General features: G+C 36.3%; 2 protein-coding genes across 2 annotated transcripts; one reads left to right on the top strand and one right to left on the bottom strand.

Annotated features, from left to right (window-relative positions):
* Positions 1-1507: 1507 nt before the first annotated feature.
* On the top strand, positions 1508-10243 carry LOC131154389 (granule-bound starch synthase 2, chloroplastic/amyloplastic). Its single transcript, XM_058107121.1, has 8 exons — positions 1508-2368; positions 3196-3724; positions 5310-5374; positions 5825-5902; positions 6009-6119; positions 6534-6578; positions 7563-7736; positions 8822-10243. Exons 1-8 carry the CDS (start codon positions 1991-1993, stop codon positions 9776-9778), a joined length of 2337 nt encoding a protein of 778 aa, XP_057963104.1. The 5' UTR covers positions 1508-1990; the 3' UTR covers positions 9779-10243.
* A 3208-nt stretch (positions 10244-13451) lies between these two features.
* On the bottom strand, positions 13452-44013 carry LOC131154383 (defective in cullin neddylation protein AAR3). Its single transcript, XM_058107109.1, has 9 exons — positions 43614-44013; positions 40736-40868; positions 26126-26177; positions 25940-26015; positions 25727-25809; positions 22594-22690; positions 15426-15471; positions 14147-14235; positions 13452-14014 (listed from the first exon to the last, which is right to left on the bottom strand). The coding sequence occupies exons 1-9, from the start codon at positions 43669-43671 to the stop codon at positions 13677-13679; spliced, it is 972 nt and encodes a 323-aa protein (XP_057963092.1). The 5' UTR covers positions 43672-44013; the 3' UTR covers positions 13452-13676.
* Between the last annotated feature and the right edge of the window lie 28076 nt (positions 44014-72089).

The raw sequence follows: 72089 nt of genomic DNA, 5'->3' as shown, positions 1-72089 counted from the left end.
CTTTAATAATTTAATCTATAGTTAAAACATGATAAATAGTTGAACGAGTGTGACCTTGTCTTTGGGTGCCATAAACATTATGAAGATATATTCTAATCAATATATTTTATTAATAGACAATGTCCTTAATCAATAGTAAAAAGATGATAATTAGTTTAAAGGAGTGTAACTAGGGGGTGAACATTTAATCGGTTATATGGTTAATTAATTGAATCAACTGAAAATTTTCAGTTAGAACTTTATTAATCGAATTGAACCGAATTCCATATTAGCAACCCATAATCAATCAAACTAAATTTTGATTAAATTAGTTAACTGAAGTTAATCATTTTTTTGATATTTTAATATATAATATACATAATATATAATGTTTTAATATATGATATTTATAAAATTTTAATATGATATATATATATATATATATATATACATATATATATAATATACTATTCAGTTAATTCAGTAAATCGAGCATATTAAACCATAAAATTGAACCAAAGACTGAAAATCAAAATTCAATGAAAATAAAAATTGAATTAAATCAAACTGAATAAATTTTTAACTGAGCTAAATAAACTGAATTTATTTGATTAGTTCCGTTTTGATCAAATTACACTCAGTCCAAGTGTAGCTCTGTGTTTGAGAACATTTTCAAATTTTGAATTAAAATTTATCTAAATTTGAATAAAAGGTAACACAAAACTCCACGAGATTCAAATCTTAAATTCATGCATTTAAATACTATCTAACCTTACTTTTATAAGCAAAATAATATGACCTCAAATTTCAGCTTATATAAAATTAGACAAAACATCATTGAAAGATTACATTAACTTTCTTCCCCATTCATATAAATTAAATCCAAATTACCGCATTCATATATCTAAATACTACCTTATTTTCTCATTGCTATTTATTTGGACCCCCTCTAACCATAAAATTTTAACTCGGCCACGGAGTCCCTTCCTGCTGAGGTGCTGGTGTGAGCTAGGGGTGAGCATAATTTGGTTAAAACCGATTTAATAGAATTAAACGAGTAAAGTTGGTCGATTCGGTTCGATTAATTCGGTTAACCGAATTAACCGGTAGTATAATTTAATAATAAATAATTATACTAAAATTACATTTATTTATTTTATATATTATATATATTAAAATTTTATATAAATTATTTATATTTTATATTAAAATATTAAATCAGTTAACCAAAATTCGGTTTGGTCCTTTTTGAGTTCGGTTAAATGTGAAATTTCAATCGGTTCGGTTAATCAGATTTTTTTAACCAAAATTTTTCTATTAATTTGATTAATTAATCGAATTAACCGAACCGACCGAATGTTCACCCCTTATTACGAACCACGGGGAATTATAAAAAAAAATTTCCAAAAGTCCCTTTATATTTTAGAGGTTTAAAAAAAAAGAAAAAAAAAACTAAATAGGTGCCACGTGGCTCGCAGTATGGGCTCTGACCCCTGCCAAAACTCCACGCTGTCCAGGAATTATTTGTGGTCAGGTCAGCTACGATCGCTAGAGACTTCTCACTCTCAAAAACCCCCCACCGATAAAAACGACATCCCCCGCAACCTTCTGGTTTTAGGCTTAGGCGTGCCTGCGTTTTCAATTCTCATTTCTCAGCGAATCCACACCGCACACCTCCCTCTATGATTTCTCCTTCGGTGGGACCCTTCTCCTCAAACCCCAACAGAGAGAGATCAAAAAATCCCTGTTCATCATTTGTCCACCGTTTGTTGATCACTCTGCCTCCGACTTCTCTCAACAACTCTCTCCCCCTTCTCCTTCTCCTTCCGCCTTCTGCATCTCGCTCTTCGCATCATTCTTCATCTGGGTCTTCTCCGATCGCATTATCTTCAATTGGGTTTCGTTTTTCTCCCAGTTCCCCCGAGTGGCTCGGCTGCAATTTTTCGACTGAGCCATCCTAGTTTTGTAAAATCTCGTTGGTTCCTGGAGGCACAAGGGTCGAACTGAGTTAATGGCGTCCATAGGTTCTGTTCCATATGGTATAGAGGCGACCGTGGAGAATTATGCTCTTCTCCATACCGGAAATCTTCGGCCCACGTTCAGGTTCTTCGCGCACCGGCCTAGAAAATCTCTCAATTATGCCGGTTTTAATGCTATTACATTTGGGAATATAAAAGCTATGGAAGAAAGTTGTGATAGATTCGCTCTATGCGGCGTGCGACTGGGGAATGGATGCAGCAGACGGCAGCTACTGAGGGTTGACAGTCCGAGAGCAACTGGCAAGAGCTCGGTTCAGGGCGAGGAGGGCGAAGAATCGGAGGATGCGCTGCAGGCCACAATAGAAAAGAGCAAGAAGGTTCTAGCAAAGCAAAAGAACCTACTTCAACAGGTATTCGTTCTTTGTTACTAATTTTATTGGTTTCTTTTTGGGTTCTTTTGCTTCTTCTTTTTTTTCTTTTGAACGTATATGACTACAGTGGCTTCCAAGCCAGTTTTATTTGTAAAATGAGGAGAATAAGATTCTAAATGGAAGTTATGCATAAGCAAGATTTTTTTGTAGAAGTGGGTAGCTTTTTCTCCGATCCATGACCTACTGCAAGTTTTAACACCTAAAGTTATGAGACTTTAGTAGAGATAACTGATAATGAATGTTTGCTAAGACTTTGAATCTATGAAATGTACATCCTGTTGCGGCTGATTTGTTGTAGATTAACGGCTGGGGATTGAAAGGCAGCAAAATGTAAAATTTTAAAAGGGATGGGGGAGGACTAGATAAGATAAATTAACAAATGAACATATTCGTGGTAAGTTACATGTAACTCCTATAGAAGATAAGGTAAGGGAGTGACGACTCAGATGGTATGAACACTTGCAACGTAGGCCACATAGTGCATCTGTGAGGAAGATTGATTTAATTATTGTGGGGGGCAGTAGAAGGGAATAGACCTAAAATAACTTGAGAGGAGATAGTGAGTAAGGATTTAATATTCTTGAATCTATCAAAAGAAATGGTTCATGATCACATAAATTGGCGGAAAATGATTCATATAACCGACCCCACCTAGTGGGTATAAGGCTTGGTTTTGTTATTGTTGTTGCAATAGGCAATCAAATCTTCTCTTCTCACAGACTATAGTTTTTTCATCCACTCTATTATATGCAAGAATTAAAATCGACTAATTGAGTGTTCTCATTCTACTTCTGCATCTCTCACAGATTGCTGAAAGAAGGAAACTTGTTTCATCCATAAAAGATTGTATCGTTAACCCAGAAGACAATGAAATTTCTTTTGATGAAAGGGGAAAATCTTTTGGTAGTGACAAGACTGATGAAGACTGTAATGGTGGCATTCTCTCTAGCAGCTATAATCATTCAACTGTGGATGAGTTTCCAAAGACCTTAACGTCAGCTATTAGTAGGGGATTTGGTGAAGTTGAGAAGGAACCAGTGGAAAACTTAATTGTTACAGAGGCTTCTACGGATGTAAATTCCTCCAAACAATTGAAAGACCCCGATTCAGAGAGCGCTTGGTCAGAGGAATTGCCATCATTTATTTCGAAATCCTTTAAAACTTCCAGCATAGATGATGAAAAGGTTGAAGATCTGGAAGAATCAAGCTTACAGGAGGTAAATGGTGTGGCAAATGTTCTTATGGAGGAAGATGTAAAACCTCCTCCTTTGGCAGGGACTAATGTCATGAACGTGATATTGGTAGCTGCAGAATGTGCTCCTTGGTCTAAAACAGGTATTTTGAACCTGTGATTGTAGATAGTAGTGCCATTTGCAGGAAGTATGCCTTCCTTTATTATGTGTGCCAGTAATCCATTAAATAAATATAAATACTATTTTTTAATGATATTTATATGTTACTTCTCCCGAACATTTAATATGAAGTGGGAGCTTTATGCACTGGTGTTGCATTTTTTTCATATTCATGTCACATAAAATAAATGTATATATTTGTTAATGAATATTTTGTGCACAGTTCATTTAAATTAAGATATCGTTGAAGGTCATTTTTGTTTTTTTTTTTGCCAGGGGGGGGGGGGGGTTGTTCCTAGAGATGGATGAGTTGCTAGAAGTAAGAAGCTGCAAACTATGTACAACTGGTTTTGTGAACTCCATTTATCAAGTTGGATTAATAAATTTCATCATCCCCACCCTTTTTGGAAATAAAATAATTTGGAATGGACTAGAATCAACTGCTTTTTTGAGAACAATTGGTGCTGACTTGCTTAATCCCATCCCTCCCTTCCCTGCCTGAATACAATAACAAAAATAAAAAACAGAACAGATACTGGTTGGTGATATGCGACCTTGAAATGGCCAGTCCACCTACCCATGGAGAATCATGTAAGAATATGTGTTTAGAGATTCACAATCCTTCATGCAAGCATGCATGCTCGCATATAACTTGGTCTTATCCCAACTACTAGGGGTTGATTACATATTCAAACAAGGAACATGAGATTGTGAAAATGAGAATGCTAAGAGGGATAAGTGGTGTATCTCTAAAAGATAAGGGAATCAACACATCCGTGATAAGTGAGGTGGAGCACTTGTAGCTAATAAGATAAAGGAAGGTTGGTAAGATGGTTTGTGCCCTTGCAACATAGACCAAATATCTCTGCAATGGGTGTTGATTTAGTTTGTTCTGGCAATTATAAAAGGGGAAATGTAGACCTAGAATTACTTGGATTGAAATAGTGAGTGAGGATCTAATGGCAGTTCAACTTTTGACGATATTGCCCTGGCATCTTTGGAATGGCGGAAGTAAGCCGACCCGACCTAGTGGGACTTACGATTTTGTTGATTTTTATTGTTGTACTTGTGGCTGGTTCGAATCCATTTTTGCCATTTGGTTTTACTGTTCTATCTGGGTTTATATTTTTAGAATTTAGACTCATATTTTGCCTAGCCCATGTTTGGATTATGTTTTCTCCCAATTACCATTATGCATGTTGATGTCAACATGATGACAGTGATTACAGATCAAGAGGTGTCCAATTCATATCTCTCTCTCCAAATTAGAGTTTTTTAAAAAATAATAATAATAGTAATAAAATTAATAATAAAATATCACGCTGATATTTGGCACATATGATGTGTGCAGGAGATTATATAAATAGCAGTGCGAATGACCAAAATATGGCTCCTACTTCCTGCAAAAAATTATTGCAATGGCTTAAGACCTATATATTTTATATTAAGAGAAAGAAAAAAAATTTGGTTTTTTTTTTGTGGGGGGGAGGTTGGGGGTTGTGGCTGTTTCAATCCTTTTGTATGCAATCCAAGAACTAATTTATCAATGAGTTCTCAACTTCCTGCAGGTGGGCTTGGAGATGTTGCTGGTGCTCTGCCGAAGGCTTTGGCTCGGCGTGGACATAGGGTTATGGTAATTTTTTATTCTTCTTTTCATACAATTTACTAAACCTGGGAGTTCACAGTGAAGGAAGGTGAAAATTTTCTTTTCTCGAACTTTTTGTTTGTACAAAGACGTCAAATGTGCTAGTTGGACCCAAAATTTTGTAATTGCAGGCTTGAGCTTAACTAATCTGAGTTCAGGTTTTTATACTAATGTTAACAAATTTGGTGATGTCTATTTTTATCATATCATTCCATGAGTGTTTAAATTGTCAGTGCATTTTCTTTTTGTTTTTGTTTGTTAAAATACAGGGAATCTTGAGAATCAGGATCTTTTAAATGGTTTGCATTCAAATTATATTGTCTTATATGAGCTTGGCTAAATCACATATTTAACGCTTCCTTGAGTTTCTTGGGCCTCTTGGCTTTTGTTAAAAGGCTTAAAATTTTATTTTCTTTCCTTTGCTTTTAAACCTGTTAGGTTGTGGCGCCTCGCTATGGCAACTATGCTGAACCCCAAGACGCGGGAGTTCGGAAATATTATATAGTAGATGGACAGGTACCAATATGCTGCAGCATTTAGCTATAACTTGTATTTAATTTCATTATATAAAAGAGTAAATATTCTATACATCGTAACTGTGTAATAATTTCTAAATTTGTAGAGTGTAGAAGTATCTTATTTTCAAGCCTACATTGATGGGGTGGATTTTGTTTTTATTGAGAGTCATCTTTTTCGGCATATGGAGAATAATATATATGGAGGGAACCGATTGGTAAGATATCACTCCTTACACTTGTGCTTGGAATTGGCTAACTAATGGATTATTGTCTGTAATTAACAATTTCTTAAATTTATTAAATACTGCCATATTATAATATTTTTATTTATTTAAATGTTTCATTATACAATAGCATTGGCCAATGCTCATACATCTTTCATGTATTATTGTATTATTTATCTTAGCATCTCAAATGTTGTGATTAAATGGCTGTAATCATCTGGCTTTGTTAGTTATTGCAGACGTGCCTCATGCTTTGTTATTTGAAGGGCAATTACTACCTTCTTTCATGATTAATTGTCATTGTCATCTTTTTTGTTTTCTTCTTCTTTTGGGTGTGAATTATTGTCCTTCATTTTCCATGTGTAAGTATTCATAGTTTCATGTCTTTGGTTTTCATTGATGCAGGATATTTTAAAGCGCATGGTTTTATTTTGCAAGGCAGCTGTCGAGGTACACTTTTAGGAACACCTTAAAAAGTGTAGGCACACACACACAAGTAATTGAGTAAGAGCATGTTATTGTTATGTAAATCCTGGAGAACCTTAAATGTAAACCTTGCAGTAAATCTTAAGCATTAGTTTTTATAATGGTTCCATTGGCACCAAGTGGTAGACATGTAGAATGATTAGCTTTGCCACCCACATGCTTGAATACATACAACTAAACAGTAGCTTTTTTTGTAGTAACTTAATATGATACTGAATAGTCAGATGATTTTGTGTGATCTCTTCTAATAAATGTATTTATTGGCTCATTTATATTTCCCTTAGTGGACCGGCCTCATCAGGTGGTATTGGTTACCACCTCCTCCATCTTTTGGAGAGCAACATCTGGAGCACCTGCTTGTGCTTGAGGCCAGTTTGGGATTCTTTTTGGGAGCCTGTATTTGTGGTGGTCAAACAAACAAAATCCCGCAGTTGAAAATCTGGAGGCACAAACACCAAGGCAAGGTTTTGGCTTCTAACATAGCAATTGGGGTGTTGTTCCACTTGAATTGCGTTCCGGACAATACCATTGCTACAGCAAACACAGGCTTAATACCATAATAGGCGTTAGTGGGCATCAATTTTATGGCTATTGTTGGAGACCATCTTTATGGTCCTCAAGTCATAAAAGGTCCTCGCTCTACCTCGTAAGAATTTTACACAGAACTAATGGTAAATAACAAGAAATGTAGATAAAATGGGAGATTATCTGAGAAGGGGATTGAAGCAAGTAATTGTAATGCTAAACAAAAAAGGACAGCTTAGTTTATAATTTATTTATTTGTCTATTTATTGGGATGGGGGAAGGGGCCCGGGGGGGGGGGGGGTGTGTAATACTTGTTTGAATGATTGAGTCTTGGAAATAGTTGAATTAGTTTTATTGAGATTATTAATTGGTTTTCACATCTGCCCGAGTGTCATTTAAAGTAGGGAAGCTGACGATTTTCAGGTTCCCTGGCATGTCCCATGCGGTGGTGTCTGCTATGGAGATGGAAATCTGGTATTCATTGCAAATGATTGGCATACTGCATTGCTGCCAGTGTATTTGAAGGCATATTATCGTGACAATGGTTTGATGAAATATACAAGGTCTATCCTTGTTATTCATAACATAGCCCACCAGGTTTGTCCCATGGTCTCTGTAACTTGTTTTGTACAGTTCTAAATTTTAATTTGTGATTCTATGCCAAGAAGTTGGCATTACCTTTTTCAAGCGAACATTTTAACCTCTGGCTAAATGAGAAATCTCTTTCTTTACCTTTCTGAGCTGAAAAACCTGATTGAATAACAAACAGCTTGCATTAGTCTGTGCACAGACAACTTTGGCCATTAATAGCTTTTCTTTACTGTCAATCTCTAACAAACCCATATGATTCTATTTATGCCTTGAGTGAAAAGAAAATCTGGCATGTTTTGGTAAACATTAGCTTGCATTCACAACCTCATATTATAAAGGAAAATGCATCGTTTTACTCTGAATAATTTTATGGTGATTCTCTACCAATTTGCTTGTATGATGTATCTTAATGAGCAATAAGGAAGCCTGCATACCAAAAATTACATGAGAATTGAGATTTCTCATAATGGACATGCCAATCCAAAAGATGTAGTTTTGGACACCTCATCCTCCTTTTCTCATTATTTTATTGTTTGTGGATATTTCAAATATTTGACTAACCATCAGGTCTCAACTCTTGAGCAATACTTGCGTTTGATGCTGGACCAAAAGTAATTCTTGCAATCATGCTATATATATAAATAGTAGCCCCATAATTGTTCTTGTGATGGATGAACTGAGAATCATCATTATTGTTCTTTTGAACCAGAGGTACAGCATCTTCTTTCAGAAAGTCTCAGAACACAAGTAGTAAGTTACCATTTCAATAATTATGATTAACCAACAGCTGGGAATTCAGTATCCTGTTGAGTCTGTTTTATAATTACTGATCGAGACCAACTCTGCCCATGCCGTGGAATTTGAGTCATTCTATTGATTCTTTCACTGCATTTTAATGCATCCATCCCATCTAATCAGAGAAAGAAAGAAAATGGAGCCAGGACCAATTATATAGGACATCTTGATTGTTCTGGCTGGTTCTCAAGTTCTTACAATATCTAGCTATCTGTTAGTTTCCTGTACTAGTTTCCTAACATAATCATTGATGAAAAAATTTCCAGTTTTTTATTTACTTCATATGTTGCTTCCAGGGTCGTGGCCCACCAGATGATTTCTCTCATACTGATCTGCCAGAGCACTATATGAATCTTTTCAAACTGTACGATCCTGTTGGAGGTGAGCACTTCAATATCTTTGCTGCTGGTCTAAAGACAGCGGATCGTGTGGTTACTGTTAGTCATGGATATGCTTGGGAGCTAAAAACTTCAGAAGGTGGTTGGGGTCTCCATGGGATTATAAATGAGAATGATTGGAAACTGAAGGGAATTGTGAATGGTATTGACACAAAAGAGTGGAACCCGGAGCTGGATGTTCACCTGGCATCGGATGGTTACACCAACTACTCTCCAGAGACACTTCAAATCGGCAAGCTCCAGTGCAAAGCTGCTTTACAGAAGGAGCTTGGTTTACCCATCCGTGAGGATGTCCCTTTGATTGGTTTTATTGGGAGGCTGGATCACCAAAAAGGTGTTGATCTGATAGCAGAGGCAGTTCCATGGTTGATGGGTCAAGATGTGCAGCTGGTCATGCTAGGAACTGGGAGAAATGACCTGGAACAGATGCTCAGGCAGTTTGAGAAACAGCACCATGACAAAATCAGGGGATGGGTTGGTTTTTCTGTAAAAACAGCTCACCGGATAACTGCTGGTGTGGATATTCTGCTCATGCCATCAAGATTTGAGCCTTGTGGACTAAATCAGCTATATGCTATGAGCTATGGAACCATACCTGTTGTTCATGCTGTCGGTGGACTGAGAGATACTGTGCAGCCTTTCAACCCTTATAATGAGTCAGGATTTGGGTGGACATTTGATAGAGCAGAGGCTGGTAGGCTGATACATGCATTGGGAAACTGCTTATTGACTTACCGGGAGTACAAGAGAAGCTGGGAAGGACTTCAAAGACGTGGGATGATGCAAGACCTCAGTTGGGACAAAGCAGCTCAGAAATACGAGGAAGTCCTTGTTGCGGCCAAGTATCAATGGTGAGGCTTTGGTAATCAGCCTGTAAAATTTAGACTTTTTGCAACCTGTAGGTGGGTAGCCATACATAATACACGGGTTCAGGCGTGCTTCGACTCTGGTGCCCAAGTATCAAGAAACAAAACTGGAGTCCTTTGGAGTCGAAAGAACTTCTGCCTAATCAAGAAGGCCAGATTGTGTCAATTACAACCTGGAAGGATTATTTGGGCAGCTTGAGTCTCTCCTTCATAGTACATTTCAGGCTAAATTTAACCCAAATGGAACTGTAGCATTTATCCGTGTTGCTGACCAGAGAATGGATGTAGGTGCGCATTTCTGCAGCTGGGCTTGCAATCTCCCTCTTTAAGCAATTTTGTGTGGTTTTTAACTGCATACATGTTTCTAAGCAAGGTCTTAAATTTCAATTTTGACTCAAATTTCGAAGCTCCAAAAGTATAGAAATTTCGACGGAAATTTTGATTTTGATGTCAATTTGGATTTCAATTGAAAAAAATAACAAAAACTAGTAGTAAAGCACGAAATTATTTGTGAAACTTTAGAAATGATTAACAAACATAATAATGTAAGTTTTAAGACTAATATATTACAAATTAAATACATTTATGTTTTGTATGAAGTGAGCATAAAATAGTATGTGTATCAAACATAATGTACATTAAACATATTCAGCTAATGCAAATGAAATTTATAAATCATTTAAAAATTATTTATTATACAAATATTGATAATTTAGACATGAATGGCTAAATAAAATATTACTATAAGTTTATTTCTTCATATAATTTCAAAATCACTTGTGATAACCTTTTGTTTCAATAAAATAAATAAAATGAGTTAAAAGAGAAATTTCATTTTACTCTTGAATCTCTCGTTTGAATTTCGATAAAATTTCATTGCATAGTTAAAATTTCGACAAATTTTGCTAAAATTTCAAGGTTTCAATAAATTTTGGATGATACGTTGAGATTTCGACGGAAATTATGCAAGACGGAAATATTTCGAGGGTGACAGAAATCGAAAATTTTGACAATTTCGTGGAAATTTAAGACCATGTTTCTAAGACTTTAGAGCTGGAATGTTTCATTCTTTCAGTGCAATTTGGATTGCCTTTTCATGGAAATCTTTGCAGTTAAATGGATAATGATATTTTTTTTTAACCCTGGCAAGTGCACTGCTGTCACGTAGAGGTTTTGGTTCTTCCTATACTGCATATGCCATCATCTAATTGGTTGGTGGTTTAAGAACCATCCTCAGATAGCGTGCAGTTCCATTTTATAATCAGAATATTGATTTTTGCTAGCATGATTTGTTTGTGAATGAACCAAGTTCAGCTTTAGAAGTTCTGTGAGTTCAGATAGAAGTTTAAGCACGGGTTTTGAGAAACTAGTACTGAAAATAACAGGGCTCTAAAGTTTGTCAGCTGGTGACTCAGATTGGGAAATGGCTGAAGTAGATTGAGGGCATGGTAGTACCAATTGCATGTTTGGTATACATAGGAATAGAACTAAATTGTATTAGATTGAATTGAAATTATTACTTGATTTTTTTTGTTCTCTTCCTTCAAAGTTTCTTCGGTTCCATTTATACCATATTTCATTTTGCAATCGCATAGAATCAAAGAGATTTAAATCGAATTTATCACTTGATTTCATTATGCAACGCGTTTCACTTTTAATTTCATTCTTACTCCATTTCATTATGCAAACCAAACTTGACATCAATTCCTACTTACAAAACATGCAGTAAGAGTTGAAGAGAGACAAATGCAATTATTCCAATCATATTATGCATCTGGACCCCCACGCCTTAAAATTTTCATGAAATATTTGTTGACAGTTGCGTTAAAATTTTCACTTTTCCAAACTATCTAGTTTGAAATGTATGTTAATTTCCATATTTCTCAATTTCCTTGCCCAGTATTTGGAAAAATACATTTGAAGTCTTAGATTTAGATGAAATGAAGTATAAATTGTATTGAATTTTATCCCGATTCAATATCGAAAATTTGAAATACATGTTCCATACCACAATCATAGATATTTTTATGAATAGACACCATGAAATACTGAGATGTGAACAAAATTTTCAGAAACCCCATGAAAACAAAATTCCCTTGGAATTGTTACTTTAATTTCAAAATCCTTCAACATCAAAATTCATTATATGACCACTTTAGTTCAAGTCTGAGGAAAATTAAGTTATCAAACAATTTTCTTGGGTGATGGAGTTTTTCATGTTTGAACTTTAAACAAGCATGTTTTAAGAATTTGATAAATCCTCACATCCCCGATATATGAAAGCCCTATTTTTAAGTTTCGGGGTTCTCTAGAACTTATTTGCCCGTATAAATCCAACTTTTCAAGATTTTGGTTATTTGTACATAAAAATTTATTTCGCTACTAATTTCTTTCATTTATAAAAGTAAACAAAATATTTGAAATCAAATTGAAGTAAAGAAATTTGTCAAAAATCAATCAATATTTATGACTTTGGCTTTGGACCTTGGCTGCACCACTATGGCTGCAACTGCAGCGGCTTTGGGAAACATCATTAGCCTATATCATCCTCAACCGGATCATGCACATCCAAAACATAGGGCCAACAATATTTATGCTTGACCAAATCTTTAACCATGCGTGTAAAATTAAGAAGTACAAAGCAGACCGCATTTCTATGCTATGACTTTATCTTATAATCCATCTATATACAAAAACTTAGGAGAATAGTAGCCTGCCACCTTCCATACATGTCGTTGCAGCAATAACAATTGGTCACCTTACTCCATGATTAAGTTGAAGATTTCAGTGTAGCTAGGTTGCATAAGCCATCCTGGAATCCTTCTTTTAGAATTTGAAATACAAATAAATTATCAATTAGGCCAAGAAATTATCTGCAGTCTTGTGTTATTCTAGTTCTAAGCAAAATTGCGAAAAACAAAAAAATAAAAATAAAAATAAAAAAACAAAACAAAAATGAAGAAAGAAGAATAGAACAAAACAGCGGCAGCAACAACAAATTTTGTTGAATTGATTGAAAAACTAAACAAATTCTACGCAATCCAAATTCAAGTGCAAAACCTATCCTGCCTAACATTCTGGCGCCCTCCAGCAAAAATAGTACAGCCTCTTTTTTTTTATGGCACCTTCTAACTTTATTAAAAAATCCCTCACTTATGACGGGAGAATACCGTGGTTTCAATCTTGAAACTTTGAGACAACAAAAGCAAATTCCAAGACCCTAAAACTAACTTAACCAACATAAACCAAACCAAATACCAGCAACCAAACAAAAAAAAAAAACTAAGAAACTAAACCACTAAAAATAAAAAACAAACAAAATTTCAAAAAATAACACAAAACATCATGAGCGCAAAGAAGGAAAACCCAACAAATCCAATCAAATCACTCCCCTGATTTGCTGAGAAAGATATAGTATTGCTTTCTTGAGTCTTATGGAAGTTGTGTTGAAACAACGGTAGGCGCCTTTAAAAAAAATACAAATTTTTGGGATGAGATAGGACAACCGATAGCCTAGCGCAAAAGAGAGCAATAAGAGGAAGAGGGTGTAACCAATTGGTTTGGACATCAGAGTGGTTTGCAAACTAATTTGCTTCCAAGAAAATGTGGCCATCAATCCTTCCAACCCAAAAGACGAGTGATTAATTAAAGAAAGCATGATATCGAACAAAACCGATCATTACTTTATTAATTTTATCAGTTTCAACAGTAAAACATTATACAACACGCCCAAACAAATTGATAATTAATCACCCCCAACCCCGCACAACGAGTAACAATTACAAAATGGAGACTTGCACAATAATAACCTCGAGGCAAATGCATGAAATACCAAATCATATCAATGCCACCAGGTATGATTTCTGGTTGTCATTGCGGTGGAAGTCCTATGTATATGAGACACTCCTCTCCTGCAAACAAGGACGAGTTGAGAAGAGGCTTGCAAATCCCTTTGAAAGACAACCTTCAACCGCACATGGAGACTTGGATGAACCCAATGTGCCGTTGTGCTTCACAATTTCCATGCACTCATCAACTGCATTTCCAGGTGGATTATCTTCCCACTTAGCAGGTTTGCCAGCAGAAGAAATCTGCCTGCTCCTCTTCTGTCTCAAAACTGCATTTGAGCCAACAGGATCAAGGAATAGGACATCTGACGAGCCCAATTCAAGGCTTTGGAAGTCCTCAGAAAGCTTTCTTTTTAAGCCCGGAAAGATTTTCAACCCTGCAACAAAACCACACCGAAATCATGGGAAACATGAAAGATGAAATTGTCCAGGGTCGCAAACAATATACAGATCTAATAGTTCTCTAGGTTTTTTTTTTTTTTTTTTAATCCCCTAGTGATTTAGCATACCAGGGAGAGGATCCTCAAATATGCACCCTTGGGCTTCTGAATCGCCACATTTGCAATAAAAGTTTAAACTATCATCGGACCCCGTGACCCTGAAAAACAGGCACAATGTGTCTCTAAAAAGGTGAAGATCACATTAAACACAGATCAACCAGTATTTAAAAAATCGCCACCACCAACTATAGCTACAGAATTTTATGATCCCCCACTGGTTTGGCACCACGAGGATGGTAGAAGAACACCAACACTTCCCAGATGGGCCTAGCGAGTTCGATACCATGCACACCCACCTTAATAGGGGCTATAGGGAGTGTTCTGTTTATGTGCCACAGAAAGAGCTAAATAAAAGTCCGCATTCTAGAACCATGTAAATAGAATATGAAAAAATCTGTGCTTGCTTCATTTTCCGTCTATCATCCTGAGCTCAAAACATGTAAAGTTACACTTGCTTCACATAATATTTGATCTTAGGAATTGGGTGGAATAAAATGGGAAGTCCTACCTGTCTATTCCATATAATGGAATAGGATACAAATAGGGATGGGAGGTGAAATTTAGGAAGTCATACCTTGTTATTCCATGTTATGGATCCATAAAGAATTATTGCATCATTATTTATTTTATGATGGCAATACATCTCCTTCTAAGCTATCAAATCCTCATATATTACCATTCTACTCCTAGGAATAGGCATTCCATTAACCAAATGTAACCTTATAACAAAAGCTCTGTTGAGTTCAAGATATATATAACCTGTATTGTCTATACTTCCATGCAAACCAGACTGGCAACATATCTGCATTTACAAGACTGCAAACAAGACAGTAAAGAGGATGACAGACATGCATATTTTACACCCAACAGCCCAGAGAGGGGTTGTTAAGGATTCAAGTTCTATAGTTATTTAACTAAAGTAGAAGGGATAAAAACTATTTCAATGTTCAGGAAATTTTCACAGAAATGGCAACCATTCTCAAATTACTATTTCAAGAGTGAATATGCAAATAAATTCAAGTATCCATAATGAAAAATCTGGTTGGTATCTCAAATATTGTGGCAATGCATATATCAAAAAATCTCGTTCAGTTAATCATCAGTCCCACCAACACCTGTTGATGATCTCCACAAACTTTAGAATTTAAAGAATAGAAATGCATCACAAGAAAATAATGAATGAGCTTTGGATAGAATGAATTTCATAGAAACAATCAATAAATGAGTTACGATAAAATGAATGATTGGATGAACACCAGGGACTGCTGCTTTAGGAAAGAAATCATACCTGTACATATGCTCAACAAAATCATCTATTAAAACAGGCCAAGCACCTGCACAGATATGAAAGTAACTGAGTAACACTTTTACTGAGACGAAGAAAGGTCTCCTACAAAGCAATGTATATTCTAAAATGCAAGATCAAAATTAAAAGGTAATATGTTTATCAAAAAAATTAAAAGGTATATGGTGGTGGTTAAAAGTTGCCATATCAAGATGGAAGACATCCATGTGTTTAAATCCACAGAGCCTTATAACTTTTCCAACGATCAGGAGTTAAAAATGCTATGATGAATATTTTATAATGGTACTGGTGGATGGATGAATCCTACATATCCTATCAATGCTCCAAGTATCCAAGATTCTCTGCAGAATTACCATAAATGTGTTGTTTATGCACCTTATAGAAGTATACTGACAAGAAGAAAGAAAGGAGAGGGGGTGGTCCAGCCATCAAGAAATCATTGATGAAAACAACCTCCCCTTGTTTCCACAGTAGCATAAAAAATTTCTCTTTTCCTCCTTTTTTTCGCCTTTTTTTCCTGTGTGGGGAGGGGATTTGCAACAGACTATATGCAAAATACCATAACACTTACAAACTCTAATCATGCCAAACCAATCAGTGTATCTGAGTTTCTTAGTTAATAAAAACTGTTAAAGCTCGACATACATTGTTGGCCCACAGCCTAACAGCTTAGGTGTCATTTGATATTACTATAAAAAATTATGAAAATGGAAACTAAACGAAAATTAAAAACCAGAAATAGAAACTAAAAACTGAAAATCAGCAACAAGTTTGGTTAATATTTTTAAAACTAGAACAAATTAAAAACTGATAAAAAAATGCTCATTTTTGTCCTTGAATCAAATAACAATTACAAAAAATATGATTAAAATAATAAAAGTACAATGTAACATAAATTATAAATATTATAATAAAAATAAAAATTATTATAATTATTTTACTTAATTATTATATTTCAATTCACTTTACAAGAAACAATCTTATTGTATATGACCATTGAAATATAGTAATATATTTTGTAATGGCTTTTATTATTGTTTATTTTTTAAAAATTTTATGGGAATTTTTTATTTGAATTATATTCTAAATTTATATGATAATTTTATTTAAATTTCAATTAAAGAGTATGGACAAAATGAATCATTTAATTCAAAAAAATTAATTCTGGATACTAGAATATTCTGGAAATAGGTTGCCAAAACAATTGAAAGCCATAAAATTTGGTTTTAAATTTTTTTCAAACAGCTGAAAACCATCAACAAAAATAGAAAACCAGTAACATGAACAAAGGCATTTTTCATAACCTGTTTCTTCACTGTATAGAAATGAGAATAGAAAATCATAAACAACAACAATAACAAGCGGACCCTTAAGCTTTTAAGTAAAGTGGTAATCTAACATGGTATCAGAGCTAGTTACCAAGAGGTCCTGGGTTCTAGTATTGTTGCCTGCATCCACCATGCTGTGTTTAAAAAAAAATTATTGCATTCCCTATTATGGGTATTATTTATTGTGTGCATTTATCTCACCACGTGCTATTGGGCTATCAAGCTGCAAAGAATAAGAATAGTAATGAGAGTCTTGGAAAATCAATTTGATTTTATGACTGGGAGATCAACAACCGAAGCTATCAATCTTCTAAGAAAGTTAATGGAAAAGTTCAGAGAAAAGAATAGGAACTTACATATGGTTTTTATCGATCTAGAAAAAAACTCTGATAGAGTACCTAGGGAAATGCTTTGGTGAGTCCTAAAAAAGAAGAGAGCATGCAGTGGGTATACTGATGTTATTACAGATATGTATGATAGAGTAACGACTAATGTTACCATTGCAAGTGGAGATTCTAGGGAGTTTTCAATCACAATAGGTGTACACCAAGGTTCTATTTGCTTTTGTGATTGATGAACTCACTAGGAATATCCAAGACGAGATCTCTTGATGTATGTTATTCGCAGATGATATTGCTCTGATTGATGAAAATAGGAGCGGCTAGAATCCATGCTATAACTTGGAAAACGACCTTAGAGTTTAGGATTTAAGGATAAGTAGAAATAAAACTGAATATATGAAATGTAATTTCAGCCAAAGGAATATTGAAGATAAGACTAGACTTGATAATCAAGAAATCAACAACACTAGTAGTTTTCGATATATAGGATTTATTATGCAAGCAGAAGGAGAAATTGAAGAGGATGTAGAGCATAAAGTTAAAAAAGGTTGTGTAAAATGGACGAGTGCTTCGGAAGTGTTGTGTGATCGTAGGATACCATTAGAATTAAAAAGGAAAATTCGATAGGACGGCTGTAAGACCAACCATGCTCTATGGATCAAAATGTTGGGCAATCAAGAAACAACATGTTTAAAAAGTAAAATCACCGAAATGTGAATGTTAAGATGGATGAGTGGTAAAACACTAGAAGGATAAATTAAGGAATAAACATATCCGCAACAAGTTAGGTATAGCATTAGTAGAAGATACGGGAGGCATAGTTTAAATGGTTTGGGCATTTGAAGTGTAGGCCAAATAGTGCACCAATGATGAGTGAGTGAGCACTTATTGTTAATGGTACTAGAAGAGGTAGAGGTACACCTAAAATAACTTGGAATGAGGTTGTAGGGAGCGATTTAACAGTTCTTAAGCTAGGGGAGGATAATACCCTTAATTGCGTGAATTGGAAAAAAAACGATTCATATAGCCGACCCCACTAAGTGAGACTTAAGACGACTTCTTGTTGTTTGCGCTATTGAGCCACACGTGCAATGGAGTGTTAAAGCTAGATATATATTGTTGGCCCACAACCTAATATAGCTTAAGCTTTTAGGTGAAGTTGTAACCTAACAAAAACAAAAACCAAAAAACAAACAATATACATATATTAGAGGCCCCGATCATATCCAAATATGACTCCAAAATACCATGATTATCCTAAAAAATAATGTTGCTTCTTTCATCCCAGAATGTGAGATGCAAACCCAAGTATTGTGCTTCTAGAAACACCTTACCTAAGAAACACAGACACTCCAAAAAGGGCGGAGTGTCAGCATCTGACATGTTAGTAGTGGACATGCCCCTAACACAGCCGAATACGTGTCCAACGTGCTAGAAATTAATTTTGTAGTTTAAATTTCTGGACATAGATGGATGCGGCCAAACACAGAAGATATACCTGGGACATGCTTTAGTAAAAAACATTGCAATTACAACCATTTTATACAAAATCGAGGAAAAAAAAAAAAAAAAAGAGGCTCGTAGAACAAAAGAAGAGCAGGTAGAGAAGATTCATCAAACGACCGCAAGTCTAGAGCTCTCATAACCAATCCACCTAGTATTTGAACCTCTCTCCCAACCTCTAGTCGCCAGACATCTCAACCTTCCAACTCTTCTAGCCTCCAGTTGCAAGACATCTCATCTTTATCTACATTTGACGACGATATTGGCTTCTTCAAAGGCTCCAAGCCTCTTCTCTACCGAAGGATCTTTGGTTTGAAGGCTCAAAGCCTCTTCTCACTCTAAGGCTTGAAGGCTCTTCTTTCCTCAACTTGAGTCCCTCCCTCCTCCATTCCTCCCTCTTCCCCGTATCCTTACCTATTTTCTACTAGTTCACAAAATATGATTGAACCATTGAAGTGCCAAAGCACAAAAAAATTGATGTTTCGATTGTTGATGAATGATGAATGTTGCTTCAGTTCTCTAAAATGAGTGTTAATGATTATCCAAGTCTTAATTGAGCATAAATGATGGCTATTACCTCAATATTTATGTCTATATTAATTAACGTTTGTTGAATCCTTGTTTTTACAAAATCGCCATATCGTTGTGTTGGTATGATATCGTATCCATATCCTATATAGATATCAATGCTTCCTAGCACCTGAGGATGGAAATATGGACATTTTAGGTGGAATTATCTTGTAGGGATTTATACTGAAAGACATTCTTTATGTAATCGGTTTTAGTATTTATTAGTAACTTCAGTTATTCCATTTTAATGAGAATCTTTGTAAGAAATGTTAGCTTGACATTATTTATTTACTGATTATGCATGTGTGTCTTTTATTCTATATAGCAGGTGATCTAGTGTGTAAAGTACAACTTATACACAAAAGATTAGATCATCAGTTCTTATAGAATATAAGTTTATTGTTCACAATCTTGAATGAAATTGGACACACCATTGGTACGACTGTAACACAAGGTTTTAATAGGTCTGTCTTGACTATTGGGAATGGTTCAGTTCCAACTCCTTGTGCTAGTACACTTTGTGTGTATTGAACAGGATCGTCTTGGGGTAATTGTTTTTATATTGACTATATAGAACAATTAATACCTCATGGTTATTATGAGTGCTTATGCTCTTAATCTTGATATGATTATTGGACACGTGCATATAGTGTTTATTACTTTAATTCATAAAAGAGTGAGATTCTTTATAGGTCAAAAAACTTAGTGAGTTGGGTGATGACATTATGTGTGTAGTGAACATTAATTATTGATGAAATCTACGTCCCAGTATCGGGATTGATGATACCCCCTTGAGGAAGCTTATAATCTTTGATTGTGTCAAACCCTGCAGGTGGATTTTGAATCCGACACATCAAATAAGTTAAGTGCAAGGTCTCAGGGAATTAATATGTCAATTGATTAAATTGTCAATAATTTAATATAATAGACAGGTATCTGTAATCTTTACGTGGGGAGATAAATAAGCATTTAAAAATAGGAGCTCAAAATTCAATTTCGAGTATGACAGGGGGTGCAATTATAATTCTTTAGTGGTATAAATTATAATTAACGTAATTAAAGATGAATTCAGGTCGGATTAGGAATTCTTAATTACGTGGGAAGCCCTAGTCTTATTTGCCTAGAGGTCCCTGTTGTAGCCTATATACACGCGCTCCATTCAGCAGTTAGGGTAAGACGAGTGAACTCTCACAGAGGCATACGTTTTCGTGAGAGAAGAAAACCCTAGCAGCCGCTTACGAGCCCACTCTCTAAGGAGCAAGGCGTGTTCAAGGAATACAGTAGAAGATTCCTAGTCGTCTTCAAGAGCTCGTTTTCGTACTTGCAGATTCGGGATCAAACCAGACAGATCTTGCAAGTATAATCCTAATCACGGAATTAGAGTTTGTATGATCGGATTATTCTTTTTTTGGTTATCCATATGGACTACAGCCGGATCTTAGGGCTATTCCGCAAGTCTCTTCACTATCGGGTACCACTACCAGGCTGATCCTAACCAAAAAAAATGAAATAGAGAACTGCACAAAGGTGGAAAAGAAAAAAAATTAACAAATGGCCTTCCTAGCTTCTTTCCCAACTAGACAAATGGTGGATGCATAATAAGATAAGCCTATTGTAAATGTATAAAATTACCTTTTTTCCCTAGATTATGAAATTGACCAACATAAAAAACTACATGTGCACAATTATGATTTAAATGCTAATTGTCATATATTTGCACTCATGCGGGAGGTCAAAATTGGCAGCACTTGCTAGGCATTGACCACAATGGCACGTCATGGGGTCTATACCAATCCCAATTTTGGGATTTTGTAAAGAATTTTGGACTGTTGGTTTGGTGAACTCAATTCAAGGTTCTCTAGGGGAAACCCCCTTTAGGGTTGTTTGGTTCGCAGCATCAAACTATTTCCATGGACTGACTGCCTCATAGGAACATTTTTGTTTGGTTTGCATAGTAACGAATATATGAAGAACAATTGTATTTTTCAACACAAAAACCAACTAAGATTATACTTAATTAAATATATATCATAAAGTTTTCAAAAATTATAAATTTAAAACAATTAACACTTAATAATCGATTAGCCAAAATAATTGAGGATCATATAATGTTTAGATATTATATTAAATTTTTAATTAACATTTTCAATTGTCATTTTAATATTTTCTAATTAAAATTTTAATTATTTTCTAATTAATAACTAATCAAATTTTAATTAAAACTTTATAGGTAATATCTTTAATTAACATTATATATATATATATATATTTCTAATTAAAATAATTAATGTTATGCTAATTTAAATTTTTTTATTTTATTAGTAATTTATTTTTAAATCTAATAATAGAGTGATTATATTATTGTCTAAAAGTCAAAATAGCGAGGGAAATTTGGTCCAAAAAAGTAGGATTCCCATGGGAATAGGATGTCTTTTTTTCATGGCAATCCTTACACTTTCAGGTATGTGAATATGTCTGCAACATCAAATTCTCATGCTCAAACAAACGTGGGAATGAGATGTCATAGGCATCACATTCTCAGGAATCTTGAAAGATGTCGTGAAACAAACACCCCCTTAGCCTTTTCCTACCCTGATCAAGCATCTTCTACGTATCATTTGTGGCATCATCCTTTCTCACCTTGATAATGTGTCATTATTCATTGGCCCAACAATTTTTCACTTTATCATGAACTGAGACGTGATGTTGAGTTCTTTTATTGGAGGATGACATCTCACATCCTTTGCCTTTCCCTATAGATCTCTATTTCCCTCCTTTCCACCCCCTAACCTTTGGATTCCCACGAGTCCCCTTCATTTGCCACCATCTGCACTTGAGCTGTTGGGAATTGCCTAGTTCTCCTCTCTGGACCTTCTCTACAACATCCATTGTGTAGAACACAAACTCTTCTCCTCCCTCAATAACCCCGACTAAATCTATTAATAACTTGAGGTATGAATTTTCCTATAAAATATTTCTTTGAAGGACCTAGAAGGAACTCATGATGTTGAGAAAACATTGAAAAAGGTAGGAACTTTAAAAAATTAATGGCCAACTAAAATATCAAAAAAATCAATCAAGTAAACCTAATTGGTAAAATTATGTGGGATTGAGCTTTTGAAATTTGAATCATTTTGCTTCATCTGAATTTTTCCCAATAATAGGGGCGGGGGGGGGGGGGGTGCGTGGAACTAAAAAAAAAAAAATTAATCATTGTAACTAGTAATCCTATAAAGCAAATATAAACCACAAACAAGATGGTACGGAAGAAATTAAGCAAGAAGCCAACACCTATGAAGATGAAATAGGAATGCCAATTGCCATAATGATTATTAGAATAATGCACCATTGCTCTCTATAAATGAAGAGTCATCTAAGATAAAAGGGTAAATTTGATGTTAATAATACCTTCTGGATCATACCCTTCAAGATTTTCATGTACACATCTGCTGAAGGCTAAAACTTGCCGCCAAGTATCCTCAGAGATGTTATGTCGCTGGTTTTTCTGAGAAGGATGATATAACATAAGGAACATTTACCTCAGAAGAAAGTTAAAGAAACAATAATATATCATCAAAAAGAGTTTCAGCTGTAAACGCCATCTGGGAAGAACATCGCCACAAAGACAAACAAAAGGATAATACAGAAATTAAATGAATAAAAATGGCATTCCACATGTAAAAGCAATACAATAAACTGTAAAAGCAATACAATCACAACTTCATATCAAATACTTGTAGTCTTCAGCTACTACATTAAATTGTACTGCAGCACCAAGGTATGAATGCAAATGGGGTGCAACAGTATGGCAGTCAACTACACACTGTCAGACATATACTGGTAGTTGAAAATTCTACTGTTTCTTAGAAGTATTTTGAACTTTCTCATTGGGAATCAGTTCAAGTAAGAATTTTTACAGGGTGAGTGATGCCAAGAGAGGATGATGGCTCTCACTCTCGCACTCACTTTCGCTCAATTGCTTTTGTTCTTGTTCTCTCCTCTAGTTCTCTCTCATCTGTTTTGATGAATTTGATCATAAGTGGGTATGGAAGTGAACCTCTACAAATCAATGCAGACTGAAAGAAAATCCTTCGATCTGCAACTGGAAAAGGTGGGGGTAGTGGGTTTTGTTCATTGGGAGGAGAAAACTCAGAATCTCAGCCAATGGATTAGGATTACTCTTCGGCTGCTAGATGGGTATCTAAGTGTTTGCCTTTGCTTGTATCGAAATCAGAGAAGATCACTCATTGCAGGAAGTTCATCAAGGTAAAATTATGAAGTGGAAACTAAAGCAAACCATAAGGGAAATTTATGGAATTGGGTCTGTGATCGAACAGCAAGGGTTATGCCATCTTCATTCCTTGACATCAGGAAGGGGAGGGTTGGCGGAGGTTTTTGCAAGAGCTGCAGGAGAGAGAGAGTCCAGATAAACAAGTAAAGTTGTGGCTCAATCTTCAGGGACTCATGATTGCTGGAGATGAAAGGAGACACTATCTGGTTGTCCAGAGACAGCAAAGGATGGGTGGATGGTGATGCAGGAAGGAGGCTTTCCAAAGGGTGAACACTGGAGTCGCAATGGCTGGTAGTCCAGGAGTTTTCAAGGAAACTAGAGGTTGTGCGGGGAAGGAGATGATTGTAAAGGCTTGAGAAAGTGGAGTGGGCTTCAAACAGGCAGGGCCAGGAATTCTTAAAATCACAATTCATATGGCCCAATCATTGGAAAATAAGCCAGGGGCCTTTCAGGGAGATCTCGCCCAATTACAATTTGATGGGCACTTAAGAAATTTTTTAAGGGTTGTTGAGATCTCTAACAGACGAGATTTTGTCAGGCCAGAATGGGACTGCATCCTCTTCGCCCATGTTCCAGGCGAACAATATACAAGTGAAGAGGCTGCACAGTTTAGTACACCTCAAGCCCAACAGTTATTTCAGCATATCATAACACAATGGGCTTCAAGAAGGAGGAGAATAGCAGGTCTGGTTTTGGGCAATGCAAGCATGTGGAGGAGACACAGGTTCATAGCAAGGGGTTGTGTGAGTGGGCGGCATATGTCTTTGCCTTCTGGGCAGAGAGCAGAGGGAATGAACTTTCTGAAAATCAATGAGCCTCCAAGAGGGGTTTCTATGGAGGATGAATGTCACTATGTGCAGATGAAGGATAATATGACTGCTGCTTTGGCTGGGAATCAAGTTAATGTGAGTTCTAGTAACAGGGTGGGAATGGAGAGAGAAAATCTCGGATTACCGGAAAGTTGGCATTACCACAGGTGAATACTCATTAGGGGCAGAAGAGCAAGGAAAAAAGACTCCTCAATTGAGAGGCATTTTGGTGCAGATGTGAGTTAAGTTTTTGAAAAGACAGCACTGACAATTTTACATTGACGAGCCTTCGACTGGGTTGAAGATCTATCAAAGAATCTTAGTGAGGAAAATTCGCAAAGAAGACCTTGGCTGATGTTTCAGACAATGAGGGTGAGTTGGATGGTGATTTTGATTATGATGGCGGGCTACTTATAAATGAGGTTCACGATTAAATCAGGTTCGAATCAGATTCTTCTGATGTATTGGACTATTCTTGCTTTAAGCCTTTATCTCCATTGGAGGTCTTAGAGGGAGTTTGAGCCTGGAGAACAATGAAATAGGCAAGGAAAGAGACAAGTTTGAGCAGACAGAACCTGTTCTTGGCTCTCACTTTCAAAGCTTGCTAGATAAAATGGGCTTGCAGTTAGAAGCTTGGACGGTGGAAGAAAAAGTAAGGCCTAGAAGGGGACAATGGAAATTGGCAAATTTGCAGTGTTCTCTAACTATGATGGAAAGGGACTGAAAAGGGGGTTTCTTCAGTAGTGCTTGTTATGTTTTGGTTGGTGGGCCGTAGTGTTTGGGGTTGTCTTTCCTTATTTGCTTTTAGCCTTCTTTTTTGAGGACTCCTTTTTCCCTTTTGTTTGTCTTCTCTCTCAATGTATTTTCTTCATTTATCTGAAAAAAAACTTCAGATTAAGAGTATCATATCTCTGTCCCTCTCCAATTTCAGACATTACCAATAAATTGCTTCTTTGATGCACCATAACTCCAGTGAGCATATGATCATGCTATGAATACAAAATCCATTTAGTAACCAGACCAGAAATCGCAAGCCTATGCCTTTTCTTATTTATGTTTTGTCATCAGTCCATCAACGTCAGTCATTTTCTTCAGTCTAAAAGAGAGGACAAGAAATCCTCAAGAAAAGACAAAAAAGAAAAACACAAAAGAAACTAAATTGAAGTACTAGATAAGAAAGCCCCACTTTAAACCCTTCCCATTATGATTCACTAAGCACCACAAGCTAGACATATGACATCACACAAATTATAAAACATTAATTTCAATGGGATACCATTAAGCATCCAAATTTTCAAGGGGTCACAGATTTTTCCTAACACTTGGGCAGGGAGAGGACCCCCCAAATCCTCTAGCTGCATACACACACCTCCTCCCCACACGCACCCCAAACAAGCTGGCACCTTTGAATAGTTTACCCACAAATCATTAATGATTATACCTCAACAAAGCTGCACCATTGATTGAGCAACCGAAAGCGTCCTGCTAAAACTATTCTCCATGCAGTAATTGCCCTGCTAATGGCTAAAAAACATTCAAAAACAGAAATAGGTTAACAGGGAACAAATCATGAGATTTCCACAGCCCACCAATTCTGTATATCTGTGAAGCGGACAGCCCACTTTAATGCTTAATTTGGAAAGGTTCAACTTACTAATATTCTTTTGACCATTTTCTCGGCACATGAAGAACACAAAATCATAGAATCGTGAGAATTCAGAGAAGTCCACCTGCAGAAAAAAATGCCAATGCACTGATCAATAGGCAGCCGGAGTACTAAATAAAACTGGGCTAATTCATTTAACTTAAAACATCATTGCTTAATGAAACAAAATCTTACCGTCAAGTCTAGCTTTGACATGAGTTTGACAAGTTCATCAAAAATTAAAGTCCTGCATTAAAAAAATGATTACTGGAGTAAAATGTTCGGAATATAATAAACTAAATGTTCCAAAAAATGGTACATTAAAAAAACGATGAGTAGTGAAGAATAAAATGTTCTGGAATGTCTTGAACTAAATGTTCCAAAAAAGGGTAAACCATAGAATTTTTTATAATAATAAAAATTTTCAGTCTTAGCAGACTAGAATGTGGTTGAATGAATCAAGTTGTATATGGAATAATATTCTTCAATATAGGAACTCCAAGTAACACCAATGCACAAAATGTGCATGATACGTAAATAGTTTTAACGTGAACTGTGAGCGTGAGCATAACACAGGCCAATGAGGAACAGAGAAATCCACTCATTGGCAGGGTTGAGCTGGACTCCCAAAATTCAATATTTTGAATAATATATTCCCAGTAGCCAAGAGGCGGAAATCAGGTCCTAAAAACTTGATTATGGGGACTGCACAATCCAAACCAACATGTATGGTTAATTTGGCCCTTCATGTCAATTCTAGGTCTAATAAGTAGGAACTTGACCGGGTTGGCTGCTTGGCTCAAGACATTTGGATAACCTGACCCCAAATTTTAACAATTTAAATTAATGTGTTAGTTTGTGTGATGTGTAACTTGTGGTGTTTGGTGAATTATAATGGGAAGGGTTTAAAGAGAGCCTTTCTTATGTTCTTTCAATTGGTTTTCTTTTGTTTTGATTTTTTGTTTCCATTTTTTTCTTGAGGATTTCTTGTCCTCTCTTTTAGTTTGTAATTTCCGTTCTTATGTTCTTTCAATTAACTTTCTTTTGTTTTGATTTTCTGTTTTCATTTTTTTCATGAGGATTTCTTGTCCTCTCTTTTAGTTTGTAATTTCTTCTCCTATCTTAATACAATTTCTCTTTAATTTTTTATCAAAAATGTGTCTACCTACTAATAACACAAGTGATCATTATGCATAAAATTTGGTATGGTAGAGCAACTCGCCGCTTTTTGATAACTGGCAAAGAAAGAGTCCGATTATTTCACACTACAGTAGCCATTTGACTGCAGAGCTAGGTATTCCTGCTAGACCAACAGTTAGCTCAATCATTAAGGATAAAAGCTGAGTTTAGCCAAGAAGACTTACTGCCAATGTGAAGGACTTCAGAAATGCTATAAGCTTTAATCCAATTGCAGACAAAGAAGATAGTGTCTGCTGGACTTTATCATCAAATGTTCAGTTCTCTTCCAGCAGTGCTTGGGTGGTTTTAAGAAGGAAGGGGGATCCCACTAAATGTGGTGAATTTATAGGGGTGAAGATTTGAGGTCTTGGAAAGAGTAAGCATGAAAAGTTGTTGAGAAGAAGGCACCTTCCAAAACAAGGAACCAAAATTACATATAGCCCCCCTCCAGCAAATAAGTAGTCTGAAAAAACCCAAAGAAAAAGCCCAAAAAGAATCTAAATAAATAAAATTATCTAAATAAATAAAATTTTCTTCCAGGTAAGCCAAAAAAATAAGCCAACCTCAAAAAGTCCCTACAGCACCCAACAAATAGGACAACATGTACAAATGCCGCAAACCCTTGCACATAGAATATTCTTACTCCACCAAAAAACCTCAAGAAATCGTCCTCAATTCACCAAAAATACTCTTCTAAATAAAATATGTTCTCCCTACTTTGTAATAGATATTGCCCTTTGCCCTAATTGAACTTCAACATAGGAAAGGAATCTGACATTTTTGTTTTCAATTTGATATTGCATGCTTTGACAAAAATGCCCATCATATCATGGTTTTAAAACCCAGATGAAACAGGCAGGTTAATCCAGGTTCAACATGGTTAACCCAGTGAGACTGGGTCTAAACCAACCTAACCGAGCAGGTTACCAGAGTTTACCGAATCACAAAATAATGTGGCAAGTGCTTGGTGGACAAGTTCAGCATCTTGCACCAATAGATGTTACCAGAGAAGCCTGCTTGATCATTTCCTAATATAAATCTATACTAAAGCCTAGAGAACTAAGCTAATCCAAAAAATGTTGTTTAAACTCATCCTTTGATCAAATCCCAAATGACAGGTAGGGCTTCCTGCAGTTCTTCTTTGTCAATCTCCAACTATGGCAACATGAAAGCAGTCAACAATGCTGTTCTGGTAAGGTTGGGAAATGGAAGGTCAAAGATGCTCCTCCCTTCTCTGCTTGCAGTGAGTCTTACAGAGGTCACTGAGACAACAAGGGAGCATTGTTGGCAGTAGACAAAGTTCCAACTGAGATCAAAGGGATGACTGAGTCGGTCACAATCTATAAAGGGCAGCAAACACCTCTTTGAGCCATTCATTGAAAATGATAAAGACTTGGATCTCACAACAACCTGGGATAGTGATGCAAAACAGATATGCAAGCTTCAAAACCTTGTCTCTGAAGAATGCAAATAGCTTAAGATTTCAGGGATGGGAGTGGACTCCAACTCACTGATACTTAACAGGGAAGAGGATTAGCTTTCTTGAGCGCTTCAACAAGCAAATCCCCATTCTTTTGATACTCCAGAAGCTATGGACTCGAGCTCGACAACCATAGCAAGAATTTTTAAAAAAAATAAATAAACTAGAAGAGGGATGAAGGTAGACAAAAAAACATTCTGCGGATTTATGGAGAAAAAATTAGGCACTGGATTAGCAATATTTGCAGCAACAGCATACAACATGCTTGGCAGTGTTGGGGGAGATGATGGTATGGCAGGTGTTAATGGTAAGGGTGGAAACAGTGGTGTGATGGCAGCAATGGCGATAGTGATGCAGGACCAACATCCTTGCACACAAGGGACACAAACCCTAATGACACAAAATCAATTCAAAAGATTCAATTCCAAAGAAAATATCTAACGATCATATTCTCATTGGCCCAATATACTTGGGAATCGAGCAAATAAAACAAAGAAGCCAAACAAAACTAGAATACTACTTTCCTAATAAATATTAAAAGAAAATGTCACGAAAATTGGGAAAAAAAATTAAAAATACGAAAAGTAACTTAAAATTGAGTAATTCACTCCAAATGTCTTAATCTTGTTCATATGTGACGCTTGGCATTCTCTGTCAACCTTCCAAGCAACAAAAGCTAAAGCTCTGACCTTCGAGGTACTTTTGTAAGGAAAATACCCTCCAGTACAAGGATATTGGAAAGAGCAAAAAGTAACACGCCAAGAACAAAATATCCCGTCTAGCTTCCAAGGCATCCTATCCTCACTTCCAGCGTAAAAACCTAACCCTCCAAGCCAACAAAATAATTCTTCCACCTCTTCAACTTCCCCATACTAAAAATGCTTCAGAAAAAAAGTTCAGATCCACATCACATTCACCATTGCTCATCTTCATGTAATGAATGACTAATGCTTATAATCTCAGCATTAAGTGTCAAAGAATATTAGATATCTCCTTCAGCCACAAACTGCAGTACTAGTGAACTACACATCATTGATCAATTTAAAAAAGAACATTCTTCCCATTTCCTGCTTTTTAAAAGATGACTTGTCCACAAAAACAGCCCAATATTATTTGTCTACATGACCCTCATGAAAATTTTGAAGCATCCCCCAGGCTCAAAAAATCATTCAAAATTGCAAAAGCACGCACATGTTCTGGTAATCTGGCCAGCAACCACTTGAATGCAGGAATAAAACACACCAAAATAACTAACAGTAACACCAGCTTTCACAAATCTTTGCTTTGGAGAAACACCTTTTGTCAAAAAAGTTTGAATTGTGTAATGTCTATCATGTACAAGTTATACCAACTAGTTAGTGTGGTTGTCCATTGTCTTTGATAATAGTGAGACAAGTAGTCGATTGTTCAAAAGCTCTTCTATTTCTTTCACTCCATAAATGGTAAGGGGAATCCATCCAGTTCAAGGCTTTCCCATCTTTCTTTACCTAAACGAATACTTCTCCAAGCCCTTTCATTGTCAGCTGTCATAGCAACACACGCTACTGTCTTGATCAGAGCAGTGGCCACATCCCATGGGTTTTAGGTCCAACAGCAATGCAGGAGGATAAGCTCAATAGATTTAGCAGCTTCCTCAGCCAAAAAAATTTGTTCAGTAGAGGTTGACCCCTTTTCTGAAGGTTGTTAATTGTGAAAATCTTCAAAAGAGTTGTCAAAAAACAAACAAACAAACAAAAAGCTTACTTTGTGGAGGCAGGTGACTTACCAGGGGGGAAATGGTATCTGGTTACTGCAGGAGAGATAAGTTTACTGCAGAAAGAGCTCACTCCTGGCGGCAAAGCTACCAGCCTTGTCCAAGATCCACTTTGGTTCATTAAGGATGTTATGAAAAGGAATTCCATACAGGCTGCCAAAAAGCTCTCTACAAAATCTAGTCTCCAGATCGTGGGCATTTCTCACAAACGGGATGTCCCAGGTAATCTCATTGGGTGCAAGCTGAAGATTACTGCTAACTAGAGCATCTTTGTCACAGGTCAAGCTGAAAATAATTGGAAATCTTGTGCCAACAGATACGCTATACCAAGTGTCATGCCAGAAGTAAATATTTCTCCATTCCCCATATCAAAGCTGATACAAGGGAGAATTCTTTCCAGCCTTTCTGGATATATCTCCAAACCCCCCCCCCCCCCTAGCACCCATAGGGTTCTGTATTCTTTAGAAGTCCTTCTGTTGTGATCAAGGCTATATTTCGAAGCAATGATCTTTTCTCCAAAAAATATTTTATTCATTCATAAGGGATCAAAAAGGGAAACTGTTAAATGTTCTCTCCAAGATTGGAAAGGTGATATAAAATGCTTGCAGGAAATAAAAAATGAGGACTGTTGACAGATTTATGATCAGCACTCAAATGGGGCACAAAAACTGCAAGTGGGTGTACCTCAGAGCTTCTGGAAGTGTGGGAGATCTTATTATGGAAGGATGACGTAGTAAATGGAAGGATGACGTAGTAGAATTGATTGATCACATAATTATGTACCTTCTAAGTAACATGCCTCTTTACGAACTTGGAAATAACTTCATGAGGATTTTCACAAGAATTAATGGCCCAGTGAAAGAGCCTCTAGCCAGCTGCTGTGGAAGGAGCTTTTCGAGGTTAGAGCCAAGTGGGATGCCACTTAAGTTATCAGGGCCAACTATAACATAGTATTGTTGCTCATGAAAGAAGTGTTGGAATTCCGGAGAGCATAGGCATGAAGGAATTTTTAGAATTCATTAATGAGAACGCCCCTATGGACCTTCCCCTCCTTGGAGGTTTTTCACATTCTAACTTGAGAGAGACCCCCTCCTGCTTGAGGGTTGATAGGTCTATAATCCCGAGAGGGTAAGTAGAACATTTCCCCAAGGTTTCGCAAAAACTTCTACCGATGCCTATTTGGGATCATTTCCCCATCATGCTTGATACAGGGGAATCTTGGGGGTCCAATTCCCTTCCCTTTTGAAACTATATGGCTCAAGCACAAAGGTTTTGGAGACCAATTAGGCTATGGTGGTCTAATCTCCCTTCTGAAGGGCAGGAGCTTGATGATGAAGAGATAGCACAAGGCCTTGATGGTGAAGAGAAAGCAAGAAGGCTTTTTCTTATAAAAGAGATATTTTACGTTATTAACATGGAAGAAACAGCTCGGTGACAAAGATTTAGGGCCTTGTGGCTTAAGAAAAGAGGGGGGGGGGGGGGAGAGGAGACCAGAATACCAACTTCTTCAACCAAATAGCGAATGGCAACAAAAGGTTTAAGGAGGAACATTACTCCAATTAAGACATTTTTTAATGAGAATTCACTAAAGGGTACGAAGAGGGTGCCACCTATGTAGAAACAAGTTCTAAAAAGAAATCACTTGTAATACAGGGAATGAAAAAAGCTAAAAATTGTATGTGTTATCATGTACAAGTCACTACCGACAAGTTAGAGTGATAGTCAGTAGTCCATCTGCCTCTAATTATATTCAAAGATGTAGCTGATCCTTTGAAGGCTCTTCTATTTATTTCCCTCCACACATCCAAAAAATGGCAAGGGGAGTAAGTGTTGAGCCTTCCTTCTTTGCTTACTTGGACGAATACCTTTCCATGCCTAGATTTCTTTCTCCATTGTCAAAGCACTATGCCAGTAACCAAAAGCAGCCTAATTAGAGCAGTGGCCAAATCCCAAAGATTTTTGGTCCAAGAACAATGTAAAGGGATATGATCAATTTTCTCAATGTCCTCTAGCACAAAAACAAATTAAAAAAAAAAATTTATAGCAAAAGAAGAGATAACTTCACCTATGATGCACTTAATGTCCTCATTTTTCACACACATACTAGTCTCAAGCCCGAGTAAAGGAGGAGGATGCATTAGGTAGCAAACTGCCAACGTAAAACTTGTCAGATCACAATAATATGAATCCTTACTGATTATCCGCCGGAGCATCCTTTACAAGTGACGCATTGAAAAGTGGGCGAGGGTGGGCTAGGTTGGCCTCCCAAAGTGACGCGCCCTATCAACGTCTAGGAACAGTGTCAAACATGCAAGGGTTCCCACATCATTCTAGGCGTGGGCAGGTAAAAGTTACTTTAGGAGACTAGGATTAGATTAACAACTTGGAATATAGGGACACTTTATGGGTAAAAGCAAGGAAATTGTAGACACAATGTTAGAAGAATATTAATCTAATATGCCTTCAAGTAACTATATAGGCAGGGGGAAAAGCTACAGAATTGAACAATCAGGATTCAAACTTTGGTACACCAGAAAAGAGAATCATAAGAATGGGGTAGGAATTATTGTAGAAAAAAACTTAAAAGACACCTACTAGATTACCACTTTAGCTAAAAGCTTAAGCTATTAGGTTGTGGACCAACAACGTATATCAAGCGTTAACACCTCAAACGTGTAGTCTGGCAGCACGTGGAGAGATAAACGCACAATAAATAACATCCATGATAGGGAAGACAATAACATTTTTTAAAGCACACAATAAATGCGGGCAACAAGACTAGAACCCAAGACCTCCTAGTAACCAGCTCTGATACCATGTTAGATTACCACTTAACCCTAAAAGCTTAAGCTATTAGATTGTGGGCCAATAATGTATATCAAGCTTTAACAATAATGTTGTAGATGTAAAAAAAAGTAGGGGATAGAAATATAAAAATTAAAATGGTTTTAGGCCAAGAGATAATAAATGTCACTAGTGCTTATACTCCTCAAGTAGGCTTAGCAAAAAAACTTAAAGAGACAATTTTGGGAACATATGGATGGTACTATACAAGGGACATCAATGACTGAGAAAATATTCATAAAAAGCAAATTTGAATGGACACGTTGGAAGGGAAAATAAAGGTTATGAGAGGATACATAGAAGATATGGATATGGAGACAAATGAGTCTAGGAGATGATCTTAGACTTTTCCATGTCATATGATTTTACATCTATGAATACTTGCTTTAAGAAGAGAGAAGAACACATTATAACCTTCGAAAGAAGACAAAATAAAAGTAAAATAGATTTTTTCTTAACTAAAAGAGTAGATTGTTTATCATGTGAGGATTGTAAAGTTATCCTAGGTGAAAGCATCCCAGGTGAATCCCTATGATTCCGGCCTTCGACAGTCACTTCCTTTGTAATATTCTTTGTCGAAGCAGCCCTGACAATGTCAGAGGGGCTTGCCGGAGTTTTGTACAACTTTCTACTTGTTTCCCCTTCCCTTTGTATGTTTCATAACCCACAATCTAGACATCTTAGTCTCCCCTCGAAGCTAATTTTTTCAATCTTTCTTATCTTCGACAATTCCAACAAAGCTACAAGAAAGGATTTTCCAATCCTTAAGCTTTTCCCCTTCTAGAATTCTAATGTCCGACCACCTCCCCCACTAACCTCCTTTAGCAAGATAAAAAAGAGGCCTGAGGCTAATTGCTCTTCCTTCCTCTGAAATGGATTGGACTCCTCTACCCACCTCTGCTCTTTCAAACCCTTCGCATATAACTCCCATCACCTTTGTTACCCACATAAAGTCTTCTTTCTTCAGCACAATGAAGGAAGTATGCTACCCAGCATATTCAGTGATGCGAAATGTCGAAGAGTCTACCCGAATCAAGCTGAACACCTTTCTATCAGTTTTAACAAAGGATAACTCTACCATCTCTAAAACCCAAGCCTCAAATTTGACTGAAGTCTACAAAAGAAAGAAAAGAAGGGGACTCTGGTGTGAAGCAAGAAGCAGAAGCGAGGGCTGCAATTATAGCTCCACACGGCCATTTTTTTTCCTAGATTGTTAATTGTGAAAATCTTCCCAAGAGTTGCCTCCCACATGAAAAAAGCAACCTTTATCAGGAAAGGTGTCTTCCAAATAGAATTCCAAGGGAACTTGCTGCTGGTTACTGCAGGAAAAATTAGTTATCTGTAGGGGAAGCTAGCTGTAAAGCTGCTACTGTTGTCCAAAGTTCCTTCTGGTTTCAATAGGGATGTTTCGAAAGGGAACTTGTACCGGCTGCCAAAGAAATTCACAAATTTTTCAATACCCCAATCATGGGCATTCCTCATCGTGGGCATGTCCCAGGTAATCGCATTGGCTGAAAATTGGAGGTGGCTTCTAATTACTGGGTCTTTATTGCAGGCCAAGCTGAAAATAGTTGGAAACCTTGAGCTAAGGAGCGAGGGCCCACACCAAAATGCCATGCCAAAAGAAAACATTATCTCCATTCCCCAAGTCAAATTTGATAAAAGCGATGTTGTTTCAGCCTTTTCGTCTAAATCTCCAAACTCCTAAAGCATAGGGTTCTCTAACTTCTTTAGAAGTCCATCTATTGTGAGCAAGACCATATTTTGAAACAGTTATCTTTCTCATCTTGTTCAATAATCAACCTCCATGGCCATTTCCCTAGATGAGCTTTGTTAAAAAGAAGAGGGATTTTAGCCCTAGCCCCCATTTTGAATAGGTTTCTTAACAGCCTCCCATTTGACAAGATTGTATTTGAAATACTCTCCCATGTTTCCCTATGATCAAAACCGCATTTTGAAAGAATGATCTTTCTCATCTTGTTCACTCATGAACCTCCATGGCCATTTCCCTTGAGGAGCTTTGTTAAAAAATATAGAGGGACTTTCGCCCTCACCCCCATTTTGAATAGGTTTCTTAACAGCCTCCCATTTAACAAGATCCTATTTGGAATACCCTCCCGTATTTCCCCAAAGGAATCTTTTCTTTCTCCAATCTTTTTGGCTACTAAGCAACAAATGTGAAAGGACATATAATAGACTAGGAAGTTTGAGAGGGTGCTCGTGATGCAGTCAAGTCTTCCTCCTTTTGATTGATATTCCTTTTTACAGGCAGCAAGTTTTTCCTCAAATCTCGTGATGATATGATCCTAAACACATTTGTCTTTAAATTTAACTCTGAGTGGGAGACCAATGCAAAGGAAACGTCCCCAATTTGCAGCACAAAACAACCACAAGGAGAGCCTCTTCAGTACTGTCCCCCATTGGAATGATTTTGCTTTTTCCCAAGCTGACTTTCAGCCCAAAGACTGTTTCAAAGCATAAAAATGTACCTTAAATTGAGGATTTGGAGGATTCTGCCTCACAGAAGACAATAGTGTCAACAGCAAAAACAAGGCAGGAGACTTCCATTTCCCCAATACTAAAACCTTTAAAAGGCCTTCTTCACTGGCATTTCACAGCTAGAGGCACAAAACTTCCATCACCATGATAAACAATGAGATAGAAGACTGCCATGCCTCAACCCATCTTGATGATTAGACAAAATCTAAGGGGAGGCCATTGATAAACACCGAAAAAGTTGGAGTGGTAACATATTGATGGATCCATTTACACCAATGATCCCCAAAGGCCAACCTTTCGAGAATGTAGAGGAGAAAATGCTTGATCATTTATGAGACATAAGTACCATATCACCATACATGTACAAATGAGGTTGGTGAACCTGCCCCAATATCCAAAGTTTCTAGTTTGATTTCATACCCAGAACCCTATTGAATTAAGGCTGCCTGAGAATCTGCCTGATCTGTGAAAATCATAAAAAATCTTGATTATTTCCAGCTAGAGGATGTCCCGGTTTGCTTGAAAGAAAGCAAAAGTGAAGCCATTAGGGCCAGGCGCTTTGTCTCCATTGCAGTCCTTGAGGTCTTGAAGAATTCGCTCCTCATAAAAAAAGGCCTTTGCAGCCATTACACAGTGGAGTAATTCAACGCACTGAAAGTGATGCCATCAACTCCAGGTCTCCAAATCGCAGATTTGGAGTAGAGATTCTTATAGAAGTCAGAATGCCCTTCTTAATGGCTGCTTCCTCTACTAAAGTCTCCTTGATTTCAGCTCTGCTCAAGGCATTGAATGTCCGTAAAGCTGGTGTTCCAAGCCCCCTCTTTGAGCCATTAGGCCCTAGAGTTTTGTCTTCAAGTTTTTTATTCCAAGTTCATGATATTAGCCATCTCTTTTCTTTTTTTCATTTTTTCTTTTTTTTTTTCTGATTAGTAGCCTTCTAGCTTTCTCTTCAGCATTAAGGCATTGAGCTATTTCCTTATCATCAAGCTCCATGAGGCTGCAAAGAACCACATCCCTTTTCAAGTGAATATTGCCAAAAATATTCTTATTCTACCATTTCAATTTTTCTTTCAGTCTTTTCAATTTTTAGGCATACACTAAGCTTGCTGCACCTTCAAAGTAACAGAAGGCCACCATAACTTAATTTTATTTGCCATACCCTTCATGCTTGAGCCACATATTTTCATACCAGAAGGGAGTTGGACCCCATTTTCTTACTCCAATTAAGACATAAGGCCTTCTTTAAGCAATTCGCAGCAAAATAAGGAAGATATTTTGTCCAAGAGCCAAAATATTATAATCACTTAATCAGCCAGTCCAGAGCTTCCTTACATTCACAAATATTATCATAGATTCAACATTTCAAGAAATGCAATACTGAAAAAGCAATCCACTAAAAACTTGTATGTGATTTAATAATCATACCGAATTTTCCAAGGTTTCCTCACAAAGTGTCCAAAATTTGAACAAAATTCTCCCTCACATTGAAAAACTAATCCTACAATACTCAATAATTAATGGCCGCTGTGTGACTGGTGAATTGGTGAAAATATATGGCTTGCACATTATATGTGCTTAGGAAAAAAACTATTCCTGACTACAGCTGTATTGACTTCTCTAGACTTAAGACATTGTAAATGACTTTGGAACTAGACTCATTAATCAACTTGGCAAATGAAGTTGGACTAAGGAAATTACAAACTTTGGCTAGACCATAATTATGACGCCTAGATAACAACTAATAAATATAATAGCAACTAACAATACTAACTATATATTACTGATGCAGCAAGCCTGCATCATCTGTCAAGCCATCTACCTCTTGTTCAAGATTTACTTTAGTTTCCAGAATTTTCTTAATTCGCAAAGTATTCTGATTTCTGGGATCTTATAGAATATCTTAATTATGGAAGATCGTGCAATATCTTGATTGAAAAAAATCCATCATGACTTTTTACTTTGGGGATACCATTTCTATATATCAATTAATGAAAGGAAAACAAAGTATTGGATTTGAGATTCTAAATATTGCCTTCTAGGTTCACCAATTACCCCTGCTAATCAAGTGTAAGGCTTGGTCATGTTGAGCTATCATGTGATTAGCAGTGTAGATCAATCACTAAATACCCATAAAGCTTCATTAACATTAACACCCTGCCCCAAGTTTGGGGCTACCGTCACCAAGTATTGCTAGCTGATCCTTCAGCAAACAACCAATTCCCTATGCTCAGCTCTTGGATAGAACTTTCAATATTTACCAACCAAAGATGAGGATGCGATATAAGAATGGAATGTGACTTATTGCTATTATGGACTTTCATTTGCTCTAGATCAGAGAGGTGGGTTTCTGGTAGATTAACATACAGATATTAACCTTGAACATGTTAATCAAAGAGGAGGAACTGAGGAAGTTGTTGGCTGCTTGATCTTCTGGTGCAACCTCTAAAGAAACAAACATATCACAGTCATATTTGTGAATGCAATAACATTTGAGTATGAATTCCAAGTCCTACTTTACTTAACTGAAGCAGCGTAGATGAATTTTTAAATACTCTCTTGTTCCTTTCTTTCCAAGCACACCAGAAGATTGCAAGGGGGATGAGAGTGAAAGCCTTTCTCTTCTCCTTGGTTGCCCAAATCTCTTTCCAAGCCCAGAACTCCCCTCTCAGAGAGCTGGCAGTAGCCCACTGTTGTCCGATCAAGTTCAGAGCCATATTCCAAAGGTTCTTGGTCCAAGAGCAATGAAGGAAGATGCGCTCAACTGATTCAGCATCAGCCATGCAAGAGAACATCTGTTGGCAATGGTCAGCCCCTTTTCTGCAAATTGTCCAGGGTTAAACTCTTTCCATGTGTTGCTTAATAGGAAAGAAAAGCAACCTGTGTAGGGATGGACAGCTATCATCTAGATGTGAATCCATGGGACGTTGCTGCATTTTGATCCCATTGGAGAGAGCTTCCTGTAGAAGGATTTGACTGTGAAGACCCTATTTCTATCTAAAGCCCATTCTGGTTCATTGGGAATGTTTTGGTGTCAAAAGTTGTAAAATTTCTGTAAAAATCAGCGAAATGATAGAGTTCCTGATCTGCCACATTTGTGAAAAGGGAATGTTCCAGAAGATACCCTGATATGAGATGTGAAAGGTGATGGCTAACAAGGGCTTCCTTATTGCAGGCCAAGTTGTAGATGAGAGGAAATAAATCACTAAGAGCCCTTTGATCACACCAAACATCGTGCCAAAAGTAAACATCGTGCCCATTCCCCACTTAAAAGGGAAAAAATCATCGCAGCCTTTCCTAATAAATTTCCACACCCCCAAGTTGTATTATCATCGACCAGCCTCAGAGGTTAATTCATTATGCTAGAGCCCATATTTAGAAGCAATGATTACCACCAAAGGTGGTCTTTCTCCTTCATGAACCTCCACAACCATTTTCCAAGAAGTGCTTTGTTGAAACAATGGAGGGATTTCAACCCCAATCCTCCTGAATAAATTGGTTGTTTAACCATGCCCCATTTGACAAGGTGGAATTTAAATTCTGCCCCAGAGCTCTCTTGTAGGAAACTCCTTTGAATTCCTTCAAGTCTCTTGGCAACTGAAGCCAGTAAAGGAAAGAGAGACATGAAATAGATGAGAAGGTTTGTCAAGGTACTTCTAATTAGAGTAAGTCTGCCACCTTTTGACAAGAAGTTCCTTTTTTCATCTTGCCAATTGTTTTTCGAACTTCTTAATAATGGGGTCCCACACTCCTCTTTATCTCTAAATTTGACTTCAAGAGGGAGACCTAGATAATTAGTGGGGAATGTTCCAATCTTAGCATCTTATAACCCAGAAGACCAGCAAGGAAAGGCCCTCATGTGCTATTGCCAATTGAAATAAGCTCACTTGTTCCAAGTTTTACCATCAATCCCACGACAGCCTCAAACCCTACCCAAAAAAAATGTATCAAAGGTTGAGTATGTGGAAAGGGTCACCTCCACAAAAAATGATGGTATCATCCACAAATAAGATTGGACCCGTTCTTGCCCACTCTGAGACCTTTAAGGAGCCCTCCATCAGTGGCCTTCTTCAGCATGAGGCTCAGCATCTCCATCACCAAAATAAACAAGAAGGGAGACAAGGGATCCCCTTGTCTCACGCCTTTATAGGAGGAAGAGAAATCAATGGACAGCCATTTATACAGACTGAGAAGCTTGGAGTACTGATGCAGTAAGTGATCCAGCTACACCAACACTCCCCAAAGCCCATTCTCCTGAGAAGATACAGAAGAAAGTTCCAATTGACATGGTCAAAGGATTTCTCCACATCAAGCTTGCACACCACACCACTTTTTCCTTTCGATAGGATTCCACAGCTTCGTTTGCAATAACGGCAGCATCCATGATCTGTCTACCAACCGCAATGGGTTCTAATGTAGCCCAATGACTTCTACAATGGCAATTTTGATCCTCATAGCACGGACTTCGGCAAGGATCTAAAGAATTCCTTGAATCATTTTATATATATTTGTGGCATATTGTAAAACATGCCAAAAATAAATACATATATACCTAGTTAAACCATGATATTATATTTCTACTACAATGAAAGATTTGAAATTCTTCAAAACTCAATCATACATATTTTCATGTACTATTATAGTAATAAACAATGAACATCTCTTTTAGTCGCAGTTATTTGTAGTTTACAATTCTTCATAACTCAATCATATATATTTTCATGTACTATTATAGTTAAAAACCATGAACATCTCTTTCCATCACAGTTACTGTACATTTTTCCACTTTAGCAATAGAAATTGCAAAACACTCATTCCACATCCACTCATTTAGTAATTTGCCTCCACATCTAGACATAACCTACTCAAATGCGTTTTGCAAATGCAACAGGTAGCTAAGCTCATCAAGCCCACAAACTTTTGTTCATTAAATTGGTTGAGTCATATGCAATTGCGTTTACTCATAACTCTTGAGTTTGACTAACCCTAATCTACATACCTACATTGCATTAATTGTCAAGATGTATTATGCACAGATTTCACAGATGCGTACCTTTTAGGCATCTTTGAGTCCACCAGCTTCAAGAATTGGGTCAATGCTTCCCGAGAGAGTTTAGCCCTTTGTAATTCATCCTCAAGATTATATCCTTCCTTCCCATAATTACATGCACTATCCACAATGATGTCTACAAAATAAGTTCACACAAATAAAGTACCACATCATCTAGTTTAAATTAGAAGTATCAATAAATAGAATGAGTGCAAGAATTTCACATAACACCTTAAATGCAATATGTACTGAAAAAAAAAAATTGTACTAGGAACATGACAATTATTGTGTTCACAGTGTTTCCATCTTTGTTTGCTAGTAAATATATGTGAATTTGTACAAGCAAGCACACGTGTTATTTGTGTGCAGGAATAGACGCATAAAAAAGGGAAAAAGGGGGAGGGGGAGGAACTGATGTAGTCCCTCTAGCAAGAAAATTGGGTAATGCACAACAGGTCTATTTGGGACAATATGTACAATTAAGCTTTGACCTCACAAACTTGTTAATAGTTTTTTTTTTTTTTTTATCAGTAAAGAGAAAAATATAAAGTGTCTCTAGGCAAAACGATTTTTTTTCCCTCTTGCTTAGGACCTTGTATATCCTCTACTTAGGGCTCTGCCAGCCAATCTCTATCTCTGGTCTCAGTTGTTTCCATTCATCTATTTTTTGTTTTTTTTTTCTCCTCCCTTCTCCAATTTCTTCTTCTCTAGTGTTTTACTCTACTCAGACTATACCCGCTAACCATTGTTTTATATTTTTCTTCTCCCTAATTCGCTTGAGATGGATGATCCAAAGAAAACTTCATAAAAAAACATGGTGAAATCCATCCTCAAAAGGGTTTGCAATCTCAAGAACAATATGGTGATTGTACATGTCCAACGCTAATACCTTCATTTCCAAGTTCTCAGATTATTATGATCTTAAAAAAGAGATGTAAGTGGTACTCCATCCTCAGTTGATGAAGAGAAAACACAATTGACAGTTGGAAGCCTAGTGATGGAAGTTAGGATGTCAAAAACTTCGACAAGGATGAACTTGGAAAAGTCTTTATTCCTCACTTTTCAACTTTGGTAACATTCAGTGCCCATATAGATGTAAGTGGTACTCCATCCTCAGTTGATGAAGAGAAAACACAATTGACAGTTGGAAGCCTAGTGATGGAAGTTAGGATGTCAAAAACTTCGACAAGGATGAACTTGGAAAAGTCTTTATTCCTCACTTTTCAACTTTGGTAACATTCAGTGCCCATATAATTCAGCGTTCGTTGTGAATTCAAGTATTGCTAAAGAAAATAGCCAACTATTGTGTTGAATCCCTCAAATAAGGAAATTTCATTCACTTGCATAGGAATGAGCTCAGTGAGCAAGTCTAATGTAGTTCTCTAGAACTCTTTCGAGGAATTCTCACTACCTCATCCCATTTCCTTAGGGGTCGTTTGGTATCATTGTCAAAAATTAGAGAAACGAAAACTAAAAACTAGAAACAGAAACTAAAAACTAGAAACCAGCAACCTGTTTGGTTAACATTTATAAAACTAATACAAAATAAACTTAATTAAAAAATATTAATTTTCATCTTTAAATCAAATAATATTATAAAAATATGGTTAAAATAATAAAATTACAAATAATTCACATTAAAAATTAACTATAATAAAAATAAAAAAATTTATTATATTATTTTAATTTTTTGTTCTACTTTCAAAATTTACTTTACAATAAAATTTTATTAAACATAGCAAAAACATTTTGTAATTGGCTTTATTATTATTTTTTGAAATTTATGTCTTTTTTTAATTATATTTAAATTCATATGATCATTTTAATTTTGATTTTAATTAAAAATGTATAAAATTAATAATTTAATCCAAAAAAGCTATTTTCGGATATTAAAATTTTTGGCAAAAGGTTGAAAAAATAACCGAAAAACATAAAATTTGGTTTTCAGTTTTTTGGCAAATAACTGAAAACCATCAACAAAACAAAAAATTGACAACATAAACAAACGCATTTTTAGAATTTGTTTCTTCAGTGTGGATTAACAGAAACAGAAATCAAAAAACAACAACAATACCAAACGTTTCTGGCAGTGATATTTGATGTTGTTTGTTTTGTTGGTGTTCTTTAGTTGTTTGCTGCTTTATTCTATGTTGTTCAGATTTCTGTTTAATTTGTCATTTTTTTGTCAGCTTTCCAAGTATGCATAGCAAAAAGAAAACGATTGATCTTTGAAAACTTTGACCAGCTCTGCCCTAGAATGGCAGAAAAGAATTCATAACCTAGTGGAACTTGAGGAGTAGCTGCTGTTGTTTGTAAGAAACGTAAATCAAATTATGAACTATTTCCTCTTTCTTAAACAATAATCTGGCGTTTTAGAACTTGAAAAGCAGAAACTCTCAAGCAAGCAACGGCAGCAGTGTCTTCCATTAAAGAGCAACACAAAAATGCCGTGCATTATTAAGAACAATGCAGCTAACACAACACAACAAACACTATTGCGGTCCTGCAATTTATACAACAAATGAGAAAATCTAAAGCATTGCCATGAAATATAAGATCAAAACTGAATGAACTGAGTTACATCTCAACAGAGTGAGCAAGATGAGTATTATAAGAGAGGTAATCGGCAGATTTCTTCAACATGCGTGCTTTTTTCACAACCAATCCAATTACTCTAGATTCTCATAAACAGCTTCAAACATTAAATTTCATATCGATTAAATAAACACCTCAAAATCATAAGCATGCAAGAAGCTTCAGATATATATATATATATATATATATATATATGGCCCGCTGCCACCAAAATATTCATCTGAAAAAGGACGTACAGGAAACAATCAACAATGAAATTAGGACAAATAAAGACTCATTAACTTACCACAATATCGCCGATATATCTCGAAGACATCGAACCGAATCGAGCCAGACCAATCCATCGATAGATGGAATCGGAGCTCCTGCGAGGTAGGGCTCCGCAGAGGCAGGTAATTGATTCTCAGGTCGGGAAGAAACCCTAGGGCGAATTCCCCGTCCCTCTTCGTGTTCGTGTGTATCAGTGAAAGAGCACGCAACTTTCCCCTGAGGCTTTGCCGTGGAAGAGAGAGAGAGAGAGAGAGGTGATTGGATGGAAAAATTCGGATCGAAACCGGGTCTTTTGTCTCGGGTTTATTAGCCGTTAAGCGAGTTTGCGGCTCAGGGTGCGAGAGGAGGCTGATCTGATGGTCCGGGAAACGGATCAAAGCCGATTCATTCGGAAAATAATTGGATCTAATTCTCGCTGTAATGTTTTAAAAAAGGGAATGCAGCACTTTAGTTGAAGTTTCAAAATGCTTGCGTACGCGCTCTGTTTCCTATTTTCTCATTACAACAACTCAACACGACACTTACTTTTGGTAATTGTCATAATTATTGACATTTTGATTCAAATATAAATGGTGGTCAAATCATAAATTATATGAAATAATATTAGATCTCATTGCATATGTATATAAGTTTGCATATAGTATTTATCTAATTTTTAAAAAGTTAACCAAAAACAGCCAATTTATAAATGACACCTAAAATAACTTCGAAGAAAATATTGAATAAGAATTTAATATTCCTAAATCTATCAAAAGAAATGATTAATAATCATATAAATTAATGGAAAATGATTCTTATAACCGATCCCACCTAATGTGAATTAAGGCTTGATTTTGTTATTGTACAAAATTAAAAGATAACTCCTTCCATATAAATTTATAGATATTTTCTTCAATATCAAACGATTCTATTAGTTAAATCTTTTAATCAATAATAAGGACAAACAAAGAACTTAAATTAACTTAATTTGTATGGTGCCCATATAATCCTTTTTATCCATCAAACATGTTGAATTTGGTTCTCATTTGTCATTGCCTTTTTATTTCTTCCCCAAACAAACTTGCACTCACCCATTCTCCAAATTATATATGCACATGGGCATACAAATTGGATCACTTTTTAAATGATTATCTTGATTTTTCTGTAAGATAATAATAGTTTACATTAATTTGATAACCTCATGAATAATTGCAAAAATTTTGAAATTATATAATTTTCCAATTTTCTTGCAAGTTAATATTCTCTCTCTTTATTTTTTGAAATCTTATAAATTTTATGACATTTTAAAAATTTTCTAAATTCTGATGATATTATTGAAATAAATATTCATGTCATATTTTCTTTTAATACTTTGTAATTTTATTAATTAATAAGAGTCTTGATATTATGATTTTTATGGATTTTTTTAAAACTTTATCAATTTCTTAGAATTAAAAAATTATTTTTCAAATTTTGATTAATTTTTTAAAACTTTTTTTGACTTTAATGAATTTTGTTTAGAAATGAAAATTTTGGAATTTTCATACTTTTATTATACTTTTGAAAATGTTTAATTCTATGATTATTTTAGAATTTTATGGTGTTTTATGATATGTTAGAATTTTATTAATTTTAAATAAAATTTCATATTTCCAGATTATTACGAGATTTTTAAATTCATGATATTTTATGGAAACTTCTAAATCTTTATGACTATTATAGATTCAAAAGTTTATCCCTTGAACTTTCATGGAATTATAAAATTTTAAATTTTTTTATGAAAATCATAAAATACTAATTTTTTATGGTATTTATTGATATTTTAAGGTTTTCATGAAAATTTTATAATATTTCAACTCCTGATATTTTCATACTTTCATGAATTTTCATACTTTTAAAATTTACGATTTTACAATTTTTTTTTGTAAAAATTTAGTTTTATGGTTCTTTTTGAATGTCTATAAGTAAATCCAAGTTTCTTTATTTTTTATATAATTTTTAATATTTTCCCAATTTTAAGAAAATGTTGGATTTTTAAAACTTTTTTGGGTTCCTTTTAAAATAATGAATCTTTGTGAAATTTTTGGAGTTTTTGGTTTTTTGTGATAGTTTTGGGCTTTTACAAAATTTATGATACTTTTTAAACTTTTACAAGCATAACTAAGATTCAGTCAATCGTGCATAATAGGGTACGGTTGCTATAGAGGAATCCTTGCTCGCTAGATAGGATATACTCTGTTCTCCCAATCATGTTTCGGACAATTGGTGCGAATCTGACTACGCTATGTCACTCGAGCAGATTGCTTGACCGTTTAAACCCTAGTATGGATAATGGACCGAGCATAGTCATTGCATATCAACCATGGTGGATTCATAACCAAAGACTTGTTTTTCATAGATAATTTAATTCAATTTAATTGTTTTCATAGTTTAATAGAAAAACCAAAATTTCATATTTTCATTCTTGTTCCAGCGTAGTAAACCAGATTAAATTGGTTAACCACTGCACTTAGTCCCTGAGATCGACACCCGACTCACTCTTTGTTCTACTGAACTTGGGATTAGTTATTTTTTTTATAAATATTATCTTTGGTAGTTAAGAACCCAAACTTTAGCAAGCCTACTAAGGATACATCCCAATCTTCTAAATCTCTAAATTAATGGCATGATTTATTTTCAAAGTTTATGCCTTGTGCAGGATTGATCTACCTTTTGTTTTTGGGTGCAGGGATCTTTGGAGGTACTGTGGGGTATTCCTGCGTCAAAGGAGCTACTCAGTCCCTCAATATTTTGAATTAGAATTTTCCTTGTATTGTGTTTGAATCCCCCGGTATGTATCCCTTGTATTGTATTTGAATCTATACCCCCGTATGTACCCCTATATTGCAATAAATTTTTTTATTTTTTCAATCAATGGCCTTGTGGGACCCAAGAAGAGGGTAGTCTTAATTTCAGGAAATCAAAAGGACTTAAAAAAAAAAAAAAAGGCTCATCAGAACATGACTCAATTAAAAAGAAACTTAATTTTAAACAATACTTAACAGGACTCAATTTCAAATAATCGGGACTCAATAAGAATAACAAGGGCTTGGTAACAAAAGGAGGACTCTAATTAAAAAGGTTTTCAAAATACTTGACACTTAGCAGGGACTTGATTTCAAACACACAAGGACTCAATAACAGGGAGTCAATTTTTAAAATAAGGGCTTAAAAAAAGGACTCAATAGGGACTTAATTTTAAAATAAGGACTTAATTAATAAAAAGGATTCAATAACAAGGACTTAATAAAAAGGTACTTAATTTTAAAATAACAGGGACTTGATTCTATAATAATAGGGACTCAATTTTAACTCCTAAGGACTCAATAAAATTTTTCAAAAACGGACCTTCAAATTTACAGAATTTACCCCTTATGTAAATTACTATGTTGTTACGAGGGGTCCCCACACTAAGAGGAAAAGAGAGGACCGGTTAAAATTAGGGTGCCTACAACTACACATTTCAATTCAAATTTTCTCATTTTCAAACTCACTTTTTTCAAATACCAGTAATACAAACCCGGTCCTTTTCCTAAAACTTTGGTTTTCTAGGCTAGTAAATATAAGTTTGGCATTTTTCAAATCAACATTTTTCTTTTCATCAATCACCATCACTATCGTCATCATATTTCCACCGAAACTTAGGATTCTGGAGCCAACCCCTTTTAAAGCAATGCTTTGGGCTTCTTGAAGCCATGTTGGAGTGTTCAGGCAGTGATTTCATCACTAGGTGACCAAAAAAGGCTTTTTCTCTCTTATTTTCTTTTTATTTTCTATTTAAAGGCAACATCTGCATAATTGCGACAACCATTCTGTGAATGGGTATCATTAGGGGTGCTGAGAGGCTAGTCATCATAGATATGATTAGTTGATCATCTTCTCTACACATAAATGTACTCTCAGACTCATTTTTGGGTTTTTGCAGACCTTTTGCACAATTTTTTTTTATTTCCCCGTAATTTCAAAAAAATATGGTGCCGACTTTGTTTTCAAATGTTTATACACCAAAACTCCTCTTTCTTTCTCATTTAGGGACCCCCAATCCCTCTTCGTCAGCACCCCTCGGATAGAAACTGACATTGACACACATACATATATATATACGTCCATGCATATATTCATGCATTCTTATGCATATTCACGTTCATGTATGTCTATGTATCTATGCAACACACATGCATGCTTTCAATTACATGTACACACTCACTTATACATTGCATGCATCCATGTATTCACTTCATATACACACACACACGACCACACACATTTACACACTAAATCACACATTCATATGTCTGTCTGATCATGGATACACATATGCACACACCCATGCACCTATATACATGCATTTTCACACCCACATGCTACAGATGCACACACTGAAACACACACACCCAAGCACTGAAGCACATATATGCTATCGTAAACAAAACACACACACACAAACACACACATACATACACAAAGCTTATTGTGAGAGGTGCTTCAAGCTGGAGTATAAGGGGAAGAAAAGGGAAAAATGAAGAAGAAATAGAGATGAAGAGAGAGAGAGAGAGAGAGAGAGAGAGAGAGAGAGAGAAGGAAATAGGTAGAGAGAGAAAGGGAGAGGAAAGAGAGAACTAATAGAGAAGTGAAGCAATTGAGAGCCTCTCTTTCCTTCTCCCACTTTGGGGGTTTTAAATGGTGGGGAAATAGGGGAAAAAATAAAAAATTAGATAATAAAAAATAATTAAAAAGGGAAAGAAGGGGTTGTCAGCGTAGTAGTCGGAGCTGAACTGACAGTGGCTAGTAAACGGGAGATTTTGGGTCGATTTGAGGGTATTTAGGGGAACGGGTTGCACGTGGCAAAGGTGAAAGGGGGATAGAGAGGAGAGAGAAAAAGGGGGCATGGAAGTTAGCAATGGTAGCTCCAACGGTTGGAAGGAAACCGGAGACGCGAGGAAGAACAAGAAATGGGGGGAGAGGAACAAAACAATTGCATTTTTGTTTTGTTTTGTTTAATAAATAGTTAGTCAAAACAATGTCATTTGACTTAAGCGTCGTGCACACATCTGCCTAATTTACTTAATTTTTTAAGTTTTTGAGTAAAAACAAAATGGCGCTATTTGAGGTCACGTGTGCGTGCCTGTACGCAAGTGTGCGTGGTCCTCCATGTGTCAGGCTTGAAATTTTTTATTTTTCATTTTTTGAAATTATTTTAATTTTTCAATTATTAAAATATTATATAATTTATTTTTAAAAAATATTTTATTAAAATAAAGAAAAAGACATGTGAATTCCATAAAAAAATGGTCAAAAATTTCATAAGTATCTAAAAATCTAGAAAAATATTAAAAAACTAGAATTTTGTCTTGATTTTCATACAAGAAGCCGAAATTATAGTTTTATCCCTCATTATCATTTCAGACCGTGTTGGATCATCCGTATAGTCAAATTTGGCAAAAAGAGAGCCAAAAAGCCAGAAATGACCAAACTTTCACCTTAATTTTCATGTAGGAGAGCAAAATTATTATTGGACACTTACGTTCCATTTTGAACTACTTCAAATCTCAGTACGATCAGAATAGGTGGAAAAAGATTTAAAAAAAAACCTAAAATAATAGGATTTTCCCTCGATTTATGTGTTTGAAGTCAAAATTTTCTTCAAACATCTTTTTACCATTTCGAAATGCTTTGAATCACTTGGTATCATTGGATTTAGCAAAAAAAAAAGAGCAAAAAAGTCTAGAATGATAGGGTTTTGTCTCGATTTTCATGCCCAACATTTAAATCACTACCAGACATTTTCTTACCATTTTAGATTGTTCAAAATCACCCGACACGGTCAGAATTGATAGGAAGGAATCAAAAAAGCCTAGAATGATAGAAGTTTTATCTCAATGAACATGTTCAAAATCATTGTCGGACCCTAACTTATTGTTTTGGACTATCTTAGATTACCCGATATAGTCAACAATGCCAAAACAAAGTAACAAGGTAAAAAAAATAAAAAGTAAAAGCCAAGAAAATGCAAAAGGACTTGCCAATCTCCGTTTTGGTTGTTCGGTTAAAATGACCATCAACATATACAAAGAAAAATTTTAAAACACTTAGAAAAAAAAAAAAAAAAGGAAGAAGGGCAAGGATGTACATGTAGACACTTGATGATATTTTCTCTAAAGTGAAGGGAAAAGAATGACATGGTCATGTTCACCATCTAAGGTTAGCTCCAACTCCTTTTATGCTTGGTGGAATGACCTTAGATAGTTTTGAGTCATTAGAGTAGATACATGCACAAGAATGTTTGAAAGATGAAATACTACAAATTCTTAGTGTGAGAGTAACCTCTTTAGAGTCTAAGGACGAACAAACCCAAAGGAAGCTTTCCATTATAACGGATATTACGTTAACCAATCAAAATGATGATTGACATGCACATGTTTATAAAATTTTTCACAATTATTTATTGCTCACTTATTGGGTTTTAACTAGTTTTACTTGTTCCTAATGCAGGTACAAGATTGACTAGTGGTGATAATTTTGAATCTCTCGATTATGTAGATCTTTCTTTGGAAGCACTAACTATGTGGTAATCTCTCATGTAGTTCAAGTTTGTTTTATTCTATATTTTTTTTCATAACATTTTTTGTGAAAGTTTTGTGCTTAGTCATTTGTAGCTAGAACTAATATTATATATATATATATATATATATGTGTGTGTGTGTGTGTGTGTGTGTGTGTGAGAGTGAGCGTTTATGAGCAACGAGTTTCTACTTTTGCATAAAGAGACTTTAAGTTGTGAGCTTTTATTATTGACATTTATGAATTCAAAATTTTTTTTCTTGTGAATTTTATGTGTGATTTAGTACTTGATTGCTTGCATAGTTTTCTTCAAAAATATTTGCTTAAGGATTTTTTGATCTAGGATGACTAGTCACGTTGTGAATTTTGGAGAGCACTATTGCTTATTTTCTTCTTCTTTTTGTTTTTTCTTGCTTTTTTTGGTTGTTGGATGAACAATTCTATGGCATGTTGTGTCATTTTTTAGAATCTTTTTGAAGAAGGCATATAAATAGCTTCCACACGTGTGCACTATTTTTCATTCAAGTTACCAAAGTAATAAGAGAGGTAAACTACAATGCAACTAAAAGTAAGTGGCATATATAGGTATCCAAGCATATACATATATGTATACATCTATATACGCGCACGTGTGTATATATGTATGTATGTATTTATATACATATACATATATATATATATATATTTAGATACATACACATATACTTATATGGATGTGAATATGATATCATGTACTTCTATTAGTGATCATAATAAGTTTTATCAGTGATTTTTAATCACAATAAAAAAATTGACAAATATGTTAGTTCATGTGACTAAGTTATTACCAACGGTCCTCCAAGCATATACCAATGATTTGTGAACTACAACTAAGGGAGGGTTTGATATAGCGATTTCTCCAATTGCAAATACAAATAGTTAGTGACAATATTTTAGCTGTAGTTAAGGAATATATACTAGTGGTTTTCATAACTATTAATAGAACTTTTACCTGCAGTTATGACAAACTATAGTAGTGGTTCTAATCACTTGTAAAACCCAAGTTTTTTCTTTTAATAGTGAAATTTTACAATTCTCTAGAAAATTGAAAAAATAAAAAAATAAAAAATATTTTCCACAACTAAGTAGACCCTTAGATTTTTTCAACCATGACCTCCAACAGTAACAATAATAGCAACAATCACCAATTGCAATTATAATATCAAGCAAACCTTTCAGCTTAAGACTTAGTGCATAGTTTTTATTCGCATCATTTAACAACTCTTTTTTTATTGTTGAATATGAATTAAATGTTCACTTATTTTTTATAGTTTTTTGTTAACTTTTAACTTAAATTATCTAATTTTCATTTTTATCGCTTGTGTTGACTCTACGAGTCCAATCCGATTTTGATAATGACAAATCACTTGGTATTTGATCTGTGTATTGAGTTTGTGAATATGACCCATATTAAGCATGCACAGAAGGATAACAAGTCATGGAAGCATTAAAGTAAAGCATATATATCTTGGCAAGATCCATGGAACTCAAAGAGTACGAGAATCAAGATGCAAGCGGCAAAGTTCAAGCACATTTGGGGAATGGGTAGTTAGACCTCATGTATTTACTTTTTTGTATGATTTAATTTGAGGCTCAACATAACATAGAAATACTTTAGTGTTGACCTTATAGGTCACGCCTGGTTTTGATAATGACAAATACTCCTGTATTTAATAAATATTTAGCTTATGCGTAGGTTCATATTAGCATATCATCAATGGCACGAGAAAGCTCAAAGCTTGAAGACTAGTTCATATTTTCAGTTGTAATATATTTAGTGGTCTATTTGGTCTATAATAGTAATTAGAACATTTGATTTGTAATAAGCACACACAACACATGCATGATTTATCTTGTAAGCTCAAATCAAATCATAATGCAAAATGACCTTAGGGGGCATCGGTCGACCGACACCAGACTTTTTTGGTGTCTTCAAATTGGACCCCAAGTGACCCTAGAACACACACATATACACATTTGTTTGTTAGGCACTTGAATAGGATTTATATGCTTCAAGATTGGACCGAAATGCACACATGGTGCACTTTCGGTCGACCAGCACATTCAGTTCATTTTGGCCTGGTCAACCAAAACTAGGCCTGGGTCAACAGTTGACCAAGGCCCTGGTCGACCGAACCAGAATAGTTCAAAAAGCCCCGGTCGATCGAAACCCTTTTTGGTCAACATTTTGACCACCTGATCGATCGAACCAGGTAGTTCAAAAGGCCCTGGTCAATCGAAACCTCCCTAGGTCAAAAATTTGACCATCTGGTCGACCAACCCTTTTTTTACTCCAACTACCTGGTCAATCGAAGGGTCCTTGGGAGAATTCCCAACTGTCTGGTCGACCGAACCAGCCAGTTTAGAATGGCCTGGTCGACCAAACCTCGAAAAATTGAGAAATATCCCTCTTTTGGTCGACCGAGCCCTTAGTTCAAAAGTCCCCTAGTCGACCGAACCATATGAGTCTTGGTCGACCGAAACTGATCTGGTCGATCGGACCTCTCAGGTTGCCATAATTTTTACCGCAGATAAATAATTTTTAAACAGGGTTAAAATGGTTTAAGTGTCATTAAACTTTTCCAATAATCCCTAATAGGTCCCCAACGATCAAATATTTTGGTATGTCTATATATAATGTTTCATTTGAGAGAACTAAGATGTGATTAGAAAAAGCCAAAATCAAAATTTCTCTTTCAAGCTAAATATTTCCCATTGCTCATAATCTTTCAAAATCCACTCAAGCTTACCTTCTTCATCTATCTACATTATTTGTAAGTGTATTGAGTGGTATTTCTTAGAAGGTTTGCTCTCTCATTTTTTGTGTATTTGAATCGATTTTTCTTTGAGAGCATAACCTAAGTATTCTTAGGTGGCTTTTCTAATACGCCTACCCTAAGAAGACTTGTGTTAAACTTCCTAGTGTTGCATTCTCATTGCAATAGCTTAGGAGGTTTGTATTTGCTTTTGGCTTGCAAAAATATTTTCAAAAGTACTCAAATATCTTGTGGTATTCATATTGATACATTTGTGTAAAGATATTTGTGTGTGTTATATTAATCTTTGTGGCAATATTCATTCAAGCCTACATCATTTGCTAAAATACAAAGATTACATATATATTGCAAACAAAGCATATACACTATTCACGTGATTGACATATTCTGCTATTTGGGATATTTGAATATTGCATGATATCTTTGTTTGAGCTTCTTGATTGAGAACATCTAGAAATACAAAGATTGCTTGTTGACACTCTCACGTACGTATAACACTGAAAGAAAATATATTTGAGAGTTGAATTATCTAGACCACACTAAGCTACATTTTAAATCATCTGTGGTGTTTGTGATTGTGCGCATTTGTGGTACAAATATGCTTTACGTGAAAGCACCCTTATACTGTACCTTTTGTTTGTATATCTGAGAGATTCCAGGTGCGGCCTGAGGGGGCGGTAATCCAGCCCGGTAAGGATTGGTAAAGTTTGAGGTCAACCCTGTGTTAATTGGCCTAGTTAAGGTTGAGGTCAGTCCTGTGATAATTTGACCTGGTTTGTATAGGTGCCGCTCCACCCGTTTAAGTGAGCAAGTTAGTGTGATAATCCTTATGCTGGTTAGCCAAGGTGGGGATGTAGGCAGTTGGCCGAACCTTGATAACATATCTGCGTGTCACCCTTTATTTACTGCTTTTTGGTGCTTGTGTGATTAATTAAACTGCTTCATTTAATTTTTGATATATTTATATTATTCGCATTAGATTGACCATAGGATTGTGAACATACTACAGTTAAGAGGAATACCTAGGGGTTTAATTTTAAAAATACCAATTCACCCCACCTCTTGGGATCACGGTAAAGCTAACATTTAGGATTCATGCATTTCATGTATATCATTAGGGGACTTTCATGGACTTAGAAACACTTTTAAAATCAAGAAAAGTATGTTTTATAAAAGACCCAAGAAGGAGAGCAAAGTAGAATTTTAACTTAGAAAAAAAATATGCAGAATTTGGGGACTTCGGTTGACTGAACGTTAAGTTCAGTTAGCTGAAGACTTTCCTCATAAGTCTGAAGAATAAGTTCAGACGTGTGAAGATTTATGGGTGACAAACAGAATCTGGCAGAAGCACCTTAGATGATTGAACCTTGACCTCGGTCGTCTGAACTCAACACTTCGGTCATCTGAACCTTGACCTCGGTCATCTGACCCTGTGTCCAGGCTATTTTTTCAAAGGTTAACAATGACTTCGGTCATTTGGGCCCTTGGCCTTGGTCGTCTGAACTTGCTGGAAAACTTAAAAATATGATTTTTATTGAGCAAACACACGAGCTATCTCATGATTCAACGGTTAAGATCAATTCTAAGGGTAAGACACTATAAATACTGATTATCTAAACCCTCGTAGGTATGCAAAACACAAGAAGATCAACGTAAAGCGAAGAACACATCTTGTTGAAAAGAAAACTGAGATTCTTGAGTTGATTGCTGTACGTTGGCCTACGCTATAGCTTCTACACATCATCTTAGGGCAAATCTACTCAGAATATCTAAGTGGAACTTAACTACTTATTTGGTTCTTTCATTCTAGTATTGAGGTTTGATAAATCATATTTTTTATAAGAGTTAGTTGGATAAAGTTTTTCTTATATAAGCTAATCTACTTGTTGATATCCATTTTTCATAGAGTGTATCATTCCAAAATCTATTTTTGAATTCTTGTTAAGAAGTTAATCTTGTGTGTGCATATAGCAAATCATTTCATTAAGAATTTTGCTTCTTGAGAAGAGCTTTTGGTATTGATTAAACACTCTTGATTCAAGTGAGATTTCATTCAAAGAGTTGATATTTTCAATATAACAAACCTACTGATTTGAAGATCATTTATGTTTGTAACTATATATATATTGAAGGATATTTTCAGAAAATCATATAGTAAGAGTGTTGATCCTTGGTATCATCATCTTAGAGATACATATACAAATACATCAAGTCAAATATTACCTAGATCACATTAAGATTGAAATATTATTAAGGTTATCATATTTCGTGAAATAAGTTTTACAAAGTGGGTGTAACATTTTTGCAATCTGCAAAGTTATTTTTATATTCAAAGATCTAACCTAAGATCTCAAAAGCATTGTTTTATACAAACATTTTTTGGAGAATTGATAAAAAGGGATTTGTGTGTTAAAGCATATCATACATAAACGATTATATCGTTTCATACATTCTGAGCTTCAGATTATATCATATGTTAATGTATTAGGAATTTGAATTGTACTCACAAGCTTTTATTTAGAAACATTTTTGAGTGTTTTTAAAGATTTTATTGTATACACGGTTCGGTGTGTGAACCGGTATTTGAGAAGAGAGTTGTATTTCTTGTAAGCAATGGGTGAGGAGGAAGTTGTACCTTTTGTAAGCAGCGGATTATAAGGGAAGCTCCGTCCCAATTTAAGGAGCAGGGATTTTAGTGAAATCCTTGAGTGGTTACTCAAGGCGAGGACGTAGGCCGAGTTGACTGAACCTCATAAAAATTGCATTTGTCTTCTCTCTTCCCTTTACTCTTTACTTTCAGCACTACATTTTCAATTGCTCATATTACATGTATAGGTTGAATAACATTGCATACTATTAATTAGGAAATAAGAACTCGTTGCTAAATATACAAGTAGGGAGTAAGTGGTAAAAAGATTTAAAGAATTTTTAAAATACCCAATTCACCCCCCTCTTGGGATTACACCTAATTCAACAGCTTGCAACTAAACTAACATTTTAGTTGATACTTTTAAATGCTCGTTTACTGGAGTTATGTAAAAAACTACTGAAACTTGCTTATTGATTATTTTGTATAAAACCTAAAATACAAATGAATGATAATCAAATACAATTAAGAAGCTAAAAGAAATATATATTTAACATTCAAGCAATGTGTAGATATGCAAACAAAAAATTTTGAACTCAATTGTATTAATTTCAATTTATACCGTTAATGAAAAAAAACCATAGTAAAAGTTTGTCAAAGATCATGATTTCAAATTTATAAAATTTACAATTTTCAATAAACTATACAACAAAAAATTGTTAGGAATCTGTGAGCAATAAACACACGCTAGAAAAATAAAAGACACCAGAAATTACGTGGTTTGGTCTAGATTGACCTATGTCCATGGAGCACACCACAATCCACTATGAAACCGGGAGAAAAATACAAACTCTCAGGCAGGTCTCTCTTTGCACTCTTCCTCACTCTCTTCTCTACACCCACCTACCTCTCTTCTCTGTTCTCTCTATTTATAGATGGCTAGAGGAATTATATAAAATGGTGATGGAGGAATTACAATAAATCAGCAATCAATAGCCGCGGACACAGCTCAATGCAGCTCCAGCTTGCACGTGTCTCTAGCTCCAGCTACTCAATAATCTCCCACTTGGATACGGAGACGCCTCCTCAACCAGTGATAAATGATGAGCTCAAATATATCTTCAGGAATGAAGACCAACTAAAGTTGAACACAACTTCAGCTTCTCTATAGTCACCACCTTTGTCAACATATCTGTCGGGTTCATGCTACCTGGGATTTTTACTAGTGTCAACACAAAATCCTCTAATAGAGATTTGACGAAATGATAATGTAATCCAATGTATTTGGTTCTAGAATGAAATGTAGAGTTCTTTGCTAGATGTATCACACTCTGATTGTCGTTGTACAAAACATTTCTTTCCTGCTTTATTTCGAGCTCTGTTAACAAACTTTGAAGCTAAATTATCTCTTTACTTGCTTTTATCACTGCTATGTACTCAACTTCTATAGTGGATAGAACAACAATCTTCTGTATTTTGTGACATCCAACTAACAACTATTGTGCCAACAGTGAACATATACCCGATGGTGCTTTTGCGATGATCAATTTCACCTACAAAATCAGCATCTACATACCCTTGAATTTTCAAGTCGCTTTTGCCAAAACATTGGCACTTATCAATAGTGCCACATAGATATCTCAAAATCCACTTCATTGCTTCCTAGTGTGTCTTCCCTAGATTTGACATATACTTGCTGACAGCTCCCACTGCTTGGCCAATATCTGGTCTGGTACCAACCATAGCATACATGGGACTTCCAACGGTTGAGGCATATGGTACCTTAGCCATGAAATCTTTTTCTTCATATGTCTGGGGAGACTGATCCTTAGAGAGTCAGAAGTGACCTGCCAATGGTGTATTTACTGTCTTGGGGCTGCTTATGTCAAACCTCTGTAAAATACGGCTAATGTACTCTGACTGAGATAAGCGCAACGTTCCTTGTTGCTTATCTCTAGAGATCCACATCTCAAGAATCTGTTTTGCAGGACCCAAGTCTTTCATGTCAAACTCCTCTGACAATTGCTGCTTCAACTTTTTGATCTCTTCTATATTTGATCTTGCGACTAGCATATCATCAACATATAACAATAGAATAATATAGCTAGTACGATACCTCTTGAAGTAGCATCAATGGTCGGCATTGCACTTCTAAAAATTTTTCCTCTGCATACAGCTATCAAACTTTTTGTACCATTGCCTAGGAGCTTGTTTGAGGCCATACAAGCTCTTCTTCAATTTGCACACAAGATTCTCTTTACCTTTAACTGAGTAACCTTCTGGCTGTTGCATATAAATTTCCTCATCAAGGTCACCGTGAAGAAATTCTGTCTTCACGTCCAACTAGTCAAGATGTAAGCCCTCTGAGGCAACAATACTCAAGACAGATTTGATGGTTGTCAGCTTCACAACTGGTACAAAAATATTAGTATAGTCAATTTCTTCCTTTTGCTCAATACCTTTGACTACTAACCGGGCTTTATACCTCTTGGATCCATCATGCTCTTCTTTGATTTTGTACACCCATTTGTTGTGAAGAGCCTTCTTACCTTCGGGCAACTTAACTAATTCTCATGTTTTTTGGAGGTAAGAGACTTCATCTCGTCTTTTATTGCAAGCTCCCACTTGCTCGAATCTCCTGCCTGACATGCTTCAACATAACATTCAGGTTCTCCTCCATTTATAAGAAGTAAATGATTCATATACCTCCTATTTGGTACATGCTGGAGTAGGAGGTGGTGGTGCAACAATCTACTCCACAAGTTCCTCTACCTAAGGATTCTCGGTGTTTCGCTGATGTGTCCTTACACCTTCTAGGACATCATCCACATCTACATAGGTTGTCTCAAACTCTGTAGGTTCTGTTGTGTGTCTATCTTTGTACATTACCTTTTCATCAAAAATCACATCTCTGCTTTTGATCACATTTTTGTTTTCATCATCCCAAATGTGATACCCATATTCATCTCCACCATAACTGACGAAGGTGCATTTTCGGGATTTTGGATCGAGCTTAATCCTGGCATGATCATTGATATGTACGTATGCAACACAACCAAAAACTCTCAAATGTGAAAGTATTTCCTCTGTACCGCTCCATACTTCTTCTGGTAGTCTATAGTCCAATGGTACTAATGGACTCCTGTTAATTAAGTAAGCTGCTATCTTTGAGTGGATGATGGGTGCTTATATACATGGTTGGACCCAAAACCCAATAGGCTTAAGCTTTTGGGTCAGGTTGCTATTCGCCCATGTGTATCAAGCCCACCTATGGGCTCCTCCGGTCCTAGCAAGTGGTATCAGAGCCGACGGTTCGTAACTCTAGGTGAGCAACATCGTAAAAAGTTGAGACATGAAGTTAATTCTTTTGACGTGCTAACAGTTGGAGGACCAAATGTGTGGTTGAGGCCAATAAGTATCATCTAGGTTGCGGATGAATCCAAATAGGGTCAAGACGTGAGAGGTAGGATTAGTTCGGAGGCACGTGAAATGCAATCCGACACACGTAAGGCATCAGTGGTAAGGCCCACTTGAGCAACTATTGGAGAATTGAGCTCAAAAGAGAGACGATTTCCGTTCAAGGGGGAGCAGTTGGAACTCACAAGTGAGGGGGAGATTGTTGAGAATTCCACTTGTGAGCTTGTCCCACACACAATAGAGATTATTCATGGTAGTAGCATTTATACTTAGCGCTTTCATATCCTCATCAGTATATTCATCTTCAATTTTAAGAACTCTAATTTCACCCTCAGTTTTCATGGGAACATAGTTTCCCTTAGAGACAACTCTCCACATCTTCTAGTCAATGTTCTGAAGGTAAATGTACATCCTTTGTTTCCAAAAGGTGTAATTGACACCACTAAAAATAGGAGAACGTGTGGAAGAGGGTCCCTTAGGGAAAGGGGTTACAGTGTTATGAGTCATCTAGATCTTTTGTAGAAAAACGATTAAGTCTAAGCTACTAGGCTCTGATACTAATTGTTAACCTTAGTGTAACCCCAAGAAGGGGAGGTGATTGGTATTTTAAAATTTTCTCCCTTAGGTCTTATATCTAGCAGCAGTATAACTCAACCCTAAGGTTAATCTAGTGCAGATAAAAAATAAATCAATATATTCATCTGAAATTAAATTGCACAAGTAAACTAATTACGCATGCACAATAAAGTAAGTAAAGAGAGATAACACCAGATATGTTATCGAGGTTTGGAAAATGTGCCAAAGTCCCCTCCTTGGCTCACAAGCACAAAGATTCCACTAAGGCTCACTTCATGGGTGGGGTGACACCAAAATACAATCAGGTCAAATTAACATAGGGTTGACCTCAACATTTACAACCAATTCTTTTCGTCTAGATTAATGCCCCCTCAGGCCATGCCTGGAATACAACCAAATCACAATACAAGATGTGTACAAAAAATATGCTTCTCCAACAAGAAGATTTGTACCAGTATCAATCAATGCACATCAATAATATAAGAACTACAAACTTAGTGCTATATGCGTGCAATCAACACTCAATATAATATCTATATTCAATCAAGCACAAGAGTGTATTAACAAGTTAATCTTTGAAGCAATGTATAGATGTAAATCTCAATAACAATTTAGGGTTTCAAAGACTTTCACCAAGAGTAATCAAAATATCTCTAAAAACATGTTCTCAATATTCAAGCACAAGAGATATTTGAAATGTAAGCTTGTGAAAATGATTTTTGCTCAAACAAAAACACAAGCTAAAGTTTCTTGCAATTTGAATGCCAAGGCCCTCAAGCTTTAAGTTTTCCCACACAAAAGATTTATTAAATTAAATAAGGGGAAAACCTATGCTCAACTCTCAATCTGAAAATCAAACATACAATGAACACAATGAGAGTTTTTAGTGAATGGGAATAACGTATAATCACTCAAAGTACTCTCACAAGGATTAATTTAGCAAAGGAATAGTAGTGAGAGAGTGTATGAGCTTTTTGTTTGGAAAAAGTTCTCTACAAAATACAGAGAATATTTTTGTTAATCAAAATTCTAATTGCTCTTAATCTGAGCAAATGAACTCATATTTATAGACCTGGCCAAAATTATAACTGTTGGGGGTACCAAGGGAATTATTAAATTTTTTTAATCCAATTTAACCTTAATAATCCCGTGTTACCGCAGTTAATAATATAGCAACCCAATAGTTTCGGTTAACTATATTTTAAGTTCGGTCGACTATATTTATAAGTTCGGTCGACCGAATCACTTTTGAACTACAGAATATAGTCGGTTGAATTAGGGCAATTTTGGAACCCTTTGAGGTTTGGTCAGCTGTATCTGAGTTCATTCTGCTATTCATCCGATTCAGTCAACTCAATCATAAATGAACTTGGAAGTTCAGTCGGCTGAACCGTTGGGTGTCAGACACGAGCGAATTCAGTTGACTGAGGAAGATATATTCAAAAAGATATAGTCGACCGAACCAAGTCAATAGGTTGATTTTTGATCAGTTTGGTCAACCAATGCTTTTATAACGCACTACACTTAAGATTTTTGTCCTGATTTTGAGTCGTGTTAAGTGTGGAGACCTAGGGTCTATCTAAGGTCTTGAGCTTATCAGTTCCTACATGGATGATGTGCATCAATTATTACAGACCTTTATAAATTAAATATTACAAACCCAAATTGAACTTAATATAAATTACAACAAATAAATATTCTGGGTTTTTATCTTCTTCAAGTCACCACATGCCATCATATGATCTCGCCAATATGATCCTGCACACAAACTTGACGCACATTAAATATCGGAGTATTTGTCATAATCAAAATAGGCTATGACCTATAAGGTCAACACATTCCTTGACTTTCAACTTAACACATTAACTACCACATTGACTTTCCTTGGGTGGTAGTTGATGGTACAATCATTGTCCTTTATGAGTTCCAGTCATCTCCTCTGTCTCAAATTCAGTTCTTTTTGCGTGAAAAAGTACTTGAGACTTTTATGGTCCATAAAATCTCGCATCTTTCACTATACAGGTAGTGTCTCCATATTTTCAATGCATATACCACTGCCACCAATTTCAAATCGTGCGTGGGATAATTCTTCTCATACTCCTTGAGTTAATGAGAAGCATATGCAATGACCTTCCCCTGTTGCATTAAAACACACCCAAGCCCTTTTTGAGACGCATCACTGTAAATCATAAAAGCACCCTCCCCTAATGGAATGGTTAGGACCGGAGCAGTGACGAGTCGTTATTTCAATTCTTGGAAGTTCTGCTCACAATCATCAGTCCATTCATACTTCACATTTTTCCTCGTCAACCATGTCAGAGCACCTGATAGCTTAGAAAACCCTTCCATGAACCGACGATAATACCTTGCTAGACCCTAGAAACTCCTGACCTCGTGAATATTATTCAGCCTCACCTAATCCACTATTGCTTCTATCTTCTATCTTACTCGAGTCCATCGAAATACCACCCCTGGATATCACATGTCCAAGAAATGCAACTTGTTCCAACCATAACTCATATTTTTTGAATTTAGCATAAAGGTTTCTTTCTCTTAGTACCTGAAGTACCAACCTTAAATGAGTCTCATATTCCTCGAGACTCCTCGAATAAATCAGAATATCATTAATAAACACCACCACAAACTGCTCCAGATATTTATGGAAGATCCTGTTCATCAGGCCCATAAATGCAACAGGAGCATTTGTCAGTTTAAATGACATAACTAAGAAATTATAATGATCATACCTGGTTTAGAATGCAGTATTTAAAACATCCTTTGATTTGAATTTCACGTTATGATACCCGGATCAGAGATCAATCTAAGAGAAGACATGTGTTCCCTGAAGTTAGTCAAAGAGATTATCAATACGGGGTAGCGAGTTCTTGTTCTTAGTCATAACTTTATTTATTTCCCGGTAATCGATACACCTCCTCATTGACTCATCTTTCTTTTTAACAAACAACAATGGTGCACCCCAGGGGGACACACTAGGTGTGATAAATCCTTTGTTTTGTAGTTCCTGTAATTGCTCCTTCAATTCCTTCAATTCTGATTGAGCCATTATGTGGGAGCCTTAAAGATTGGTGCCTTTCCTTGAAGTAGGTCAATAGTGAACTCTACTTCATGATCGGAAGGCAACCTAGGTAAGTCCTCCGGAAACACATTCAAGAATTCCCTCACTACTAGGATATCCTCAAGCTTTACTTCCTTCTTTGGTGTTTCCTTCACACATGCTAGGTACCCCTGACATCCATCCAAGAGTAACCTTTTGGCCTAAATAGTAGATAGTATTTGTGGTGAGAAACGTACACACGACCCAACAAATTTGTACTCCTGCTCTCTAGGAGGTCTGAACACTACCTTTTTCTTGTAACAGTTTATGTTAGCATAACGGGAGGCTAGCCAGTCCATTCCCAGAATCACATCAACCTATGCATGTCAAATACTACTAGATTTGCAGGTAGCGTTCTTCCCTAAATACAAATTGGGTAGTCACTAAGTACTTTTCTACACACTACTACGGTTCTCGTCGATGATACCACAGATAATTCGGCGTCTAATAGCTGAGTTTCTACCCCCACACAATTTGATATACCCTATAGATATGAAAGAATGCATTGCTCCTGAATCAAATAATACAACAACTTTATTTGAAAACATAAAGATATTACTTGTCACTACGTCTCTAGCATTTCTGCATCTCCCAAAGTAAAAGAGTAAACCAGTGCCTGGGCCGTGTTCCTCTAGTAGCTACCTCGGGGTGCATTAATCAATGGCCCATGACAATCTCGTGCAACATGGCCAGGTCTACCGGACTGGTAACAGGTATTCATTCCATGCCGACATTCCCCCCTCGAGGCCTTTTGTTACATTTAGGACAAGTAGGGTGTGATGGGTTACCCTGATACGATCGATTCCCCATTTCTTGCCTCTGGCCTCCACTGTTACCATTTCTCCTCCATGAACCCTGACTTGTACCTGCATGAAAAGCAGGAGGCATTGGCCTCTTCCTATGATTCAGTATCCCTACACTTCTCTGCAGACTTGTTTCCAATACCATGACTTTATCCACCAACTCTAAGAAATTATGCACTTGGAATGCCACCACCTACTCATAAATCCCCATTTTTAGGCCTTTCTCAAACCTCTGTGCCTTCTTTGACTCATCTAGAACCATGTACGGGGCGAACCGAGACAGTTCAACAAAGTTGGCTGCATACTGCAGCATGGTCAAGTTCCCCTGGGTTAGATTCATGAACTCCTCCACCTTAGCATCTCTAATGGAAGTGGGGAAGTATCAATCAAAGAAGATCTCTTTGAAATGATTCCAGGTCAGAGTTGTGGATACTGGCCTCTGTTCCTCAAGTAGCTTCACAGCTATCCACCAATGCTTGGCCTCTCCCGTCATTTTAAAAGTGGCATAGAGGACCTTCTGTTCATCAGTGCAACAAAGGACTGCTAGTATTTCCTTGATCTCTTGAACCCAATTTTCTGCAATGATTGAGTCGGCTCCTCCCACAAAGGTTGGATGATTCATGTGAGTAAATTGTTCGATGGTGTAACCCAGGTTAGTAGTGGGACTATTTTGGCCCCTAGCACTCCGCATGATCTCCACCATCACCTACTGGGCTAAACCACGAAGCACTGAAGTAAAATCATTGTCATCCTTATTGGATCCCCCTCATTGCTACTTCCTCCGTCATTCATGTTGTTATCCTTGGGATCTATCCTGAAGATAGGATAGAAATGAATTAGAATTCCAATATCGTAACATGATCAGCATAATCATTAACTAGGGAAACCAAATTAACATCCAAGTTCTCATTTTAAGGTCATTCTTACTATTCAGACACAAAACTGTCGACAGTTTTTCTATGAGTCCTGAAACCATTGACGAATTTCCTAAGATACTAAGAGCCTGTTTTAAGGAAACCGTCGACGGTTTGACCTTATAAAACTTCACTAATCCCTTTGTTGTATACGTTTAGTCATTTCAAGGTACTGACCTCTAATCACAACATAGAAATTATGACATATCCAATTAGCTTAATGTTCCAATTCTACTTTTAAAGTTCTAGTCTCATTACTCAGAAACAAAATCGTTGATGGATTGTTGTGACTTTTCTGAAGCTGTCATTTCAGGAAAATCATAGAAGACCGTCAAGGAATTTTTATCTCTAGGTTGCAAAACAAAACCCAAAATTCCAATAATGACCTACTAATGTCCTAATCTACCTGTTGATTAAGGTGTAATCCCAAGAGGGGGTGAATTGGGTATTTTAAAATTCTTTGAACCTATTTACCACTTAATTCCTATTTGTATATTTACCAAATCAATTGCAGAGATTTATGACTGAATTAAATTTATTTTATCAATGAGTTCTTTTTACCCAATTAAGTTTGTGTAGATTTAGTCAACATACACATGCAATACAAATAATAAAATGTAGTGTGAAAAGTAAAGAGTTAAGGGAAGAGAGAAGACAAATGCAATTTTACGAGGTTTAGCCAACTCGGCCTACATCCTCGCCTTGAGCAACCCACTCAAGGACTCCACTATAATCCCCACTCCTTAAATTGGGACAGAGCTTCCTTTACAATCCGCTGCTTACAAGAGGTACAGCTCCCTCATACTCCGTTGCTTACAAGAGATATAGCTCTCTCCTCAAACTCGGCTCACAAGCCGAACCGTGAATATAATGAAATTTGTAAAACACTCAAAATTGCTTCCAACAAAAGCTAGTGAGTACAATTAAAATATCTAATACATTAACATATGATGAAACATGAAGCTCCGAATGTATGAAACGATACAATCGTTTATGTATGATATGCTTCAACACACAAATTCCTTTTTATCAAATCTCCCAAAAATATTTATATAAATCAATACTTTGCAGAACTTAGGTTAAAGCTTTGAATACAAAAACAACTTTGAAGATTGCAAAGATTTGAAACACACTTTGTCAAAAACAATATTTCTCTCAAGATTTCAATCTCAATGTGATCTTGGTAGTATTTGACTTAATCTATATATATATATATATATGATGAGAATACCAAAGATCAAAAACTTAATATATCATTTTTAGAAAATATCCTTCAATATATATATATAGTTATGCACTTCTAAGCATATCTAATCAACTAGTTTAGAAGTATCCAAAATATCAAGTCTTTAACTTTGAACACACTTGAATGATAACTCTATAATCAATGGCCAAAGAAAAACTTTCTCAAGTATTGAACTTGTCAAAGACAATCTTTATATGAATATGAAAACTCAATATCAATGATGATATGAGAATATTTTGAAAAACACTAAATGGATTAACCAAACCTCAATACTAAGTTGAAATCAAGATGTGTAAATGAATCCCCTTTGATTTTCAAAGTAGATTTGCCTAAGCTTGATGAGTATGAGCTAGAGTGTAGGCAATCGTATAGCAATATGCTTAGATTTCTTAATTCTTTTTTAAAACGAAGTTCTCTTCTCTTCTCTTTGATCTTGGCTAACGCCCTAGGGTTTAGATATTCAGTATATATGGTGATCTTGCCCTTAGAATAGATCTCAACCGTTTGATTAAAAAATATTTCGCAAGTTCTCTTAATAAAAATTAAAATTTTAAGTTTTCCCGCAAATTCAGGTGAATGAGGTCGAAGGCCCAGGCGACTGAAGTTCCTTAAAGCTTTGAAAAATCAATTGGAATATAGGGACAGACGACTGAAGTGGGGTTCAGCCTCCTGAAATGATGAGTTTAGGCGCTTGAAGTGCCAAGTTTAGGCAACCGAAGTGCCTCGGCCAGATTCTGTGTTTCACCATTAATTCTTCAGGTGACTGGACCTAATCTTTAGACTTCTGAAGAAAAATTTTTCAGGAAATTGAGGTTGAGTTCAAGCTACTAAAGTTCCTATTTTTTGAATTTTTTCTTTCCAGTTAAAAAATCTGCTTTGCACCTCTTTCTTGGCTCTTTTATAAAATTACTTTCCAAGGTTTTAAAAATATTTTTAAGTCCATAAATGTCCCCTAATGATGTTCATGAAATGCATGAGTCCTATGGTCATTCTAGGGTATATTTTGAGCCTTAAATTAAATCATATGAAAATGTAAATACATAAGTTCTAAGTACCCATTCCAATGACGTTCTTGAACTTTTTGGCGCTTGCATCTTGATTCTCGTACTCTTTGAGTTCCATAGACCTCTGTAATGACCCAAAAAATAATGGTATTTAAATAATAAAGAGAGGAAAATGGAATTAGTAAAAGGGTGGCAACAGACTTCATCGGCGAACGCTTCACATTCGACGACGACGTGGCATTTTGGGCTTGTCGACGAGGGCGTGCTTCGTCGACGAGAAGATACCGAGAGGATGTTTTAGGTGACTCTAAATTTCATTGACGAGGGGGAGAGTCATCGACGAATTACCTTCTTGACCTCATCAATGAGGTGATGTGGCTCGTCAACAAAGGCTAGTGTATAAATAGGCCTAACCCTTCATTTTTTGGCCAAAAATTCTACGGGAACTTCTCTCTCTCTCCTCACTTCATCCCTCCTACCTTCTCTCTAAGATCTAGGGCTGGATTCTCATCGGTTCGACGATCTGAAGCCACCACGATGCTCCTAGGAAAGTTCTCTATAAACCTACTAGAGTAGATTGTTGGTGGAGCTACTTTGGAATTCATCCCTGAGTTAAGGTAAGACTTTTTATTCAAAATTGGGTCTCTCCATAGTTATAGGAAATGTTATATATGAAGAAATACTGAAGTTTAGTTCTAGGAAATATCATTTTCAAGGTGTTGAATGGGGAAACCTGCGGGTGCAGGATTGTTTATTTTATGGGCTTTTCAGGAATCAGGTAAGGGGATAAACTAAGCTAGTTATTTTATTTTATATATGTGTGTGTGTGTGTATAATGTTATAGAATCTGATTTCAGGAATATATATATATATATATATATATATATATTTACATGCATTATGTTTGGAAAATACTTCTCTAAATGACAATATGTTTAAATATACGAAAAACCTAATTTTGTGTGGCATGAGTGGAATTTGTTATGAATTATTGTTTTTTGGGAACATGATAATGATATAGAATTTTATAATGGAAAACCGACATACGGGCTGAGAATTTTATATGATTTGCCGGCGTACAGGCCGAGCTATGGATATGATTTTCTGGCGTACGGGCTGAGCTATGAATATTATATGACGACATATGGGTCGTAAATGGTAGAATATGAAATGTCGGCGTACAGGCCGATGATTTTCACGATATATATGCATATATATATATATATATATATATATGCAAAATGATGTGATGTTATTAACTTGGAAAATATTAGTATGAAATATCCATGTATCACAGTGTGATTATATGCTATATGTTATCAGAACCTGGTTGGCTTGGTTTAGGCTAGCACTTGCATGGTACCGTTGCTATGTGTTCATGATCATCATGATATTGTGTTAATTTTTTCGTATGGGGCGGCATAAGGATGGATAGTCCATGTGGTTTATAAGAAGTGTGGACGCCCCTGGTGTACGGACCAGGTCTGGCAGACCCATCAGACTTACAGACTGTACTTTTGACTTGGCAGTGGTCGGCCAACCATTGTCAGATCCTGCCTTTGGGCCACACAACCCAGTCATGTGGGGGTAATACATGACAAAAACCAGCTAATGTACTAGTGTTGTTTTCGTATTATTATTATATGATATGATTTACACTTATGGAAATCCTGTATGTTCTACCATGCTATGAGTATATATGTTTTCCCATATATGATACAAACAGTTTTATTAAATACGTTTATGTATGGTTTCACACATAATACAGTAAAACTTATGTTGCCACACACTAGTATTATTTTATTTTCCCTTACTGAGAGGTGTCTCACCCTGAATTATATGAACATTTCAGGAGCCCTTGATAGGAGAGCGGATAAAGCTCCGCTCAGATAGACACAGCTAGTTTCCCCTTTCTAAAGGGTAAGTGTTTTGGTAGGGTCAATTGTTTTTGTGGGAAATGACCCTATGGCTTTTTTGGATTATATTTATATTTACAATGGATGTAGTAACTTTGGTATTGTGATGGTTGCTGTTATGTAAATGGCTTTATGAGTTATTTATGAGTTTATGTTTCCTACTGCTTAGGCTTCCATATTGTACTTCTAATGTATCCTTAGTACCCACAGGTTCTGGTTGATTATGATCTACTGGATTTGTTATAAGGGTTTGATTTATTATAAAAAAAATATATAGAAAATAAGCAGGTCGTTACAGTTTGGTATCAGAGCCTAGGTTACTAGGTTCTATAGACTTTAGAGTGCAGCGGAAACGATACCAGAGTATAGGAAAATGATTTAAGGTGTTGTTCTATAGCCTGGAGACAGGACTTCCGTGGTGGTTTCTATGTTTTTCCTAGGGTGACAATTTCAGGAAAACCATAGTAAACTATTGTCGGGTTATTTTCCTAGAATGTAGGATTGGGGTTAGGAAAAGCTGAGAATGTTAAGATATGAGGTCAGGTTAGGCAGGCAAAATATAAGGATATGATTTCTAAGCTACATTTGTTGTTTTTTAGGATGGATCCAGGAGGAAGTAGTGCCCATGCGAGTGGCAATGATGGAGCACGACCATTAGGTCCAAGTGGGACTAATTTTGGCGCAATACTTTGTAGTGTGGCTCAGTAGGTTATGACTGAGATCTCTAGGAGCTCTAAAGAGCAGGGTGGTTCATCTGCAGGCCATGGGTGTTCTATAGAGAAGTTTATGAAGATGAATCCTCCGACATTCTCAGGAGAAGTCAATCCTGCAGCCGCCGAGAATTGGATACAGGAGATCGAGAAAGTCTTGGTTGTACTGCAGTGTACAGAGGAGTAAAAAGTCCTATTCTCCACTTATAAACTGATGGGGGAGGCCAAGAGGTGGTGGACTTCTGTGAGGCTTTTGGAGTAGTAGAGGACGACGCCGATATCCATGACTTGGGACTGATTTAAAGAGTTTTTCTTTTATAGATATTTTCCAGCTACTGTTAGGAAGGCTAAAGTGGAAAAGTTCTTGATTCTGAAGTAGGGACAATTATCGGTCCAGTAGTATGCGGCACGTTTCATAGAGCTCTCTCGCTTCACTTCATATATTGTTCTTGATGAAGTGAAAAATGCGAGACAGTTTGAAAGAGGTTTAAGGCAAAGTATATTTAAGCAGGTGGTAGTGCTGAGGATCCAGGATTTTGTTGAGTTGGTCGACAGAGCAAATTTAGCAGAGATTGGAGAGCATTTGGATGCAGAGCATTAGGAACAGAGGAAGAGATCTGCATCTTCAAGCTACCAGCAGGGTCCTAGACAGAATTAGTGGAAGAGAGGAAATCATGGCAGGGGACGGAGGCAAGAGACTGGAAGACGCGAGGTTCAGGCAGTGTAGGGTTCTCCTGTCTGTCAGACTTGTGGAAGGAGACATTGGGGAGAGTGTCGAATAGGTGGAGCTGTCTACTATCACTGCGGTAGACCGGGACATATGGTGCGAGATTGCCCTCCACCACCAGATGCAACCCCTACTCCTAGACCGTACTGGGGAGGTTACCAAGTGCCACGTGGAGGCCAGCAGAGGAACATGGCTATAGCCAGAGTGTTCGCTCTGACGCCGGATGATGCTGAGATAGCTAGTGATGTGGTGACATGTATAGTTAGCATGCTTTCTTTTAAAGTTATTGCATTGTTTGATTCAGGAGCCACGCATTCGTTCGTAGCTATGAGGTGTATTGTGCGGGGCAGAAACACAGTTGTTGAATACTGAATTGTTAGTGTCTACACCGACTAGGTCAATAGTGAGGTGTAGTAGGGTACTCCAGGATTGCCTAGTTGATATTTAAGGGGAAATTCTATCTGCCAATTTAATAGTGCTGGACATGCACGGGTTTGATGTAATCTTCGGCATGGATTGGCTAACGGCTAATTTTACCAGTATAGATTGTCATTCACGAGAAGTGATATTTAGACCTCCAGGAAGAACAGAATTCAGGTTTATAGGGTTGCGAGTGCAATCTTCGCCCCAGTTGGTTTTAGCTGTTCAGACGAGGAGATTACTGTTTGATGGTTGTTAGGAATTTGTGGCTGTTGTGAAGGAGATGTCAGAGAATTAATTGGAACTCGCTAGCATGCCTGTAGTACAGGAGTTTATAGATGTTTTCTCTGATAAGTTACCAGGCTTGCCACCTGACCGTGAGGTAGATTTTCTTATTGATCTACTTCCAAGTACAACGCCGATTTCTAAAGTACCTTATCGTATGGTGCTAGCAGAGTTGGTAGAATTGAAGAATCAGCTGCAAGATTTTCTTGATAAGGGCTTTATACGACCTAGTGTATCTCTATGGTGAGCTCCAGTTCTATTTGTGAAGAAGAAAGACTAGTCTATGAGGATGTGTATAGATTACAGGGAGATTAATAAAGTGACAATCAAGAACAAGTATCCTTTACCCCGTATAGATGATTTGTTTGACCAGCTCTAGGATACACGGGTATATTCTAAGATTGACCTTAGATCAAGATATCATCAGGTGAAAGTGAAAGTAGAAGATGTCTCGAAGACGGCCTTCAGGACCAGGTACGGGCATTATGAGTTCCTTGTTATGCCATTTGGTCTAACAAATGCTCCTGCTATATTTATGGATTTGATGAATAAGATTTTTCATCTATATTTAGATTTGATTGTTATTATTTTTATAAATGATGTACTGGTCTATTCGAGGAGATATGAGGAGCATGAGAAGCATTTGAGGCTGATTCTACAGAGACTTCGGGAAAAGAAGTTAACGCTAAGTTCAGTGAGTGTGAATTCTGGCTTGAGAAAGTCGTGTTTTTGGGGCATGTTATCACAGGTGATGGTATTTCTGTGGATCCCAGTAAGATTGAGGCAATAGTGAATTGGACTAGATCGAGGAACGTCCAGGAGATCAAGAGTTTCTTGGGGTTAGCTGGGTATTACTGTCATTTTGTTGAGGGATTCTAGCATTGTTAGGGCTTCTAACACGATTGACTAGGAAGAATGTCAGATTTGAGTAGGACGATAGCTGTGAGCAGAGTTTTCAAGAGTTAAAGCAGAGGCTTGTCATGGCGCCAATGTTGATCATCCCATCAGGGGGTGAGGGTTATGTCATTTACAGTAATGTGTCCTTGAAAGGACTGGGTTGTGTATTGATGCAGCATCGCAAGGTGGTGGCGTATGCTTCCAGGCATCTAAAAGAATATGAAAAGAACTACCCTACCCATGATCTTGAATTGACTACAGTGGTACATGCATTGAAGATTTGGTGGCATTACCTGTATGGCGAGCCGCGTAAGATTTTCTCCGACCATAAAAGTTTGAAGTATTTCTTCACTCAGAAGGAATTGAATATGAGACAGAGAAGGTGGTTGGAGTTTATTAAATATTTTGATTGTACCATCAGTTATCACCTAGGAAAAGCAAACGTGGTAGCTGATGCACTGAGCAGAAAGTTTGGGGAAT

Source organism: Malania oleifera, chromosome 1, assembly GCF_029873635.1.
Source record: "Malania oleifera isolate guangnan ecotype guangnan chromosome 1, ASM2987363v1, whole genome shotgun sequence".
In the NCBI taxonomy this organism is placed as follows: Eukaryota; Viridiplantae; Streptophyta; class Magnoliopsida; order Santalales; family Ximeniaceae; genus Malania; species Malania oleifera.
This window is presented reverse-complemented; position numbering and strand designations above follow the sequence as displayed.

Coding starts and splice junctions, on each gene's coding strand:
- LOC131154389 (XM_058107121.1), top strand. CDS start 1,991: ATGGCGTCCATAGGTTCTGTTCCATATGGTATAGAGGCGACCGTGGAG. Junction 3,725..5,309: donor TGCTCCTTGGTCTAAAACAG/GTATTTTGAACC, acceptor AACTTCCTGCAG/GTGGGCTTGGAGATGTTGCT. Junction 5,903..6,008: donor ATTATATAGTAGATGGACAG/GTACCAATATGC, acceptor CTAAATTTGTAG/AGTGTAGAAGTATCTTATTT.
- LOC131154383 (XM_058107109.1), bottom strand. CDS start 43,671: ATGGATTGGTCTGGCTCGATTCGGTTCGATGTCTTCGAGATATATCGG. Junction 40,869..43,613: donor GATATATCGGCGATATTGTG/GTAAGTTAATGA, acceptor CTTATTTTGTAG/ACATCATTGTGGATAGTGCA. Junction 14,015..14,146: donor ATTTGAGGATCCTCTCCCTG/GTATGCTAAATC, acceptor GTTTTGTTGCAG/GGTTGAAAATCTTTCCGGGC.